Source organism: Rosa chinensis, chromosome 7 (genome assembly GCF_002994745.2).
Source record: "Rosa chinensis cultivar Old Blush chromosome 7, RchiOBHm-V2, whole genome shotgun sequence".
Taxonomy (NCBI): Eukaryota; Viridiplantae; Streptophyta; class Magnoliopsida; order Rosales; family Rosaceae; genus Rosa; species Rosa chinensis.
Genome location: NC_037094.1, coordinates 48,354,486 through 48,426,574, shown reverse-complemented (window position 1 = coordinate 48,426,574; position 72,089 = coordinate 48,354,486). Strand labels below are relative to the sequence as shown.

The following is a 72,089-nucleotide window of genomic DNA, read 5'->3' as shown; positions in this document are numbered from 1 at the left end:
ATGGATTTAGGTAACGACTTAGTGAATAAGTCTGCTGCATTATCTTCTGATCGGATTTGATTCACTTCAATCTTTAGAAGTGCTTGTTGTTGCTGATTGTAAAAGAACTTAGGCTATATACGCTTGGTGTTGTCGCCTTTGATGAAACCTAACTTCATTTGTTCAATACAAGCTGCATTATCCTCATAAATGCATGTAGGTTCATCCGTGGTAGACTTCAAATCACAAGTTCCTCAAATATGTCTAATTACAAACCTTAGCCATATATTCACGCACAGCTTCATGTAGAGCAATAATCTCTTCATGATTTAAGGAAGTAGCAACAAGGGTCTGTTTTGTAGACCTCCAAGATATCATAGTGCTTCCCATGGTAAAGACATAACCCGTTTGGGAGTGGCTTTTGTGAGGGTAAGAGAGATACCCTGCATCAGCAAAACCCATCAAAACATCACCATAGTTTTGATTTAAGGGAGGAGGGTGAGGCTGGCCATCCTTTGCGGCGATGGCCGCGCTAGCGGCGGCAATGTTGCCTGCCACGGTGGTATGGACCGCGGTTCTATGCCTAATAGGGTCCGATCCCATTCTTCCGTCATTTTTGTAAGGATAAAACAAGCCCATATCAATTGTACCTTTTAAGTAGGTATCTAACTCACTTAAACCAATGGACGAACTGAATCTGCCCACCCTGAAACATACCAGCTTTAAGGCAGTTATCAATGCCTTAACGACTATTAATTTGACTGAAATTTTACCGAGATAATCTATGCATTAGTACCTAAAAACTGAACGGTCGAGATGTGGATATGAGACCGAAAAGTGACCCTAAACTCCAACCTCACATGTTAATTTCAGAGTGAGGCCTCACTTTGGATCTGATATATAGATCCTATCCAAAGTGAGGCCTCACTCTGAAATTAACGTGTGAGGTTGGAGTTTAAGGTCACTTTTCGGTCTCATATCCACATCTTGATCGTTCAGTTTTTAGGTACTATCGAAAGATTGTCTTTACACCAATCCAATGGCGGCGTGTTGGCACAGAACTATTGGATTGGCGTGTTGGCACAGAACTATGTCTAGCTAACAAGTTCACTGCAAATGAGATGTCCGGTCTTGTGTATTGAGCTAAATACAATAATGCGCCTATTGCACTTAGATAGGGCACTTCTGTCTCTAATAACTCTTCGTCCTCATCTTTTGGATGAAACAGATATTTTCCGGACTTAAGACTACGGCCAATCACGGGTTTAGTCACAGGCTTTGCTTTATCTTCATTAAAGCGCCTTAGTAATTTTTGAGTGTATGCTGACTGATGAATCAAAATCCCATCACTACAGTGCTCGAGTTCTAGTCCAAGACAAAACTGTGTTTTCCAAAGATCTTTCATCTCAAATTTGGATTCCAATTAGGTTCATGGCATCAGCATAAACTGCTACCATTGCAAATCCGGAACTTGTCCTTTTAATGAACATGCATGGGCATGTTTCATTGTTGTCATATCCCTTCTCAAGCAAGTAGTCACTTAGACGGTTATACCACATCTGTCCGGATTGTTTTAATCCGTATAGTGAGCGTTTTAACCTTATTGAAAACACGCTCTGTAGTTTAGAGCCACTTGATTTGGGTAATTGAAGTCCATTTGGAACCTTCATAAATATCTTTGAATCTAGATCCCCATAGAGATATGCTGTAACTACATCCATAAACTGCATGTCAAGGTTTTGGGAAACTACCAAACTGACAAGGTAGCGGAACGTTATTACGTCTATTACTGGAGAATATGTCTCCTCGTAGTCGATTCCAGGGCTTTGTGAGAAACCTTGAGCCACAAAGCGGGCCTTATATCTAACAACCTCATTTTTCTCATTACGCTTTCTAACAAAGACCCATTTATGGCAAACAGGTTTTACAGTTGGGGGTGTCAGCGTTATAGGCCTAAATACCTGTCTCTTTGCTAGTGAATCTAATTCAGCCTAGATCACATTTTTCCATTTAGGCCAATCCACTCTTTGTTGACATTCTTCAACAGAGCGAGGTTTGCTATCATCATAGTTTGTAATTCCTTTTGCAACAGAATATGCAAAGGCATCATCAATAGTAATAGAGTTTCTATTCATCGTCTCATGTACACTAGTGTAATTCATGGAAATCTCTCTATTCTATGGAATTGGTTTTAACATTGGAGCATCCCACAATGATGTCTCTTGGACATAACCATAATTTGAAATATTCTCATGAGACAGATTATTTATATCGATGATTAATGGATCATTTTTTGCCAAACTCGCTTTCTTTGTTGAGTGATAATCCATCGAACCTTTGGGCCTCCGGCGCTTCCTGGTAGGAGTTGTGGGCCTAGTCACAACGTCACCATAGGATGGGACGTTGGCGCCATGCTCAGTCTCTCTTGAGGTGGTGTCATGTCCTCTAATTCTAGGGACATCAATCCTTGCAGGCACGTTTGCAATAGGTATGTGTGATCTCGTCACTTTAGCGATATCAGTAAACGTATCAGGCATCAAATCTGCTACGTTCTGAAGATCAAGAATTCTCATCACTTCAATTTCAGACTGTGCGGTTTGGGGATCAAGATGAGATAAAGTGGGGACAGACCACGACAATTCATATTGTTCCTGTTGAACATTTGTGTTCTTATCTCTCCCTAACGATGGGAAGGCTATCTCATCAAAGTGACAATTGACAAATCTAGCGATAAATAAATCACCTGTCAAGGGTTCTAAGTAGCGGATAATAGTTGGAGAGTCATATCCAACAAAAATGCCTAATCGTCATTAAGGACCCATTTTGGTGCGCTGTTGCGGCGCAATAGGCACATAAACTGCACACCTAAATATGCGTAAGTGTGAGACATCAGTCTCATATCTAGTAACCAACTGGGACGCAGAGAATGGCTGAGTGGTAGTGGGTCTTTTACTTACATAAGCATTTGCCAAGTATAATTAGCTATAATGAGTCACGGTCATACCACCGCCAACGGTACCAACAACCATCAATAGTGTGACCTACGGAAACACAGCCAAACAGGCTATCACCTGAGCCCCAGCGCACCCCCAGATCACAGCTGATGCGCCACCATGCGTTGCTCTAAGATCACCTTACTGAAGCATCAGAAGCTAGGAACCGAAGCATTTCAGTCCCACATCGAAAACAAGAAAGAGGTCAGCCTCTTCCCCACCTATAAAAGGTCCACTCCCCTCTCTTCATTAATTACGCATTTACTACTAACAGTTATTCTATCAACACAAATACATTGACTAACTTAGGTATCAGAGAAGAGAAGACCGCTAACCGCGGTCTCACTCTTACGCCCTTTGTATTTCATTTGATAGATAGCGGGAAGAACAAGAATATCACAAGTAACGGTTCATCCCTCGAGCCAATGTTAACCGAGGTTTAGCTACCGCTGAATCTTAGACATTAATATTAGCGCCGTCTGTGGGAACCCTTGAGTAAAAGGCCATCCCACCAAAACAATCACCATGACTAACAGTAGCGGGGAAAACATCGAAGAGCAAGCGGACCAGTCTGTCAACCCCTAAACCACCAACCCAGCGGATAACGTTAACCGCTCCTTATTCAACACTCTAATCAATCCCAGTGTGGAGCCACAGGCCACCCCCCAAATCCAACAAACCCAAGTCTCAGCAGAGGCTCATCCGGGTAGCAGTCGTGGCCCACCGAGCCAGGACCTCGCCGCTATGTATGAGCTAGCATTGGCGGACCTCCACAAGGAAAATAGGGAGCATTGACAAGAGCACAAGGAAAATGCCGAGGCCCAGAAGCAGGTGGCCACCCTGATGTCAAAGTTTGACAAACTGAAGAAGGCGCTGGAGGCAAACGCTAACCCAGCACAGAGCGAGCAATCATAAAGCACCAAGCGTAGCCAACCCAACGCCGAATGATTGGTACCCGCATCAGTAATGCAGATGCAGGTACTGCTGAACCCGTCTGAGCTATTGGGAATGGGTCCTCCACCCCTACCATGATTGATGTTAGAGCAAGAAGTGGAATCATAACCGCACACCAACCGCTCTGCCGCCATGATCCTGCAGGCCGTCAGGCCAGCGCATGAAAAAAGGCCAAAGATGCCACAATACTGCGGCATGTCTGACCCCTTCGTCTATATGGACACCTTCAAGAAGGTCACCAACAATAAGGGATTTGATGATGCCACCCTCTGCCATTTGTTTAGTGAGATGCTAGATAGTGAGCTGGTTCTTCGAATGTTCGCGGGGATCCATAGACTCATTCCATGCACTATCAAACACTTTCTTATCACGATTCATCTTGTTGGCCGCCGTGAGTTGTGCCATTGTATGACGGGAAGGACAAGACGAACTACCGGTATTCTACGCTGGAAGAGGTATGAATGGTGCTGAAACCAGATATACCCCATTGGAATAGCTCGCTTTCGCACTCATCGTCGCCGTCTAGACGCCTCCGCCAGTACTTCCAGGCCCACACAATCCATGTCTTGACAAATCAAACACTAAAGCAGGTTATGCAGAGCCTGGAGCACTAGGGACGCCTCAGCAAGTGGGCCATCGAGCTCAGTGAGTTCGACATTTAATACAAACCACAAACCTCCATGAAAGGCCAAGCGGTAGCTGACTGCATCGCTGAGCTCACTAAGCTTTAGGACAAACCCACCCTCAGGGAAAAGGGCCACACGGCCATGACAACCGCTGAGGAACCAGTACCCAAGCAACTATCAGACTGGAACCTCCATGTGGATGGCTCCACCTGGGCCAAGGCCTGTCGTGCCGACATTATCTTGACTGGGCCAGGGGGACTGAATGTGGAGTACGCGTTGAAATTCAACTTCACAGCCTCAACAACATGGCGGAGTATGAAGCACTCATCGCAGGCTTGCTCGTCTTCATCGACTCAGGCGCTGACACCGTCAACATATTCAACGACTCCCAGTTAGTCGTCAACTAAGTCAATGACAGTTTCCAAGCCAAAGACAAACAGTTAGCGGCATATTTGGGATACTTCAAAACGCTCCTCGGAAAATTCAAGTTCCACACCATCACACAAATCCCCAGAGAAAAGAACGCCAAAGCAGACTCTCTAGCCAGATTAGCAACCGCTCAACCACACTAAAGTCTGTCGGACACAAGGGTGGAGTGCCTTGACAAGCCAAGCATCACCAAAACCTCAACGAAAATCTTCAACATTGAAGTAAACCCCAGTTGGATGGATGAAATAATCGAATACAAGCGCAACGGAACACTACCAACCAACAAGGTCGAGGCACGGCAACTCAAGTAGAGAGAAACCCGCTATAACATCCAAAATGGCAAGCTTTACCACCAAGGGTTTACCCATCCCAACCTCCGCTGTCTGACCCCAGAGGAAGGAAAGGTCGTTATGGCAATGATACACACCAGAGAATATGGAAACCACTCAGGCACCGAGTCTCTAGCCAATCGCACCATGCAGCAAGGCTACTTTTGGCCCATGCTCGGTGAAGACACCAGAAAAGTTTCCAGGTCTTGTCACAAGTGTCAACACTACGATGACCTCCCCCATGCCCCGGCGGAGCCCCTCTCGATAATCATCGGCCCATGGATTCACTCCACTTAGGGCCTAGACCTACTTGGAAAATTACCAACCGCTAAGGGTCAGTTCAAGTACATCATTGTCTCTATAGACTACAACAGCAAGTGGGTAGAAACCGAGCCGCTGATGGCAATCACTACCGCCAAGGTAACCCACTTCCTCTAGAAGAACATCTATTGTCGGTACAGCGTCCCCCATACCATCATCACAGATAACGGAGCACAATTCATCAACAAAGAGATCATATCTTTTACCTTTAATCTGGGCACTAAGATGAGCTTTGCATCTGTCTCTCACCCTCAAACCAAAGGACAGGTTGAGGAGGCAAACAAGATAATCAAGAAACTGCTAAAAAGAAACTCGACGATGCCAAGGGTTTATGGGCGGAGAAGCTACCAGAAGTTCTGTGGGCCATCCGGACAACTCCAACATCCGCTACCGGTGAAACACCGTTTTGTATGATGTTCGGGACTGAGGTCGTCCTACCCATCGAGGTCACCAAACCTACCGCCAGGGTCGAGGGCTACTACTCCGAGAGCAATGGCGAAGGCATCAACCTCGACAAGGATCTCCTCGAGGAAAGGCGCCACAATGCCCATTTGCATAATTTGCAAAAGAAGCAATGAGTATCGCGTTTCTATAACGCCAGAGTCAAAGCCCGGAACCTCCAACTCGGGGACTGGGTTATGAAGGAGGTCATTCCACCGCCAACGGCACTCCGTCCCACTTGGGAAGGACCATACAGAATAGTAGAAGTCGTCAGCCCCTGCACTTTCTACTTCATGGACAAGGATGGCGTTACAACGACCCACCCTTGGAATACTGAACACCTCTGGTATTACTACAAGTAAATGTTATGCCGCTACTCATGAGCATCTTGACTTAGCTAAATTTTTGTACCATATTTAGCTAAGGGAAGCTACCCAACAGGTACCCTCCCTCTTTTGTAAACACTGATCTCTCAGCTATCAATGAAACGAGGAATTATTCAAACCATTGTTCTCCATAGCACAAGTTAACTGGCAACGCTAACAACAGTCAGCGGACATCGTCCGCTACATCGTGCATTTGGAATAATCTTAATTCCTTTAATATTTCGTTGATTAACAAAAGCACAAGTCAAAGTCCTAGCGGTATACAAACATTCAAACAACACCACATATTATCAGCGGAAATCACACGGATAATTTCAACGGAAATGGCATTTCATTATAAATCTAGGATGGGACTCCCCAACCAAAAATAGTCAAATTACATATGAAAAACGCCTCAACGGCAACAACAACAAAATAACAAGCCAAGGTTAAGAAAAGTAGGACAGCATCTTCATGGGTTGTTGCAAGCGCCAGTCTCACCTTCAGCTCTAGCCTGCGTGGTTTGGGCAATCAAGCGACTTGTCTGATCGGACCCCGGAGCAGTAGGACTCGGCATCACCATCGTGCCATCCTCCCGCGTATGGGCGGCCATAAACTCGGCGTGGGAGATGTCTGAGGAAGTGGGCACCAGTGTTCGCTGGGAACCATCCGCCACACGCTAGCCACTCTCACCACTGCCAGACCTCACACCCTCAGGTTGGTTGACCACTGGCTCACTTACAGGCAGTTCCCGCTGGCCAGACGATCCAGTAGGCCGAGGCGCTTTGCTCCAGTCGATGACACCCTTTTGGTTCAACATCTCGAAGTTGGCCGCAGCACCAGCCTTTGGCGCCTCCTTCAGAGTATGCTTAAATGCTAGAGACTACTTGTAGGCCTTAATGGCAGCTGCAATGGCACGAGTTCTCTCAACTCCCAGTTGGGCAACCTCGCCCTCCAGCTTTTTCAGCTTCGCGGTCTTAGCGGCAACCTTACACTGAAGATTCTCAACACGCTGACCCTTGGAACCCACTTGCTCCTGCAGCAGAGCCATATCACGCTCTAGCTGCGCCACCCTGTTGTTCTGCTCCACATCCAGGTTGATGACGACATTAAGCTTTTCCTGCATATCCACCAAGTCATATTCGACATTGGACATGAGGCGCTCGGTGTCCGCCAGTTTCTTGGACGTCTCCTCCAACTCCTTCCGGAGACCTTCAGCTTCCTCCCTCAACTGCTGCTCAGCGGGAGACGACTTCAATGTTGCCAGGAACAGCTCGTGGAGCCCAACAGACAGATGCCCGAAGGCAGAGTTGAACAACGACTGTTGAAGGGCCGTCGGGCGCACCGACCCTCCATCCTGCCGAACCCAAGTAGCTCGCACATGTGGAAGAGAAATTCCCGCTCAGGATCCGTCAGGAACTCGGCGTAAGCAGCAAAGGAGTCCAACCCGCTCGTCGGCACTTCCCCACCATCGGCCACCGTCACAGTCTGAGGACTTTGCTTAGCCCTATTTTGCTGGGGGATCCCAATCGGCACCGAATCCTCCACCTCCTCACCTCTAGCGGGGTCATTTTGCTGCCGTTTCTTCTGCAAGGGACCCTGAGTGGTGCCCACAGTAGCGGCCCTCGGCGGCTGCTATGGCTCCAAGCCCCCAATGGTAACATGCTCATTCGTCGGGACCGCCCTCTCCCTCAGGGGCCTACGCCGTTGGGTAGGCACTCTCTCCTTGGTCTTCTCGGGAGCAGCATTGGCCTTGCTCCCGCCAGCAGACCCACGCTCAGTTCGTGACTCGGGCTGCACGACAGTCTGACCGGTAGCGGTGAGATGGGAATGATGGGGTAATGGCATCACAACCTTAACCTCCGAGTGGCTCAGCGCCTGAGTGTAAGGATCAACGAATGTCTGCTTCGTGTTCAGACCAGCAACATACATGCCCTCAAGGAAGTTCTGCAATTCCGCTCGGTCCATAGCTTTGTCAAAAGCGTCGCTGCTGGCCTTGTTACCGGGAATGGGATCTGAACAAACAAGCAAACAATACAAGTTAGCGTACTACAGGTTGACAAAGGCACAGGTTGGCAAGAGACACTTACCAGGGGCACAAGTTAATTTCAAGTCTACCAACATCTCCCAACCGATAAGCAAACGAAGATCAAGAAGATTGCGATTCTTCCAGCAACCTGTAATCCGAGCTATACGACACCGCTCCTCGAGTGTCAACGTGAACTGCAATCCCGCTGCACAAAGAAGAAAATAGAGACGGGGGGGGGGGGGATATCGTCGGCGCTTGCTCGTTCATGCCCACGTTGAACCCCCAACCCTCGGTCGCAACACATAAAGTCGACCTCCAGGGGGACATGGAGTCTTTCAAGTTCTCAATCGACGGCAGGTCAGATTCACTTGTCCGCTACAACCCTGACACTTCACGTATACAAGCTCGTAAAAATGAAGAACCTCCCCCACTAGAGGTGGCAAACGGGCCGGCCCGGCCCATTTTAAGCGGGCCTAGTCGTGCTTCGTGCCGTGCTTGGGCGGGCCCATTTATTATCGTGCTGGGCTCGTGCCGGCCCATTTACTTAAACATTAAGCCCGGTCCGGCCCATGGCCCGAGCCCATATCGTACCGGGCCGTGCTCGTGCCGGGTCAATAAACGGGCCGTGCTCGTGCCTACCCACTATAAAGCACGATTTAAAATCTTAATTTGAATAAATAAAAATTAATTTTATTTAACTATTTAGAAAATTAAAATAATTTAAGTTCTACAATATTTTTCTTAATCTTAGCTTTTTAAGATTAGTTTTCTAATATTTTTTTTATATTCCACTACAAGAAAATAACGATTGAAAAAAATAACTCAAATATATTGCTTGTAGTATATTATTGTGAGATTAATCTTTATTAATATAATGATAAAGATTTAGTATCATATTATTCTTTTCTTCATTCTATAGTTGTATTATTATGAGATTAGAAAAAATACTTTATGTCAAAACAAGGATATAATGTTTTATTTCACTATTTTGACAATATAAAGAAATAGCATTAGTAGAATTGTCATGAGATTTTAAATAAAGAGGTCTAATATTCAAATCTCATCATTGTGGTTTTTAAATATTTTTAAAAACAAAATGAAATTTTGTCTTTGTAACGGGCCGTGCTGGGCCCACAATATGTCGTGCTCGGGCAATGCCGGGCCCATTACTGGCTCGGGCCGGGCCGGGCCAATGGGCCAATATTCCTAGGCCCAACCCAGCCCGTTATTCTAACGTGCTCGGGTCGTGCCGGGCCATTAAAGGGCTTGGGCCGTGCCGGGCCTCTTTTAAATGTGCCGGGCCCGTGCCGTGCTCGTGCTTAGCAGCCCGTTTGCCACCTCTATCCACCATAGTAGGCCCTTCGCACCTAGACAACCACCAGAAGGAGTTCAACGCCATCAGTAACCTCCACATGTTAGGGCAAATTTTCCCGAAGGCGAGATCAAACTCGCATAGCAGAATCTGAAGGTTGGGTAGTAGTGGAAATGTTACACCTTGGCGGAACCCAACCTCGTGCACAGAAGCATAACCCGCCTTTTCGTCTTTCTTCGATGAACGCAACTTCACCACGCTAGGGAGGCGGAACACCCTCTTTAGCTTAGTGACCGCGGACGGAGGCATCGATCCTCCTGCCTCGTTAATTGGAGTACCATCGCGAAGAACCCAAGCCGATTCTATATCCTCTTCAACGGCGTCATCCCCATGCGCGGAACCACTCGCAGCACTGTGGCTAGCCAGCCTATCCTCACGTTGCTCACGGGTGGCGTTTTCTTCTCTCACCGTTGACGCTTCTGGGCGCCTAGCACCAGCCATGGCTACTTCCCACGGAATAGTTTGAAGCGGTTCAATGTCTAGCGGTTCTGGCAGTGAGGTTCCGGCAGGGGCAGAAGGACGCAACGTGTCAATAAAAATCCTATCGAAACCGCTGAGCGACACGTCAAACCCAGAATCCTCACTACTCGAGATATATATGATGCTAGCCATTACAAACACCCTAAAACCCAAGTCAGTCAGTTCCAAAATGATCTAAACTATCCCTATGTTAGATTTTAACCAAGAACAACCATTCCCAGAAAACCCAGAAAACATCAAAACAAGAACACAGTTTATACACACTCAAAACCCAGATTCGACCATCTTGCAAATCCATAACCATCAACCTTCTGCCACAAACACCTAAACCACTCCCCAAACCCTTCTAGACCCTCAGACACACCACAACATGGCAACAACTACTTCGAATGACAAAACAAAAAAAAAGCATCAAGTGACAGAAACACTCATTTATATGCGTATAATTATATCTAAAACACTATAAATAAGCTAATTCTCAGGTAAATTATTATGTAATTAATCCATTTTTATTTATTTTGTAGTAAATAAGTGAAGTTGTGGATTTCAGAAGGAGTTGCACGAAATTAGAGCAAATTGGAGTATTTCGACAAAAGGACAAAATTGTGGATGGCTTAATTAAGCAATTAAGCTTAATTGAGCTTAATTGGTTAATTAACAATCACACAATGCATGCAGCATGCTAGGAATTATGGGCTGGTGGCCTAAGTTTATATTCAGGCCATTAGTTTCTTGACACGTGGCATTCACTCCCTTTCTTACCAAAGCAATCAGCAAATGTGGTCTTCATCTAATTGACCACCAACCTTGATCTTTTCTGGCTCTCACAAACAGACGGAGACTACTCATATATATATATGACCACATTCTCTTAATGAAGTCAACATGAGGCTTAGATTACCAACCTGAAAATGGGAACTCTGTGTGCTTGGGTATGAGTCGACGAATGTCTTTTTTCTTCCAAACTCGACGCCCTCACTCGACTTTCAGACCATCCTCAACTCTCAGAGAACAAAGCTTGAAGACAAACGATTTAGGTTTTGCAATGCAGAACGTATCGAAACCCCCTTGGTTTCCCTCTCTTTTATGTCAACATCAACCAGATTCAGGCCGTCCGCTAAAAACCAACATCGCAAGAGAATCGTACATGTGCCCCACGATTGCACCCTCTATCCAGATTAATTGAGGCGTCGCCTCGGTTACAAAAATGATATTTACTTGCATTAATGGCGAAGAGACGGGCGTGCTAAGAAGGCATACACCTGTACGCCAACCAAATGCATGACAGCCACGTGTCAGGAGCTGTCAGACGAAGAGTCTATCCGAAGTTATCGTAAAAAAGCAAGCATACCAATCAGCAAGCGAGACAATCTCCGCTAAGCGCAATACCTCAACTTTCATCTTGCAAGCGAGACAGTCTCCGCTAAGCCCAACACCGCTAGCGAAATTTCTCAACTTTCATCTTGCAAGCGAGACAGTCTCCGCTAAGCGCAACACCACTAGCGGAACTTCTCCCTTTTATCTTGCAGTCTCCACTAAGAGCAATACCGCTAGCATAACTTCTCAACTTTCATCTTGCAAGTGCGACAGTCTCCGCTAAGCTCAACACCGCTAGCGGAACTTCTTCCTTTCACCTTGCAAGCGGCAATCTCCTCTCAGCGCAACACCGCTAGCTGAACTTCTCCCTTTCATCTTGCAAGCGAGAAACTCCGCTCAGCACCACCTTGCAGGCAAGGTCCCTGCAACGCATCATACCGCTGACCTTCAGTGGAGGAACTTCCGCCAACGGGGACTCCCGAGGCAATGCCTCATAAATGACAACGACCGCCACGCGGCGTTGCAGTCAAGCCCTGTTCCTTCGGGACAAGTAAGGATACACGTCAACACAGTCTTCGACGGCCCTGATCAGGCACGTTGACCCTCGCCACTCGAGTATCAAAGATTGGGCTCGCTACCCAACACCCGCTGCTCAGCGCAGCTCCCTTTACCAAACAATATAAACAGAGGCCTATCCTAGCCAGGGACTGGGGACTCCCTGGGGGGCATAGCAGGGCCCACCCGAAAGGGTATAAAGCATTTTCTCAGAACAAGTTCATAGTTGACAACGCACTGACGATAATTATGCTTTCGCAATTCTAGGAGAAGTAACGCTTCAAACCGCTAGGCAACTCCCTAACCAGATTGCCCTCCATGACTGGGGACTTGGGGAACTTGTACTTACATAAGTATTTACCAAGCATAATTAGCTATAATGAGCCACGCTCATACCACTGCCAGTGGTACCAACAACCATCAATGGTGTGACCTACAGAAACATAGCCAAACAAGCTATCACCTGAGCCCCAGCTCACCCCCAGATCACCGCTGACGGGCCATGACAAGATCGTCTCGCTGAAGCATCAGAAGTTGGGAACTGAAGCATTTCAATCCCACATCAAAAACAAGGAAGAGGTCAGCCTCTTCCCCACCTATAAAAGGTTCAGCCTTGAATGGCCGGACTTGCATAGGTTTGGCGCCATGAGGCACATGTGCTTCTCTTTGAACAGACTTTCTGTTTTTACTTCTTTGCGTTATGAAAAATTGATGTTCGTGTGAAGTCTTTAATATACGGATCATCATATTACGACCTGGGTGTCCCAGACGGTCTTATCAAAGCCTATATGTGTCGGAATCCCATAATTCATCTCTCATGACATGGTTAGACTCACTGATTTGAATAGTGGTTGCATACAACCCACTAGAACAACACATAAGTTTCTCTAATGCTCATTTATGTCCATAGTCATTAGAGGTGATGCAAAGGAACTCTTGTCCATTCTCACAATGTGTTTCCACATGAAAACCGTTAGCTCTTCTATATTTGAAGCTCAATAGGGTTCTTCCAGCCCTAGAAGCATATGGAGCTTCGGTGACATCAATATTCTTGCCATTTGGCAACATTAGTTGGGCTAGTCCTCTACCATGAATCAATTTTGATGATCCAGCCATTGCAGTCACAGAAGATCGAGTAGGCGATATCCGAAGGAATAATTGCCTATTTCAAAGTATGGTGTGCGTAGTAGCACTATCCACGTGGCATTTTAGCTTTCCGGGAAACATACTGCAAAATAATAAAGTTCAAAATTAAAATATGTCAAAGACATTTAAAAAATAAATCGATACTTTATTAGTAATAGTCAATGATTACATCAAAGTTTGACCGAAATCTAATCCAAAGTAAAAATGAAACTTAGACAAATCGTAGTCACTCAATCCTTTCGGTAACTCCAATTTGGTTGTGACTAGGTAAGGTAAGTCAAGATTTTGGTGGAGCTATGCTCTCTTGTAAAACCGTTCTCTTGGTCAAACCTTTCCTAGACATCACAATTAATTGGATGAGCCTACTGAGAAAGAGTTAAAACAAAACGTCATTTTATTGATTTAAAGGCATAATTGCCATTACATAATTCTTGAAAAAATAAAAGACTATACTAGATAAAATCTATGGCAATTTATCTTCATCGCCAAATTTAAAATCTTCCATAACTTGATGTCTTGATCACCATCGATTAGGTACTCCATAAAATACTATGAAAAGGATGCTCTCTTGATTGAGATATGATTTCTAGGACCAATGGCGTTGGAATAGCATCACCATGTCCAAAAGTGGCGCCATGGTGTCCAACCCTTATACCCTCAACGTCATGATTCCTTTGGTCATGTACTCGCCAACTTTGGCTATTACCTTCTTAAACAGGTTGATCATATAGATCATATCGTCCATGGCGACTTCTTCTAGCCATCGAACAGGGCTCATGGTAGCCATCTTAAGGCCTACCATATTCTCTATTCACAAATTCGTGGTTGTGCCTTTCAACACATGCCATAGCTCCAATTAGCTTATGGAAATTTGTGATCTGTTCTTTGTTGATTAAGATTCGATAGAATTCAGAAAACTTTAATTCATGTACTCAAGCTGGAGTGCTATCTCCATGTGGCGCTTCATCAGGGTAAAGGCCCTGAAATTATCTATCTCAGCATGAGAGTCTTAAGCGTTCCTTCAGAACAGGGCTCTTGGATTGTAGGCAATAAATCAAGGCAATATCCCGTGCCCGCAGAATCCAATGGAGTAAAATCGAGCTCGTTCAAGTTTGACATCCTGAAAAGGGAAAGCAAGAATAGATTAACTTCTGAGTTAAAGCTTCCATGAAAACTAATATTAAGACTTCCGAGCCTTAATGCTACCAAGAAATCGATTTCCATGAATATTTAGATTAGACAGAAACAATGATATTTGAATGGTCAAATTTTGATGCTCACGAACACTCTTAGTCTGTAGCTTATGAACGCTTTTAGTCCGTAATATTTCAATGCTCATGAATGCTCTTAGTTCTTGGCTTACGAACGCTCTTAGCTCGTGGTTTACAAACACTCTTCATTCATATAGCGTGAATCCCACAATTACGCTTTTATAGAATTGAACCCACGTTATAGAAAGGTGGGATGAAAGAGAAAGGAGGTTGCAAGTTGATAGCATAAAATAAGCAGGGATCGTTCAAACCGGGGATTGAGGGTACTTACATGCAACACAGGAAATCAAAGAGACAATTATACAACTTCACATAAAAATACAGGTATATATTGACATATGTTTCGAATTTTATAGGGAGATACAAGTTAGAATTAGTTTAGGAATCCTAGTCCTACTAGAAAACAATTTACAAGTTATAGTCAAATTAGTAATCCATATTACACAAGGAATACTAGTCATACACTAATTAGGAATACAAATACAAGTAGGACACAAACTCTAATTAAAATCCCTGAAGAACGCCAACAAAATCCCTAAAAAACACAAAGCAAGTTCCTAAAAAACACCAAACTAATTCCTACAAAACACCAAGGCATAATTTCGTCCAAAATTAATTCCTAAACACTTATTTATTAATTAACAACATTATTTTCAGATTATATTATGTATTATTTACAGTTTCATGCATACTAAAAATCCTAAATCGATTTACATATGTACAAAAACACATAGTGTAAGAACATGGGGGGTTGTAAAGATTAAAAACGTAAATTTTCAGATTGTAAAAGAAAGATAAAACATTTTATGTTTACATAGGTGGGAAAAGAAGAATCTTTGGAAAATAATTTATCATGAACAATTCAAGATCAATTCATTCATGCATTCCTTAACCTTATTAGTTACCTTGGAACGTTATCAACCAAGAAACAAAGTTAAAAGCAAACAATGTCCCTTATTTTACTTCCCTTCACAACATTGATCAAGCAAAGCACTCAAACAATATATTTCGAAAACATGTTTTACACAATCAAAGCAACCATGCAAACTCAAGTTTCAAATCATTAAGTTCATGTGAAAGTTTAGTTGATAATCATGCAAATCCAAGTACTCAAAGCAAGTCAATTCAATGCACAAACAATTTGATTTCGACTTATGTCCTAAGCCTTTTTTACTTAATTGAATTAGAGTTACAAAGCATAAACCTAATTACTAGCTCCAATTACATGCAATTACTCATTATTTCAAACCAAAGAAAAAACAGCACATAAAAGATTTCAATCAAACAAAATCATATCATCATTCCATAAATTCGGCAACTAACAAGAATCAAGAACACACAAACAAATCAAACATTCAAAAGAACATCACAATTGAATCCAAAAATCAGATTGTACACTCATAGTTTCGGTTTTACACAAACAAAATCAAAAACAGAATTTCTATCTAAAAGAACACTAAACCGTGAAGAATACATGGAAGAGGTGGTATGAAGAACCCTTAGTCATGTACCAAAGATCCAAAGCAGCTCCTTAGCACAGCAACAAGTGAAGATCACAACAAGGAAGGAGGATGGCACATCTAGTAACTTGGAAGATGTGAAAACATGAAACTCAAGAGCACACAAGTGAGGAATCGAAATTGTATAGAAAGTATGGTAACCTCCTTGATGTTAGAAAGATGGTTCTTTATATAATGGAACGTCAAGAGCTCTCCCAAGTCATTCCTACTTGAGTTCTCCTAAGTAGTGTTTATTTGGGTTTTCCTTCTAATTTTCTGATTGGTTGACACATTCTCGGACCAATAAATTAATTCCACATCATCAAAGTTGCATCACCATCTCCAATCCGTGTCCAATATGCATTCCATAAAGTCTTGACGTCAAGAAGTTCCTAGAAGCTTCAAGATTATCACGGCAATGTCCATTCCTTGTCCAATTCGAAGTCCTTTCTCCAAATTGATTCCAAAATCCGAGTTGTACATGTATTGCACGGCACATGACTTGCACATGAGTTTCATGCCACTTCTAGATGCTTCATGAATTTCCAAGACGTTTCCTAGCTTCCACAGGTCTTCTAGTATCACCAGGACTCCATATGTAGTTAGGTTTCCTAGTCAAATACGAACTTCTTTCTAGAGATGCTTCTACACTCTTCCAGAAACTTTATGAGTAATCTTTATCCAACAGGGATTCCTTATCACACTAGGTTTCCTTATCTACGTAGAATTGGGTTTTCTTGTTCAAGTAGAACTCCTAGTGCAAGTCAACTTCAGACTCCTACTCCAACTGGGATTCCTTTTCCTAGTTGAACTGGAAGAACTTCCATTTCTTCATTTTTCTTCATTTCTGTGTCACTTGTGCCTTCCTTAGTCATTTTTAGACTTTGAGACTCCATTTTACCTGTAACACACTAACTAAGTTAAATTGAACAAGTTAAAGGAAATAACTTAACAAAATATAAGGAGTTAAAAATTATAAACGTTGCATTTTATGCTCCTATCACAAGTCCCCAAAAAAAAAAAAAAAAAAAAGTAAATTACTGAAAGCGAGAACTTTAATTGTAAAGACTTACTTGTTAATTGAAGCTTGAGAATACGCGTATGTTGATGTAGGCCTGCGAGGGGAATACGCGTATGTTGATGCAGGCCTGCGAGGGTTGACCGGGCTGCTAGGGATGGCTGGCGGCTGTCGGTGTTGGCCGGAATAAGGAGAAACTAGCCAAAAACTACTTCTGTAGATTTTCCGTAGGAGATTTAGTCGATGTGGAGGCCGGTTCAGTGACTTCTAGACCGGTTCTTGAGGTTCTGCTTTTGCTTCTTGAATCCTGAGATCAAGGAGTAGTTGTTGGAAAAATTTGGTGAAAATCAGAGGTCTGGAAGGTGGTGAATCGGTGAAGAATTTGCTGCGGATGGTTTGGAGCTTCCAGTGGTTGGTTCGGTAGGTTTCCGGCAAGTTCTAGTGGTTCTGCCAATGGTTTAGGGTTTTGGCTATTTGTTTCAGGGTAAGGGTTTCTTGCTGATAACGTTTTGAGGAAATAGGATGCTAGAGAAGATTGTAGAGAGAATGATTATATTTATTCATTGATAATAGGAGCCCTATATATAGGGATTACATAGTATAATTACTTGGAGTACAAGGATTCCTAATCTATCTTTATTCGGAAATTTAGAATCTTCTCTCCTGTTACAACAATAGAACTAATCCTTGTTTGACTGGCACACCAATAGTTAATATTTTTCAACAAAAACCACAATAGTCAAAGCTAAATTACCTGCTTCCATAACACTTACAGACAACTGGTTACATTCCAATAGCAGTTTAGTGGACACTGTCATCAAACTACAGAATCCAATTCTTCGAGAACTTCTCTGCTCATGCATTCAATTGGTTTTACTCCTCTAATCATTCATGACCTTTTTCCTAACCAAACACCTTCCACTACCAACGTGTGAAATAATTGAGAAACTTTTCGTATACTTCATATCAATAAAGCAAGACCAACTTTTCTATTTTTTTTTTTTTGAAGGGTTTTGGAACCTAGCCAAGCTGGAAGGCTTATCCCCACGCCTGACTTATTATATTTGAATGAGAAATATGCATCGAGGAGAACATAGGGCCCTGACCTCTAGAATTAGTACAACAGTAGTACGTCTTGAATAATAACATGCAACTCCTAATGCAGTAACCAATTGAGCAATCACTTTCCAGTTCAATCTCATCCTAACCCTGGTGAATAGCCAGGAGAAAGCCTACCCTATAGGCCTCAGCTTCCATATGAATAGCCAAGAGTGCATGAGAGAAGTAACATGCAATTGCAGCTAGGTACTTACCATGCTTATTTCTGATTACAGCCCCAACACCACCATCTTCGGTTTCACTCTTGAAACTTCCATCTACATTCACTTTGAGCCTCCTACTAGGAGAATTCTACCAATGGGCCTGCATCCTTTGATTCTTCTTAACCCCTTCCGGATACAAAAGTTGAATTTCTTCTAGAAATTTTAATGTCCAGGCCTCTGTGTTGTATGCATGAATGAAGTAGCCATCTCTCCAAATAACATTCTTCCTTTCAGTCCACAAGGACCATAAGTACATCAACTCTTACCTCCCAAGGCCTTCCCACCCACCCACCTTGGGTTTCAGACATTTCTTCTCAGTCACCAGGCCCAAGCCCAGTTTAGCCTTAACATCCTTCTTTTTCCTGCTCAAAACCAATTTTGACTTTGAGCCAGTCTTTTGTCCTTCCACTCAAGTTCGTAGAAATTGGAGCAATAATTGAAGTCGAAACTGCCTTCGTTAACTAGCTGAACATACAACTCTTGTCACTCTTTCGAACGACAATCTTGCTCCTTGCCATCAAAATCCTTCTTTCTAAAGAGTGCTGACATTTTACTCATTAACCGCGCAGTGTTGCATTCAAAGTCAAGAACTATACCAAACCTAAGTCAGGTTACCTGACCAACCAAATAGTACTATCGACACCAACTAGGAACTTAAGTCAAGAAAACGAATTGATCTCATCAAAGGGTCACTGCCCGCTACTCCACTTGCTCAGGCAACCCAAACTCTCAGTTACACACCACTAGAGAGAGAAGGAACATCTTTATATATTTAATTATTATTTACCTACTTGAACTTTCACCCATTCTTCAGGTTAGTCCCTGAACTTCCAATTTCATCAAGACTACCCCTGTGTCCAACTCTCCTACTGCCGTCCAAAGATTCCGTTTACTGTTGATGTGGCACGAGTCAGCAAGCAAAATACTGAAATTGGCCCTTGTGAACGTTTTCCCTCAAATTAGCATTGATTCCCCAAAAACCCTACCCCCATTACACTCCCCTTAATCCTAAAATCAAAATCGAAACACCCTTGACGACTGAATACTCTCTCCATTACAGACTTCGGGCACCCAAAACTGAACAGCATCATCACAACTCCTCGTTGAGAATATCCAACCCAAAATTTGAGCTTTTGGGTTTGGCCTCAATGGCTGGGACTGATATTGAAGAGTAGGTCCCGCGTACGAAAGAAGAAGGAGATGAAATCCCCGATTATAGTAAGTTCATGAATTGGGGGTTTCGAGCTAGGGTTTATAATTTAGGGTTTTGAAGCTCTTGATTTGGGGGTTTCGAGATTTAGGGGTTTATAATATATGGCTTTTAGCTGAGGATTGAAATCGGGTTTATATAGTGCAGTTAGGTGGTTGGGTTTAGGATTTATTTATTTGATTTTGTCATGTTGTGTTTATTGGTTTTAGGGTTTTGGATTAAAGTACAGAAAATATGCTTGTGGTCCTATTTGGGTAGCTACAATAGGAGTTTTTGTGTTTAATGCTCTACCTTTTTTGGTGAGAATTTTGTTGTGATGTGCATGTGTTCAATTGTTTGGTGTTGTTTATGGAAACAATTGGTGTAGTGCATGTGTATTCATGTAAATTCATTAGGTTATGCTATGAATTCTAACTTCGTTGTTTGACAAGCAGCTCACCCTGACCTATTCACAGTGAAGATGTTTCATGGTGGAATAATAAGGGACAATAAATATGTTGGAGGAAAGTCGAGCTACTACGACAATGTGGACAAGGACAAGATGTCGCTTGTGGAGGTGGATTCTATGGTTAGAGGAGTAGACCCTGCTTATGTTGGGAGAAGGATGAACTACTGGTATAAGTGTCATGCCCCAAATTTTGCATGAAGAAATTCAAATCTGAAACGCGATAACTTAACAAGCATAAGAAAACACTTGGAAACATTTTCATTTAAATTAAGCAATTCAACAAACTGAGCTCACAATGTCAATACTGACTCGTTCTTTAGAATCACATATTACATTACAAACAGTTTACAAATTAAACTGAATAACAATTCAATAAGTAAACACACTCACATACTCTCTACACAGCGGAAGACTAAAACTAAGAGTACCTTTCTATGTCCATGCTACAAAAGGTACACCTCAGCTTCGATGATGATTAAACGATATTCTAAGCTGCAAAATAACCCTTACACCATGGAATAGTGCAGGGGTTGAAACAATAAACCCAGTAAGCTTTTGCAAGCCCGTATGAGTAAACTAAAATAACCACACACTCTCATTTTGACTCAAGGACAATAATCAACATAATAATTAATTTCAAACAATAAATCCTTTTCTTTTAAAGGAACTCATGTCACCACTGTGACAAACCACAAAATTAAAATCTCATCTACGAAACTAACAATTCATTTTTCTTTTAAACTAAATAAACCGGTAATCCCTGCATAGCAAATTAGTTTAGGAGATCACATTAAAATCAATAAATAGAATGAAAATAAATTAAATAAGGAGATCAAACCACTCACACTAAAGCCAAGAAATCACCCTTTTAATTCCATTTAAAATTATTCAACTCAAGATTAATTTACAGTTACCAAAATCAACCCCACAATTCATTCGAAATCAAAGTCCCACATGGACGACAAAAGAAAAGACAACCCAAAACTCTCTTTTATAAATATATACTCACGAGCACGATAACACAAATTATCCCCCAAGCAGTTTATTATACTCAAGAGCACGATAACACAAAGTTATCTCCCAAGCAGTACATTGCACTCAAGAGCACGATAGCCCAAAGTTATCCCCCAAGCAGTGCATTGGCAGACAGACTAGAGCTCTAATTGAATCGTAGCCTGTCACCTCGGCCAAGGTTCAAGCATACGATATAATTGCCTCGATCGCCAATGTGACAAAATGTCCTCAGACCGAAACATTTAAAAGTCCACATGACTCAAATGTTACCAAAACTCAATTACTCTTTCAACATGACAAAATCAACAATCCCATGATATAACGTATTTCCACAAAGAGTAAACGCACAAAACAACATTCTGAATAATTCATAGTTCATACACACATCACAATGTCACACCATCCATATAATTCACGTATATATATATATATATATTTACATATATACGTGGTTATCCACTCAGGAATGCCACTAATACCAATTATATATAGTTCACAATCACAAAACTCGAGAAACTCATTTTCCATACCTTTTAACTGCAGTCCTATTAACCGTAGACGATTGAGTTCATATCGTTTAAAACAAATATTCATTTCCGAAAACGATTCACAATTTATCATTTAATTATGAAATTAAGTAAATTCATTTGTAAATGAACCACATGAGATTTACTCACCTCTAAATTCCCGTTGCATCTTCACAAAATTAGGTAATTTACAGAACGTACTCTGCTAAGCACCTAAGGAAAATATAGCCTCGATTTAGTACTCGAATCACAACAACAATTAAATTGGGGCTAAATACTGGTTACTACCTTGTGGTTTAGGTCCAAAATCAATTCAGTCCCTGGACTTCTAATTTTATCAAAAACATCCCTGCAGTTTTAATTTTGATCTAATAGGTCTAATCTGTTAGTCTTCTGATAATTGAGTCATTTAACTTGTTGACGTGACTCTTATATGGCCTATGTTTTATAATGTGGTGTTGAGGTGGCATGCATAGTCAATTTAGGAGTGGGTCTCACTATTAGAAATCTATCAAATAAAAAGTTTTTCATCAAATAATCCAACTATAAGTTGAACCCATAGCAGAATATTAACGAATTGGACCTATTAGATGAAAATTGAAAGTACAGGGGTGTTTTTGATGAAATTAGAAGTCCAGGGACTGAATTAATTTTGGACCTAAACCATAGGGTAGTAATTAGTATTTAGCCCATTAAATTTCAAATCTCCTAATTCGATCAAAAAATCCGAAAGTGATGCCAATCGAGGCGAAACCTCATCCGAAACCATTCAAAGTCTTCAGAACACTTTTAAGGTCAATATATCAAAACTACAAGTCGATCAGACAGCTGGATCCTCATGGATCGAAAACTGAGACAATTGAAAATGGTAAAAACCCTAACAAATTCATACTAACTCCAAAAATTACATATTATACATCAAAACGCTCGTACCGACGAGTAGAAGATATATAAAACCAGAAACTGCCCCTGACAAGGCCAGAACACAGACAGGTGGCACCACTTTCACCACTGCAAGCCACAATCAAAACCACGTTATTGCAACTGTCCAAAATGTGCACAATGTAGATAGTTGACTATTTTTCGGTGAAAATCGTCCACAACCACCACCATGGATCGAAAGAGGAAGCTCCCACAAGAATAATAAGTTTCGTTTCATGCGTTGCCGTCACCGGAGTTGAGATTTCTGATCGGATCCTACCACTGCCACACTTTGCGTCGTTTGATGGAGTCCACGGTTCATGTTGGAGTGAGTCGCCACCATAGGGAGGAAGAGGACGTCTGGGCGAGTTGGTCTGGGCTGGGTCCACAGCTGTTGGCCGCCGGAATCGGAATCTGGAACCAGATCGGTCGGCTGGATGTGCGCAGGTCAGGGGGTTGGCTGAGAGAGAATGTTTCCTAAATTTTCCAGAAAGTTTCCATTTTTGGAAACTCTAAATTTATTTTTGGAAAATTTCTATTTATACTAAATTTGGAAACTTTTTTCAAAGCCCATAACTTCTTCATACAAACTCCGATTTTCGTGTTCCATATATCCACGAAACTCGTATTGACGCGCTCTACAACTTTCGTGAAAGAATGTTTCACAAAAATTTAACGAATAAAAGTCAACTCTTTGACCGCTTAAAAATAAAACATTTCGAGTAATTATTCGTCCGAATCACTTTCGCTCCACCCTCGAACCACAAAATTATACTAAACAACACTTTATTAATTCCTGAAAATTTCAAGAAATTAATAATGAATTTTCCGGGTATTACAATATGATAGGTAATGAAGATGATGCTTTGACAGGGTTGGCCACAGACTTTGATGCCGTAACCATGTGCTATTGTGTACCAGAAATCAGGTTGGTAATCATCTATTTAGATTACTTAGATCTTCATGATGGTTACCAATATGATGAAGATGATGTAGAGATGTTTGAGCCAGAACCAACTACATGGGGGTACAGTCAAGTTGGTTCTAGTGGCATTATGATTGAAGAACTTTCTGAGTCACCAAGGAAGAAGTCATCTGTAAAGATTGAAGAATTACCTGATTCACCACCTAAAGCTCCAAATGGAGATCTAAAGTTAGGAAGGGAGTACAAAATTTATGCAAGCATACCTAAAGCGAGGGTAGTGGGAGCTACCATAAGAGAGTTTTAGGAAGATCTACCAACTCAGGCAAGTAAGGCTCCAGTGACTGATTGTAGAGCCAAAGGGAAAGAAAAGGTTTTAGCTGAGGATGAGATAAAGGGTTATGCTACTGAAACTAAAGAAGACTTAGTAGACATTGATGTGCTTCAAGCTAAACAATACCAGGAGGATTTGAATATGGAAGGGGAGGGTCATATGCAAAGCTAAAAACTGCCCCTTTGAGCTTTTGGCCTCAAAGATGCAGCATGAAGACACTATTTAGATCAAGACCTACAATCCCACACACAGCTGTGCAAGAGTGATGGAAAATAGTTGTGTGAAGACTCCTTATCTGACTGAGAAGTTCAAGGAGCAGATAAAGTTGAACCCAGATTGGTCAACAGGTACAATTTGAACTTTGTTTAGTTAGCTTTCATTACATTTACCAATATGTCTTATGCATTGCTTCGGTTTGTGTCACAGAGTCTCTAGCATAGACTATGTCAACATCTGTGAAGGCCAAAGTATCTGTACAGCAAGCTTATAGAACAAAGAAGGCTGCTCTGAGTCAGTTGGAGAGATCACATGCAGAGCAATATGCAAGGATCATAGGCTTTGTTGCAGAGCTTAAGAAGGTTGATGCCAACACTACAGTTGACATCAAGTGTTCCTTCAACAATCCCTGTCATGATCCTATTTTCAAAAGGACGTATGTATGTCTGGGTGCACTAAAAATGGGGTTTAGGTTAGACTGTAGGTCAGTGATAGGACTAGATAGTTGTCATCTTAAGAGTCCATATGGAAGGCAACTTTTTTCTGCAGTTGGCTTGGATGCAAACAACACTACTTGGATAATAGCTTATGCAATGGTTGAAATAGAAAGTAAGGATAGTTGGGTGTGGTTTTTAGAGCTTTTGAGAAAAGACTTAAGCATTGGAAGTGAAGGAGCTAGCTGGACATTCATTTCTGATAAGCAAAAGGGGCTTTTACCAGCATTTAAGGATGTCATGCCTTGTGTAGATCACAGATTTTGTGTCTGGCATCTATGGACTAACTTTAACGAAAATTTCTTGGGAAAGCACTAAAGGATAAGTTATGGGCCATTCCAAAGTCAACCACAACGGCCTACTTTAAGGAATTGGTCATCATGAACCAAATGGATCCAAGGCCTTAGGACTGGCTTAATGGTATGGAACCTCAAACTTTAACTCATTTTTTATGTTTCGGACCCTAAACCATGTTCTAATCACTTTGTGGTTGTGTTTTGTAGATCCCCAAAGACCTACTAGACACTGGTCCAGGTCACATCTCAACACAGTTTTAAAATGTGACATTCTCTTGTACAATCTATGTGAGAGTTTCAATGCATTCATACTTGTGAGCCCCGATATAATTAAGGTTTTACGAACTGAAATAGCGAATAAATTTCAGTCAACAATTTTTATTGTGGACTGCGATGTTGCATGGTTTCGTTTGGGCTCGAAGGTTTTTATTTTCGAATTGGGCCTATAGAGAAAGTTTGGAACATCCCAATCCACTTTGGGGTCACAAATGTGATAATAGTGTAAACTTGAGGGCCAGAGTGTAATTTCACACGCTGGACCATAAAATGAAGAGCTTGGTCTGGAATTCGACAGGAAGCTTCTCGCATGCACTCTCTTCCTCTCAAGAACTCTCTCGGGGTCTCTCCCGCTCTCTCTTATCCTATCTGATGAAATCACACCTTGATCATGGTCAAGACGACGTAGCTGCTGGTTAGTTCAAGGTTTGACGCTAATCTTCTGTTCCAGGCTACGACAGAGATGGAGTTCGGGTCATTCGGTGATGCACCGTCAACATTGATGACTTGTAGAACCCAACATGCAAGATCATCATTCTTCTCCTCTTGTCATTGTGAGGTGAAAACCCAAGAACCCATCTATTTTGGATTTTGGTTTTAAGAGAAATTGGGTTATGATTGTTGTTAATAATTTCATTGCTGGTGACGACGATGCCAGACTCGATTGCGTACGTTCCCTTGTTCATGGGCTTTGCGGCAGAAGACCCAGACCTCTCCAAGTTGTAAGTATACGTCTGGGAACCTATCTCGTGTTCAATCTTTGATTATCAAAGAAATAAGTTTGATTTTGGGTTTTTGAACTTGGCTTTTGGTTTTCGGTGATGATGGGAGGCTGGGACTTAATTGGGTGAGTTCAATGGGTGGAGTCGGATAACAAGTTGGCGCTAGTTCCAATGGAGTCATGCGTTGAGAAGAGAGAAGGAACCAGAGAAGTAGAAGAAGGCGTGCTGCTGCTTCTTGTCCAACAACGCAGCAAGAAGGAAGATGTTTAAGCTAATTTATAAGGTAAGTGGGAAACCAATTTGGATTGTTATTGTTGGAACTTGGATTTGATTATATTTTGGTCAAAGTACTGTTAGGCTGCTATAGGTGTGCTGGGTGATGTGGTTTTGACTTTTTGGTAAGATACTGCACAAGATTACAAATTGGTTCAATTGAAAGTTGAAAGGTGTAATTGGTATATTTATTATGCAAGAAATGACAAAAGAGTCAAAATGGTCTCTTAGCCATTAAATGTGATGAAGTACCAGATTTGTTTAATTGGAATTAAGTGAATGCAAAGTTTGGTTTTGTTCGATTTGTGTAGTGAGCAACCCAATTGAAAACGAATATAAGGTAGAGTTTAATTTATAAGCTTGGACAGAGACTCCAAATACCGATAATGAAAACAAGTTCATTGAGATGACTGTGGTCATACCATATATTTATTTGAAATTGGAAGCTCATCAGTAGTTATTGGTAAATCAAGGAATTTTGAGTAATTAAGTCCTTTAAGCATGATGAGCTTGAGAAAAGTTTGTTCATGAAAATAAGAAATTAACATTGGATTTGTCGGACAGACCTCCAGTTATCCACGATGCAAGTAGTGGTGGTGTTTGCCGAACATTGTGGAGTAAAGGCTCAAGCTCCAGGAATACCAGGTAGGGGATTCAAGACTCTCCTTGATTAGTGGCTTCCATATATAACGTATATACAATGGTGATTGCATGGCTATGGTTATTTACTTATGAATTTAAAGATTTTGATATTTTAATCGCCATGCTTGTTTTCAATTATTTTGAAGATTGTATGACGACCTGAGAGTGAGCGGAGCATAGCGACTACCTTGGGTTTCAATCCCCTAAACCTCCGGAGGGGCTATACGGACGGTATAGTGTCTGACATCCTTTGTGGTGTGGCACTATTTCTAGGTGATACGGCGTAAATAGACACTCTCGCTACTCCTTACCGGTTGAAATGTTAATCTTGGTAAGGGTGTAGTTGGCATAGTGACCGGTCATCAGGTTTGTGTTTTCTTGGCCCGCAAATGTTTTTGAGACAAAATCTACGTCTTATGATTTGATCTTGTATAGTTTTCACATACTAGCCAGTAAATTAAATAGTTTTCAAACCTAGTCGGATTGAGTCTTTATTGAGCAGCGAGGACTGAAGCTCACTCCTACAACAGCTTTGGATGCAGGTACTGTGCACAAGAATGGAGAGAGCTGAATCAAGTTGGGTGTGCATAATTGTTCGATGTTAAGTGTCTTTGAAACTTTGAAATCACACGTAAGGCTTCAATTTCATATCCTAGTGTTTGGCACATTTCTTGTTTGGCACATTTCTTGTATTATTGGAAATCTTGTATTATTGGAAATCTTGCTCGGAAATCTTGCTCGGTATTATTGGAAATCTTGCTCGGCATAAACTAGAGAGAATTCCCATGTCTTCAACATGCTTCTTGAAAACTGAAACTGGTAATGCCTTGGTAAAAGGGTCTGCAAGCTGTGCATCTGTGCTAATGGCAGCTACATTATCACAATAAACGTACAGCTTTCCATCAACAAGATTACTTAAATCTTTGTTTCCAAAAGAAAGTTTCTGATCCATAGGCCTTCACATACACCTTCATATATGGCTATAATTTCTGCTTGCATGGTGGATGTGGCGATCAATGATTGTTTCATTGTTTTCCAAGCCAATGCACCACCTGCCAACATATATACATAGCCACAAGTAGACTTCATTGATGCAGGATAATTGCCTGCAAAATCTGAGTCTGTGAAGCCTACATGTTCAAGTTTCTTCACACACTTATACAGAAGCATGTGACTCTTAGTCCTCTGTAGGTATCTCAATACCTTTTTTCCAGTAGTCCAATGCTTGTGTCCAGGATCAGATTGAAATCTAGACAACATGCCAACTGCAAAGGATAAATCTGGCCTAGTGTACACTTGTGCATACATGAGACTGCCAGCTAATCTAACAAATGGTACAAACTCCATTTACCTTTTCTCAACATTTGTTTTAGGGCATTGATCCTTATTTAATTTATCTCCCTTAGATATTGGAACCTCCCCATGAGCACAAATAGCCATATCAAATCTCTGAAGTATTTTTGAAATGTAGGCTTGTTGAGATAATCCCAATAAACCTTGTGCTCTGTCTCTCTTTATCTCAATTCCTAATACATAAGAAGCCTTTCCTAGATCCTTCATATCAAAAAATTTCGACAGAAATATTTTGGTATCTTTCAGCAACTTAATGTTACTGCTAGCAAGGAGAATGTCATCTACATATAGGATAAGAAAGACAAACTGGTTTCCAACAATTTTAAGATAAACACATTCATCAACAAGGTTTTCAGTAAAACCAAAAGATGCAACCACATAATCAAATTTTCTATACCATTGCCTAGATGCCTGTTTAAGTCCATATATAGATTTCTTAAGCTTACAGACTAAGTTTTCTTTTCCAGTTTCAATATAGCCTTCTGGTTGTGACATGTATATCACTTCCTCCAGTTCACCGTTTAAGAAGGCTGTTTTTACATTCATTTGATGTAACTCCATATCATAGTGAGCTACAAGAGCTATTATGATTCTAAAAGAGTCCTTAGTTGAAACTGGTGAAAATGTTTCTGTAAAATCTATACCCTCCTTTTGTGTGAACCCTTTAGCCACAAGCCTTGCTTTATGTCTCTTAATATTTCCCTTGGCATCTCTCTTAGTTTTGAACACCCACTTGCTGCCTATAGGCTTGTGATTTGGATCTAGCTTCACAAGCCCCCACACTTCATTATTATACATGGATTCAAGCTCTGCATTCATGGCTTTCTTCCATTGTTTTGACTCATTACTTTCTGTAGCTTGCTTAAAATTTACAGGGTCATTATCATCTGCTAAAGTGCTCTCAACTTCTTGCAGATAAACCTCATAAATATCATTTTGACCACCAAAAGTTGGCTTCCTAGTTATTTGTGATCTTCTAGGTTCAGCTACATTTTGTTGAAGTTCAGGAACATTTTGATCTGGTATAGGTTCAGCCAATTCAACATTTTGGTTTTCAAGTTCTAAGTCACCATTTGCTTCATTGTGAACTTCACTTTCAGTTTCTGCATTATTTTTAAAGTTTGGCATTTCTATTTCTGTATCCTCACTTTCTGCAATTTCCTCAAAATCATCAGTTAAATCTTCAAATTTTGTATTGCAAATACTCTCCCCCAGAAATTTAACCTGATGAGTTTCAAAAATTCTAGGTGAGTAGTGAGGTGCATAGAGTTTATAACCTTTAGATTTTTCACAATAACCTATAAAATGACAAGTTACAGATTTAGGATCAAGTTTTCCTAAATTGGGATTATAAATTCTTGCCTCAGCTTTACAACCCCATACATGGCAATGATGCAGACTAGGTTGCCTACCACACCAAGACTCAAATGGTGTTTTATCCACAGACTTTCTTGGGGACCTATTGCAAAGATAGTTTGCAGTTCTTAAAGCTTCTCCCCAAAACATTTTTGGCAACCCAGAAGTATACATCATACTTCTTACCATATTCAACAGAGTTCTATTCTTTCTCTCTCCAACACCATTCTGTTGGGGATTGTATGGTGTTGTATATTGAGCTTTTATACCTACATCCTGCAAATATAAAGCAAATGGACCCTTTTGTTGTCCTTACTCAGTATATTTACCATAAAATTTACCCCCCCTATCAGACCTCACAGTCTTAATTTTCATTTCTAGTTGATGTTCAACTTCAGTTTTGAAAATTTTAAATGCCTCAAGTGACTGTGATTTTTCTGACATTAGGCAGATGTAACAGTACCTTGAATAGTCATCTATAAATGTAATGAAATAAACATTTCCACATATTGTTCTATGCCTGAAGGGACCACATATATCTGTATGAATTAACTCTAGCAGTTTTTCACTTCTGCTAGCAGTCTTTTTTCTTAAGTTTGTCATTTTACCCTTAAAACATTCAATGTAGTCTGCTAGGTCTAAAAAGTCTAGTCTCCTATGCCACAAGTAAGCTGATTGATCAATGTGTTATTTCTGTCTTCAACAAGTGAGATTACTTGTTGAGGTATTGAACAATTCAATTTCATATAATTATCCAAAATAACACCAGAACCATATAACAAGGAACCTTTAGAAATTTTTATTCCATCCAAATCAATGTAAAAATAGCAACCAATCTTAACCAAAAGAGACATAGAAAACAAATTCCTCTTAATCGAGGGAATGTAATAAACATCATCCAAAACTTAAAAATTTCCAAAACCTAGATCTAGTCTTAAGGTTCCTGTAGTCTTCACTGCCACCCTCATGCCATTTCCCACACAGACATTGGTTTCCTCACTTCTTGGTGCCCTCTTCTTTGTGAATCCCTGTAAAGAATTCGTAATATGCAAGGGTGAGCCAGAATCTAACCAATAAGTGTGAGGTTCAATATTGACAAAATTAATTTCTAAAGAAAAAGTTTATGTAGTACTTAAGAAATTCTTACCCTTCTTCAACCAACCAAGCTTTAAAACATGAGCAGTCCTACTTTTTCGCAAAAGTAGCACTTGAACTTAAAAGCTTTGGTGGTGTTAATTAGGTGCTGTAGTGTTTCCAAATGGCTTAGTGATGGTTTTGGTGACCTTAAGCTTGTTCTTCTTTTTCTTTGGCTTTTCCACCAGGTTCACAAAGGTTGCAGGCTCTCTCTCTTTCTTAATTCTATCTTCTTCATCAGCACAAATAGATATGAACTCATCTATGGTCCAGGTACCCTTTAGAGCATTGTAGCTAGTTCTAAGCCCACTGAAGGTATTTGGCAAAGAATGTAGTGCAACATACACCACTTGGCTATCATTCACTCCCATCAGTAACTCCCTGAGCCTAGCATTAATGTGGATCAGCTTCATTATGTGCTCTCTAACTCCCCCAGATCCTTCATACTTCAGCTCATGGAAAGCCTTAGACAACAGCCTCTGCTTTCTCACTCTCTTTAAATTTTCTCTCAATGGCCTCCATATAGTCAGTAGCCAAGTCAGGTTCTTCTACACTACCTCTTACAGTGTCAGACATAGTGTTCCTAATTGTGTTCTTAGCCATTCTATTTGACATGTGCCAGGCTTTAAATGCCTTAACCTCCTCAGCTGAACTATCTTTAGTTAATGCCTCAGGTTCATCCTGAAAGACTATGTCTATATTTTCATGCATCATCATATAACGCTCTACCGAATCTCTCCAGGCTCTAAAGTTTGTTCCAGTGAGCATCAAAATATTGTTGAGGTTCATGTAAATACTTCCTAATGAGCAAAGTCCAAAAGAAAAATTCTGTAAGTTTCAGTTTCAAAACACAAAAATACAAAGTTTCAATTTAGCAATATTTCTGCAGATTTATGTGTTAGTTCCAAAAGCAGTTCAAAAACACATAAAACACCAAAATAAAATATCAACAAGTACTACAAGATACTATGTCAATGAAAATACCCCAAATCTGAATTTCACATTAGGCAACACTTTTGTAGCAGTAGACATAATGTACTTAAGTTTCTGAATCTTCACCCCATAATTAGAGAACTCAAGTTATCCAAAAAGACAATCAACATCTTATGACAGTAGAAGAGTCTTTAGGTATCAAAATATGAATTCAAAAACATGTGTGAAGCTGTTTGTCACCAAACTATGCTATATTAACACTTCTTTGGAAGACACGAGTAAGCACAGTTTGAAAACAATTAACACAAGTTTCCAGGTCATTTTTATCTTAAAGATCAAATGCAAATAATAACAGAAATTGCTTTGTGCAACATGCCCATTTTTATTTGCAACAACCTGTGACCTAAATAAAGTTTAACTAAATTCAATTCAAGACATCAAGGCACTTGAAAAGAAACTTTACTCAATCCGCAATTTTCTCAATGAAAATATGACAACATTTACAGGGAGACAGTGAACTTCTTAACTCAAACATTCATCAATTTATCATATAATCATTGTTCAATCACAGTTATATATTAGCAGAATGCAAAATATTAAGCACAACCATCCATAAGCAATCACAGAGAAAGCACAAAATCGTTTCAATTCAACTCAATTCAATTCAGAGACACAAGCACACCAAAACTTAAATTTCATCCGGTCACCATCTACTCTAGCCTAGGTGCACGCCGGGAATGCTTCTAGTGTTCTTGTAATTCAACAGAAAATAAATTAAAGCTTTGAATCGAAACATGGTTCTCAGAAAGCCTAACCTTTGCGACTGCAATTCTGCAACAATTTTTGAGGAAGCAATAATTCCCAAAAGCGATCTTAATCCGAATTTAATTTTTTTTTTCTTGGCCTTTTAACCAAAACCTTAATTTCCCAAAATGTTTTGCAATTCAACATAACACAAAACTCTAGTTCAAAATACAATGAATTGATCTTCCAAAAATGATTTATGAATTGTGAAATTTTGCTCTGATACCATTTGTTAACTTAATGAGCAAACCAAGATCGTTTCACAAAATGCATAAACACAACCAAATGATCAATACAATATGAACTAGAATACAACAAGAGGAGATGCATCACCTGCTTCATGCACAACAGCCATTCCTTCAAAAGCAGTAGCAGCAACACAGCTATTCAACACAAATAATCCGAGCTCCAAAACTTCAAGTAGCCACACGCAAGAAATCTTCTACTCAACTATGTGTTTAACTCCTCTCTATGGGACAGGACTGAATGTTTTGTCACATAGTGAATAGGGACTTCAAGCACCTATATATACAAACTAGATAGGTTTTCCCATAAAAGAATCATTGATTCTAGCCAATGAGTTATTTCTGAAAGATGCTATAATTATCATATCAACTAATTAGATATTTATCTTTATCAAAATGGATTCCTAACCATATGAGTGACATACCAAAGCCCATTAGGTGTCTAGGTAGATAATTCATATATTTCCCATTTATTGTAATAAGTTTAATCAGTTTGTTATTTACTTAATGTAGATAATATTAGGTCAAAATATTATTTTACAACCTCATCTCAATCCAAGGTATAAAAAGCTTACCCTTACTTATGGTTGTTGAACTTGTGGATATCTCACTATGTATTTTGATGTAGGCAAAGGATAGTAAAAAACCTCCATTGTCAAAGAATGAGCTTAGGTAAAAAGTGAAGCTGAGAGCAGAAAAGCTTAAGGTAAAAAGTTCTAAAATTTCTGTAATAATTTGTTGGAATTGTGTCTTGGAATTTGTGTTTGAATTTTAGAATGTGGTTTTTGTGATTTCTCGGATTATATCAGTTCTATGTTAATGTGTTACTGTAGAAAAAGAGGGATGAGAAGAAGGCAGCATCAAGAGCTTCTTCAAGAGCAACCACAAAATCAACAACTACAAGAGCTGCTTTAGCTACTTCACAAGCTCCTTCAAAGGGTAAAGCTTCTGCACCAACAAGGTCATCACAAAGGATTAGAGATGGAGCAAAGGAGGGTGGAAAATAGACCTACTAGGAGATGGAATTAGCAAGCCAGGTTTTTACAATGGATGTTGCATTATTTTGTGCAACCATGTGCTGTGTCACATGGTTGCTAGCTCTAATTTTTTGATTAAGAGGATTAGAGCTATTTTGAATTGCAATCTGTTTAACCTAGTGTATTTTCTCAAGACAATGTCACTAGAATGCAACCACTTGGTTGCTAATTATTAAGACAATGTCACTATTATCATATGGGATAAGGTTATGCAATGTTTACTTTAAGTGCTTTTTGCAATTATTTTTTGAAATATGTGGTTTAGACCCATTAGGCATGACAATTTGATGTCCAGATTTGGTATAATTGTTACAAATCTTCTTCATTTTTGAATTTGGCTGGAAACTTGAGAATTGGCCATTTTAGCCCCCTCTGTGGGCCTGACGGCTTAAATATTTGCCTGCTAACTTGTGCCACATCAGCAGTGAACGAAATCTTTGGATGACTTTAGAATAGCCGGACACGGGTGATGGAAATTGGGAGTTCAGGGGTAGTCTTGATGAAATTGGAAGTTCAGGGTCTAACATGAAGAATTGGTGAATGTTTAGGTAGGTAAACAGTAATTAATTCATAAAATAATAATAATAATTCCAAGTTTTTCCTCTTACAAAGAGAAAAAAGCAATCTAATTTTTCTTTTTATTAAATAAACAATTTTTAGTTTTTTGTGAGTCGAACTCAAGATCTCCCACTTATAAAGGGGAGACTTACGTGACCAAATAGTACCGAACAAAAATAATCTAGTCTAAATTGACCCGATTTTTGTTATTCTTTATTATGCGATTCTAGTCTTACATATGGCTAGCAGAGTAGTTTAACTTGATGGTTTGATTCCATAAAACAAATGTAATTACATGCTTAAGTTATTCTAGTTACAAGAAAAATTATAATTAATATGTTATTGTTTGATGTTGTTAGAATTGACAGCAAACTGTAATCTCATCAGAAATTCAGAACTTGACGGACAAAGGATTGAAATTCTCACCCCAGAAAAGCAATATTCTCTAATCACTATCAAATTATTACATTCCATAGGAACCATCTTGAAAAACAGTAATGCACATTCAAGCCAAATGTTATACCAGAATTTTAAACAATGGTCAACAAAATAATAATTAACTCGCTGTTGTAAAACGTAAAAGTGTGAGAGTTTGGAGGATGAGAGAAATGAGAAGTAGAGAATGAGATGTGTATCTGAGTAGAAAACCCTCCCTTATAGGGTTATATAGACATGATATTAGAGTGAAGATTCAAGCCAAATCTTATACCAGAATTTTAAACGATGGCCAACAAAACAATGATTAACTCGTTGTTGTAAAACATAAAAGTGAGAGAGTTTGGCAAGACGAGAGAAATGAGAAGTGCATTATTGAGTAGAAAACTGATAGCTAAATTTAGAGCTATTGATTTTCCTTATTCTCCTGTAAATATGTTGATTGTTATATAGGGAAATAAGGGTCTCCCGCAGAGGATTAAGTTAAAGTAAATGCTTCAACAAAAGTCACAAAAACGTGACTGCAGCTCCTACTGCACAGCAGTCGAAAAAAAAACTAAAAACCTACTAAAAAAAACCCAGAAAAATACGAAAATTTACAGAGGTATACTAGACACATAAGGAATCAAGCACACAAAATTTGAGATTTTTTTAATATCGTTTGATATATTAAATAAATACAGGAAAACAGAGAACAGAACGTAAAATAAAGAAAAGCTGATTTGAGAATGGTTGAGATCAAGATAATGAAACTAGCTAGGAAGGAAGTATCCACCCCCAACAATCACACAAAACACACTTTGTCTAATTTGTTACCAATTAACTTAGTTGAATACTCTCAGGTTGGCTCGGTACGCTTGAACACAGCCTATTACTCTTTCTTACTTCGTACGCTAGGCAGGAAGTGCTCTACACCTAAACTATTCCCAAGCAATGCAACCTAAAGGTACATTTATTAGATTAAGCATGCAGAGATCATTAAGTTTGAAAAGAGTTTGAGCAACCACTAGGCATCACAAATAACTTAGAGTCTTGCTAAACCTAGGGTTTTGTTTACTTGCTAGTGAAAACTACCAATTACTTCTCTAGATAATTTGAGGAATCCAACTATTGATCCAGGCATCAAACAATCAAAGTGTTAGAACCCTAGCATGCATACTAAGTAGGCCTCCAAAGCACACAAACATAGAATTCATCAATGAGAAATCGGTAAACAAAACCTCAACTTTATTAATTGGAAAACAAATTGAATGTCAAAGCATGTTATGGATCATGTCTAGGGGCTTCAACTGCCCCCTAACTACTGGAAATTTAGTTACACATAATGGGAATCAAGAACACAAAGGAGTTCATGGAAAAAGAAGACAACAAAAATCAAAAAATTGGGGAATACGGGTCAGCGATCGATCTCGGAAATTCCAACGATCGATCGTTTTTGGTGTGGTTTTGCAGTCTTGCTTCTTCTTGAGCTCTGGTGTGTCTATGCTTCTTCGTATGTGAGATGGTAGGTTTCTTGAACGTCCAAGGAGAGATTTTATTCAGTTTGTAACTCTTTCCTTCTTTCCTTTTAGGACTCTAACTCCTTGGCTTCAACGGTAAGCTCCTTGGTTAAAGTTCTGATTGATTTAGGATTCATTGACATCATTCCATCCAATAGGAGCAGCCAAGAGAATTAATTGTTGAATATCCTTTTCTTCATGTTGCCTCAAGCTTCCTTGATTCATCAAGAGTCCACAATTCTCCATTATTTGCACATATCTCCTTCCTTTTGCTCCTATTTCTTTCATTGCTTTGGAAAACCTAATAAACATAAAAATAACTAAATTATTTGGATTATTTGGATGGAAAGGAATAATATATTATGGAAAGGTGGGGACTTTAACCCCATGCACATGGTGAGCTGGGCAAGTACTACTTTGGAGGAATATCAGAGGCTAAATCAAAGTAGCTTGGTGAAAAACAACGTCCTAAGGAACGTTGGAGGTGTCCCCCTAGTGGGCAGCTAAAATTAAATATTGATGGAGCTTTTCAAGAGGAGTCCGAGCGAGGTGGAGTTAGGGTGATCGTGAGAGACGAGCATGGGAGATTTGTGGCAGCTTTGGCAAGGCCTTTCTCTCACGCAGGTTCTGCATTTCGAATGGAGGTAGAAGCTTGCCATGCTGGCCTATCGTTAGCCATCCATCAAGGTTGGACTGAGGTGGAGTCGGATTGCTCATTATTGATAAGTTCTCTGACTAGTGATGTTACTGATTTGTCTACTGTGGGGAGGATTTTAGACGATTGTAAGCATTATATGCATGGTATAAGATCTTTACAGTGTAGGCATGTCTACCATGAAACAAATGGTGTTGCAAATCAATTAGCACACCTTGCTAGTTTATCGTATGTTGATGATATTTGGTTAGATGAGACACCTGCTATTATTCAGGATGTTCTCTATGAGGATGGTTGTTATGATTCTAATGTAGCTTGGGGTGCAGGTTTAATGCCCCCCCCCCCCCCCCCGATGCAAAATTTTACTACTATTTCAATAAATGGAACCGGGCGTGGGGCTGGGTTCCAAACTCCTTTAAAAAATAATAATAATAATAATAACTAAATTAACCAGAAAATAAGATAAACTAACAAAGTAAATATGGGAATTAACAAGATTATTATCGCATAATTATGCTCCTATCAAAAACCCTCCTTTATATAGACATGAGATGTTGAAGATTATAATAATATCCCCACCTTATATTGAGTAGAAAACCCTTCCTTATATTGAAGTTCGGCAAATTCTAGATTTACCTACCAGCTCTATTGATTAATCTCATTAATTGTTAAAAAAAAATAAAAGAAATTAGTTATCGCATTAATTGACATACTGTTTGTTAACTAGAACACAAAGCAAAAGTGTGTGCAAGCATCATCTCTCAAGAAAGAACTAGAATTGGATTTTGGTAAGTATCTAGATTTATCTACCACCTCTATTGATTAGTCTCATTAATTGTTCCAAAAGAAATAAGTTATAGCCTTACTTGACCCAAATAAATATATATATTAACATTTCCATGAAAAAGAACCAAACACAAACAGATGTATTGAAATGAATTGCTCCGAGAACTCCAACAACAGAGAAGAATGAAAGTAGGTTCTGTTAAAGGAAAAACACATTATGTGCCTTTGTCAAAGTGATTGACGGAGAATAAATCAAGTAATTAGCAATCACCATCAATTAGCATGGATCAAGGACCAATCAGTAGTTAATGTCATCATTGTAATTGATATTTCCGTTGTGAGTATTTACTTGGGATTGTAGTTCAATTGGTCAGAGCACCGCCCTGTCAAGGCGGAAGCTGCGGGTTCGAGCCCCGTCAGTCCCGACGGATCCAATAAAAAAATATAACAATTCTCTTCCTATATAAAGGGGTTATGAAATAAAATGAGTAGACCAATTCCAATTGTCATTTTACTTTTTCAAGTTCTATTTTTATTTTTTTTATGTATCAAAATATCACAGATATAAAATATATTAAATATTATAATTCTAAATATTATATATGGAAAGCCTATTTTACTGTTGAGATTTTTTTCATGTGAGTGTCATATGACCGGCACTTAGACATTTTCAATGGAATAATGAACATAAGTACTAAATAGAGTAAAAGGGAGATAGTACAGGTACCACTAAACTCTCTAAAAATTTGTAAATATCAAAAAGTGTGTTTTGTGGATTCAAGTATCATATGTGAATTTTACCCTTTCAAACAACAATCTTCAAACCAAAAGATTCACCCGACCATCTAATTTAGTAGTGTCATGAGGACAAATATATAAGAATATGAATGTATAAAGAAATAGTGAATTCTAGATATTTCTATAACAACAAGCACTTTTGATATTATAGTTCACGTATCTATATTACGATTTGTATATCATTGCCACCCACATAGCATGACTGTCGCACTCAAAACTTTCTCGTAAGTAAAAGTTGTTTTAATTGCATAACTTACCTTCTTTCCTATTTGATTTGGCTTGGCTAAAACGGTCGATATATCAGCTGCCGACTCACGTGAGTGAGCAACTGCCGCAACCATTTTGAGGATAAAAAGTTTACCTAACCGTCTAATTTCGTAATGTCATATGGACAAATATTTAAGAGTACGAAGATATAATGAAATAACGAATTCTTGATATTTTCATGACAACACACTTTTAAGGGGGTGTATTGTATATGGAATTAGTGGAACTTTTAAAGAAATTTATGAAATTTAAAAGTCTGGGTGTATTCAATATAGACTTTTAACAGTCCATTAAAGTCTTGAGGTATTCAATTAAGATTTTTAAAGACTTCATGAATTCCACCAAAATCTAGGGGTATTCAATTAGAACTTTTAAAAATGAATAAAAGTACAGAGGTATTCAAAATATCATTCATACTTATGGAATTAGAAAATCATGGATAATCATGGACTTTGTAGTGTTAACTATACATACCAAACTCTAATAATTTTCCAGCCTCCAGACCAAAGATTTCAAAAAGTCTATCAAAGTTTCCTCTTCAAAAAAAAAAAAAAAAGGTCTTTCAAAGTTCTTCTCTCCACGCACGAAGAAGTATCATCTCTCTTTCTTAATTTTTTGTCTTTTCTCTAATCTTTTATGAGGGTAAGGCTATGGTATGTTAATGTTTCTTATACATCAACTTTTTTTATTACTTTGAGGACTCATTTTACCACTTTAATGACTCATTTTATCACTTGAGAACTCATGTGGTAACTAAGAAAATTTGCTACTTTAAGGACTCATGTTACTACTTTGAGGACTAATATTACTATTTTGAGGACTCATTTTACCACTTTAAGGCAATTGTATGCATGTCATACGTTAACATATTGTAGAATTTCCCCTTTTATGATATCAACCTTTTTTGATACCCAACATGTTCATTGTAGTTGTTTTTTTTTTTTTTTTGATTTGTCAATCACACGGTGTCCTCAAAGGCTTCCTAGGCCCAGAGACTAATCCGTGCTCGGGGGATCTTGTCAGAACGCTTTCTCCCCCCTGGCCACCAAGAATATATTGGGATTTAACTCCAATAAGCGTCGGTGAGATTCGAACCTGGGTGTGGGGGTTCCACACCTGGAGGCTCTTACCAACTCGACCACCTGTGGTGGTTGTTCATTGTAGTTGTTGAATGTGATTTTTTTTTTTTTTTTCAATTGTGATACTTTGAACCCTAATAGCAATAAAAATGATTTATGAAACCCTAAAACTCAAATATTGTGGTCTAACCCTAAAACCTTGAACCATACTAAATTTTATCTTATTAATTAATTATTCTCATTAATTTGAATTTATATTATGGTTCAAAAAAAGGTTGAACAATTGAATTTCAATTAATTGATTATAGATCAAGACATTGACCAATATTGCTACAATATATGTTAATCGGCGAAAACAAAATTGATGAGAATAATTAACCATAAACATCAAGTGATCTATATTGTATATTTATGTTGTTGGGAGATTAGGAATAAGAACAAATTCGCTAGACAGACTAACAATTATTTATTTGAGTCAATTTCTATTAGAAGATACTGGAGCATTGAAGAGACAACAAGTTATTATTTTGTTTTGTGTTTGAGCTGCATTTGTTTTAATCTTTTTTGTTTTTGTTTGTTTGTTTTTTTTTTAATATTTTGTACATCTTAGGAAATCTGTAGAAGTCATTCATAATAAAGTATATAGATTTTCATGAATCAATAAAAGTCTGTTGCTAAAATCAATGGTTTTAAGAAATCCATAACAGTCTATCAACTTTTTAAAGAGTCTGTGGATTTTTCAAAAAGTCTGTCATTTAAAAAAAATCTGCACAAATCCATATACAATACACCCCCATTAGTATTGAAGTTTACCTATTCGCGTATCCGTGTTTCACAGGGGTCACTGAGTCACTAACTAATAAAACGCCAGTAGCTATTTTCACATTCGAGAAATTCTTGCATACATAAGCCGCATCGCCATATTTTATCCTTATTTCGAAACTATCCATATTTTTCAAAACTGAAATACCCAAAATATTTCCTACTAAGGCACTGATTAGTCAGCCGTATCAGACACGTGGTACAACTGACATACGCAAGACCTTCTCTTCACATTCAGGCTGATCATAATCATTTCCAACTCAATCTTTCTTTCTTAGTACATAATCACATGCATGCACACCTAAATTGCAGAACATCTATTCATCCAACAGAACATATCCCACCTCACCCACACCCATTAATTAGAAAAGCTCTCTCATCTTCCACAAACTCGTTTAAGCTCTTGAGGAATAGGATTTCAATAATAATAGGACGAGTACCAGAAAGGAAAGGCAGTAAATACAGTACTATAGATTCTCACTGCCAAAAACCACCAAATCCAAAACCGCATTAATTACATTAATGGAGCTGAGCTAGCTAGCTTCAAATACCTAGCTCCGTTCTCAATCATCCTTCCTTATCTTTCACGGGCTGCTCTGTATCTTAAATTTCGAATTAACCACCGTTTATTACCACCCAATTAGTTTTAATTACCTCCTTAATTACCTTAATTAATGAAAGCCTACGAAATGTAGTATATATAGAACCACCCTCTGCACCATTCCATAAAACATAGAAGCCATTTTTGTTCCTCCTCAAGCTCTCTCAAGGCCACATATTCAATGGCCTCCTCCTTTCTCTGTTCCTCTGTTCAGAACAGACTACTTCAATACAGAGCAGTGCCGAAGGCCTTGCTCTGTTTCACTCTTTGTTACATACTGTGGTTCTCTCTCTCTCTGATCTCAGTTTCCGGCCAGTCGTTTGCCTGCGGCGACGGTGCCAGCAGCTTCCCGTTCTGCGACAAGTCGTTGGCGGCCGATGCGCGGGTGGCGGACCTGGTGCAGAGGCTGACATTGCAGGAGAAGATTACATTTCTGGTGGACAGTGCAGGGAATGTGAGCAGGCTTGGAATACCCAACTACCAGTGGTGGTCGGAGGCTTTACACGGAGTGTCGTCCATCGGCCGCCCGGGGGCCAAATATTCGACTGACATTCCGGGAGCTACCAGCTTCCCTCAGCCTATTTTGACCGCCGCGTCGTTCAACAACTCACTCTACGAAGCCATTGGAAGGGTAGGCATTCTAGTTATTCGATCATGTTCATGTTCATGTTTTGAGGTTCTGATTCAGAAAAACATTTTAGTTTCATCGTTAATGTCAGCATTAGTCCATTAGAGTGGACCATCGTTAGAATCATTACTTGGATTTTAATTTATTAATTCGTTTGGTTCTTATTCTGATTGCTTAGTGCATGTAGACAAACAAAGACAAAGGCAATTCAAGCGTTACAGAATTGAATGGACATGAACATGAAAAAATGAAAATACTTGTGGCCTATTGTAAATATATATGCAACCACTATATATTCTTAATTCCTTATCCAGGAAACTTTTTACAGCTACTGAACCCAAAAGCATGGGTCGGTGCTTTTTCCCTTTCGATATTTTGAAATATCAGCAAGCAAAAGAGATAGTGAGAAGAGAAGGGTGTATTGCACTATTTCTATTCATGATTGTACCAATTAGGCGAGTCATGATTGAACAGTTGCTATTCATTATTCAATGAGTGACATCTTTCTTTTACTTTTTACTATAAATGATTGACTTATGTTTAGGGTTTTGGCCACCATACCCAGTAGTTAAGTAGTTGTTAGAAAGCTAATGTTTTTGGGTCACAGGTTCTTCAAGCACACAATGACTTTTAGGGGAATCCAGCTTGCAGAGAAAGAAAACTACAAGAGTTTTAAAGTCATACGTTTTGTGGTGAAACACTTGTGGAATGACTAATAGGGGTCAAATTCTCATTAAGGTAATTAATCACTTTTGTATATACCATATGCAGGTGGTGTCAACTGAGGCCAGAGCAATGTATAATATGGGATTGGCAGGATTGACATTCTGGGCCCCAAACATTAACATTTTCCGAGACCCGAGATGGGGAAGAGGCCAGGAGACTCCGGGAGAAGACCCATTGCTCACGAGTAACTACAGTTCGGGATACGTTAGAGGTCTTCAACAAACCGATAGCGAAGACAAAAACAGGCTTAAAGTTGCAGCATGTTGTAAACATTATACAGCCTATGATTTGGACCATTGGAACGGATATGACAGATATACCTTCAATGCAGTGGTAAGTAGTTGAGTTGGTTCAATTTTCTTGATGTGTCAATTTATTTCAACTACTGACATTTGACATTGTCATTAATTAGGTAACAAAACAAGATATGGATGATACATTTCAACCACCATTCAGAAGTTGTGTTCTTGATGGGAATGCTGCTAGTGTCATGTGTTCATACCAACAGGTTAATGGAAAACCAACCTGCGCAGACCCAGACCTTCTTTCTGGGGTTATCCGAGGCGAATGGAAGTTGAATGGGCATGTCATTTTCTCTAATATGTCTCCTTTCCCAGCATATGATTTGTGTACGTATTCGCAATGAGAATTAGTATTAATTTTACATGGATATTGAATTAATGCTGTAGATACATAGTCACCGATTGTGATTCAATAGAGGTATACTACGACAACCAACACTACACCAAAACACCAGAAGAAGCTGCAGCTACGGCTATATTGGCAGGTGATTTTATTCTACATCTCATAATTGATTGAGCACTGAGATAAGTTTCCCTTATATCCCTTGTATCATTTGAAACAATCTTCATCATGATAAATAATTAAATATTGATAGGCTACTGGTCTAAATTCGCAGGAGTGGATCTAGACTGTGGATTTTTCCTAAGCAATTACACAGAAGGAGCAGTGAGAGGAGGACTTATAACTGAGGCAGCCATTGACAAGGCCATCACAAACAATTTTGGCACTTTGATGCGTCTAGGCTTCTTCGATGGTGATCCAAGCAAGCAACCATATGGAGATCTCGGTCCAAAGGATGTGTGCACTCCAGAGAACCAGGAGCTGGCACGTGAAAGCGCGAGACAAGGGATAGTGTTGCTCAAGAACACTCCAGAATCACTGCCTCTCTCTCCAACAGCCATCAAATCCATGGCAGTTATAGGTCCCAATAGCAATGCCACAAACACTATGATTGGCAACTACGCAGGTACATGTAATAAAACGATCAAATGACTGCAATGCATTTCACATTTATTCTGACATTAACTTGGTTGAAAAATTCTGCAGGCACCCCTTGCAACTATACAACTCCCTTGCAAGGCCTAACAGCCGTAGTTTCCACAACTTTGGTGGCCGGGTGCGTTAATGTGGCTTGTGGCACTGCCCAGGTAGACGATGCTACCAAGTTAGCAGCCACAGCAGATGCAACTGTACTTATAGTGGGTGCAGATCTATCAATAGAGGCAGAGAGTGATGATAGAACCGACCTCTATCTTCCAGGACAGCAAACTCTTCTAATAACTGAAGTAGCAAAGGCTTCTAAAGGACCTGTAATCCTTGTCATAATGTCTGGAGGAGGGTTCGATATTACCTTTGCAAAAAATGATGATAAAATTACAAGCATTCTATGGGTTGGTTACCCCGGAGAAGCTGGTGGAGCTGCCATTGCTGACGTTATTTTTGGCTTTTATAATCCAAGTAAGCTATAAGCTCTGATTGAATAAGTCATTTAAATGCAAGTAAAACAACTTGAATAAGTCCCTATGTTAATGCAGAACCTTTCTCATTTATCAAACATCAGAACCTCATAGATGACTGCTATTATTGCAGGTGGAAGACTACCCATGACGTGGTATCCACAAGCTTATTTAGACAAGGTCCCTATGACAAACATGAATATGAGACCTGATCCTGCCAGCGGATACCCGGGAAGGACATACCGGTTTTACACTGGTGACACGGTTTATGCATTTGGATACGGAATAAGCTACTCCACCTTCAATCACCGCCTAGTTCGAGCACCGAAGCAAGTTTCTATTCCCTTAGAGGAGGATCATGTATGTCACTCATCAAATTGCCAATCACTTGATGTTGTAGAAGAAAGGTGTCAAAATCTAGCTTTCGATATCCATTTGGGGGTGAAAAACATGGGCAAAATGAGTGGAAGTCATACAGTCTTATTGTATTCGAGTCCTCCATCTGTGCACAATTCTCCTAAAAAGCACTTGTTGGGATTCGAGAAGGTGTTCCTAAGCTCTCAGGGAGAAGCATTGGTCAAGTTCAATGTGGATGTTTGCAAGCACTTGAGTGTGGTTGATGAGCGAGGAAATAGGAAAGTTGCTTTGGGAGATCATGTACTACATGTGGGAGACTTGAAACAGACATTGAGTGTGAGGATTTGAAATAAGTCTTCAAGTCCTCTGCTGCGATTGTAATTCTTAAGACAAATGGAAAATTTGAGCTTTAAATAAGTTAAGAGAGTTTGTCAAAGGTTCTCTCTTTGGGCCAAGCCAAGTTGTTCAGAATCAAAAAAGAAAGAGAAATATCGTAGAGAAGTTCAGATAGTATTCAAAACTTTCTTGTTTGTTTCTTAATTTTCTTTGTTATTGCCTAGCCAAATAATTCAGAAATAACCAAAAAAAAACTATAAAAAAATGTAAAAAAATTCAAAATCACCCAGCTTCTAAAATTGACTGAACTTTCTGGATTACAAAGGTGCAGCATGAACACTAAGAATGGAAGAATTCACCACATTCACCCGCTGTTTATCACTTGGTTAATTATAAGACATTATAATGAGTAAACAGTCAAAATTTAACAAGACCACAATGTTTAAAGCTAAATTACCTGCTTACCATAACACTTACAGACAACTTGTTACTCTCCGATAGCAGTTTAGCAGACACTTGGTGGGGTGAGTTAGAGTTTTTGGTTAAAATTTAAACATTGGGTCAAGACTCCTTAAAATTGTTCATAAGCATAGGGATTAAATTCTGCTTACTACCCTGTACTTTCAGGGGTTCGTCAGTTCAGTCCCTGCACTTCTAATTTAATCAGAAAAGTCCTCGCACTCTTTAATTTCATCAAATCGATCCATTTCCTCATCATTCCGTCAATTTCCACTGTTTAGGTGCTGACGTGTCCAGACGCCGTCTGATCTGTCAGATTTGTGGGACCTTTCCACATGTAAAATTCCCAAAATGCCCATAGACTATGAGAGTGAAAATGGGGGTTCATCATGATTGCTACCAACTTCCATATCACTCTCACCAAAACCAAACCCACGGACCAAACACGGTTGCTTGGCCAACAATTGCTGCTTCAACACCATCTTCCTCAGCGATTCGTCACTGTGTTTCTTAACCACCGCCTTCCCATCCTCCACCCAGGTCAGGGTCTATGACGATATGAGGCTGCAGGGGTTATTACTCCGCGCGACGTGTCGTAGATCGAGATGCTGCACCGTCGTCCATTCCATCGGAGATTTCTTTCACCTGCAAATCCAGCACCCGAGATCCTAGTTGTGATCGTGAATCGTTGACTGTGGAGAAAAGAATTGGATCAGACAAGGGGTGGAAGGATTTAGATCTTGATTGAATTTGAAGAGAAGAAAATTGGAGTTACCTGAAGAGAAGTGAATTGTTGATCGTCGCTCAACTCTTCGGCTCTCTCTCTTGACCATGTGGCGGACATCGTCGTCGGAGTTGACGTGTGGGCGGCACAGGAGCTCGATCCAGAGTCGGGGAGTTAGGGGAGAGATCTGAAATCTTCGACTGGAGCTTGGAGAATGCAATGGTCAGGTCGACGGAGATGATCCGAGTCTCGCCGCCGACGTAGCGGAGCTTCCCAGACGGTGGCCGGGGGTGGAATGCGCCGTTGGAGCTGCAGACGAGCTTGAACTTCTTGGGATGGGTGTGGTTGGTAATGAGCTTCCGATTTGGATTTGGGAAGAACGAAATTTTGTAGAAGAATGAAATTTTGATTTGGGAAGAGATCTATATCTTTGGTTTTGATTTTCATGTTGGGTTTACATGCATCTTGATTTGAATTTTGTTCAGATTTGGTTTTTCTGCATCTTAGTTGAATCTAGAGGACTCATCTCAACCAAATTGGGTTAATTCGCACACCCAAATACTTAAATTTTCTAGGTTTGCTGTGAGCATGATCTTTGGCTGCGAGGGAGGACATTGATGAGAGGTTGAAGAATGAACCCATACCCCCTCTTGTTTATCAGTCTCTCTCTCATCTTCTTCCGGCCATGTTGATCGGTGGAGGAAGTGAGGAACCATAACTAAGAGCTGAAAAGAAGAAGAGCTCTGAGAAGAAGAAGAAGAAGAGAAGACGGGGTTCTGGGGAATTAGGTGTTCGGGTGGGAAAGGGGAGGGAGATATATTGGAGGGGTAGCTTGGGAATTTTGCATGTGGGAAGGTCCCACAAATCTGACAGACCAAATGGCGTCCGGACACGTCAGCACCTAAACAGTGGAAATTGACGGAATGATGAGGAAATGGATCGATTTGATGAAATTGAAGAGTGTGAGGACTTTTCTGATTAAATTAGAAGTGCAGGGACTGAACTGACGAACCCCTGAAAGTACAGGGTAGTAAGCAGAATTTAATCCTAAGCATAGTCTTTGTCACCTCAATAACATGCAAATTAGAGCCAAAATTAACAAATTAGCAACATGGATGCTAATAATAACATGTGAGTTTTTTCAAGATTTATAATATATGCACCTAACACGTTTAGGTGCTCCCCTACATATTTGGGGTGAAGCCATTTTATTAACGCATTATGTGATGTTCATTCTTATATGATCTTCAAATAGGAATTATGTTATCCCTCTCTTGCTTTGTTGTTCTTGTTATTATTTTTGTTTATGTTTAGTGTTGTAAACTTGTGAATAATTGTGTTTTACTCCTCCCATGCTCAAATGTATTAATCATAAAGCTCTCGCGAGTGTTCTTTTTCTTTTTTTTTCTTTTTTTTTAAGTAAGTGCCAATGCAGCTACTCTTAAGTCTTGATTAATGAAACTATATAATACATTTGGAGGAGGGGACACCTATACCCCAGATTACAAAAACACATTTTGAGAACTTCCTGAGATAATATATAATAGGAGTCTTAACTAAACAAATGTATTCTAACAAGTACCAATCAACGAAGAGTGCTTTACTAGTTACTCCATTCGCTTTACAATTGTGGTGACATACCGAAAAGTAAATGCTTTGAGAGTGTTTTTAACATTAAGGACAATGTTAGATTCAAATGTGGAGGGAAAGAAACATTCATTAGTTTCGTTGTTTTAGTCATTTTAAGTTATTAGTAAAAAAAGAGAGAGAAAAAAACACCAAGATGTGCCAAATTTTCAATTTCCAGCATAGGTCAGCCGACTGGTCAATCAGTCATTCGGCTTTGTAAGTTTGTCGACTGGCTGGTTACATGTGGACCAATTTTTTTTTTTCTTTGGTTTATTTTGTGTCATTAATTAATTATTTCCAACACCAATGATGGGACTGAGTTTGATTTTTGAATCTTTTGAGCTTCATTCTTCAAAATAGTTATTTATGGATCAAGTGGGCAATTTCATTTACACCTACTTATCATATCAATGCATTGAAAAGAGAGAATTATTGTGAGATTAGTTTTTTTTTTTTTTTTGTGAAATTTTTTTTGAAAAGGGCTTGCTCAGGTGCCCTTAGGCCTTGATCATTAATGAAACTTTAGAATACGGGGGGGGGGAGGGGGGGGCGGGGGGACATGATACCTAAACCCCAAATTACAATAAGCATAAGAAGAACAACTCGAGATAATAACGAGAGTCTCCACATAAGTGTGTATTCTAAATAGGCACCAACTAGCGAAGAGTGCACAACTGGCTACTCTATTCGCTTTACAAATACGGCGACATACCGGAAAGTAAATGCTTACTCAAAACCATAATATACTAATAAAATCAGCTTTCTCACTATGTTACCACCAGAAAACTAGTCCGATGACACTTAGTTTCATCCTGCCACTAGGAGGTTGCGACCATTTGGGAACTCGCCACCTAACTAGGGAAGACCAGGCACACAAAAGGTGCAGTCCGGGACAGAGCCCACGTTGCCCTACCACCACTTGGTAGGGATTTATTACCGGCATATAGCCACAATTAACTAATAAAAACAAAAATAATAAAACAAAAAATAAAGGGAAATTGGGCCCATAGCCCAAGCCCAGGCCCAAACCCCACTTAGCCCAATCTAAGAGAACAGCTGCCTGCAAGCATCTCGCCACCGATCTGCAAGAGAAATTAACTATAATATGCCATGTTGTAAGTACTTGAGCTTTATATATATACTGAGCCGTTCGAGAGCAGATGTCCGCAACCCAGAAAAAGTGCGGACGTCGTTGCTCTGGCATTGATCGAGCAGCGATGGCGCGGGGCGGCTTGCCTGAGGGAGGCCAGGGGTCGTGCGGAGGGGTCTGCGGTCGGGTGGAGTCCCCGGCGACTGGTTTTGCGGTGCTTCATAGAACCTACAGTTGCAGGTGAGGTGGCTATCCAGAAACCGGCAAGCCCGACCTCCTCCGACCTCAAACGGTGCCCAGAACGGTCCGGGAAGCCTCCGGCCTCCCTCCTGCAAGTCCCTCGCCGCCGTCGACGCCTGGAAGCCGCCTACTGCGTCAACGTTCGCACTTTAGCGACAGTGCGGACATCCGCCCTTGATCGGGCCTGTATGTGTGTGTGTGTGTGTGTGTGTGTGTGTGTGTGTATATATATTTTACACACACACACTAAATATTTGTTACTCCTCAAAATTTTCCCTAAAAAACAGTTTAGTCCCTCACCTTTTAAATAAAACTGGATAGTCCTTATTCTTTGCAAATCTCACACAACATGTCTAAAATGACATTTATACCCCTCACTTCCTTTTTCTATATTTTTTTCTCTCTTTCTTTGTTTTTACTCTCTCTCTCTCTCTCTCTCTCTCTCTCTCTCTCTCTCTCTCTCTCTCTCTCTCACCAACGGTGACCTTCCTCTTCTTCCTCTTCTCTTCCAAAGCGATGGCCCCGCTCCATTCTCTGATGGGCCACTCCACCCAAAACTACGCCGCACTCCTCTCCAACCTCGACATCGGACCCCATTCCACCCAAAACGAAGCCTTCCTCACCGCCAAGTCCTCGCCCAATTACATCGCCGAGCTTGGATTTTGATCTATCCAGGGCTCCGATTGAAGTCGATTAGGTTGATTGAGGTCCAAGCCTCCGAGAGCCGCGAGTATGGGATCGAAGCTAGGAATGGAGCTCGGTAGAGGTACGCTTGTTAGAAATGGGATCGAAGATGGCTGGAGATGGTGGAATTGGTTTCTGAGGTTTGGCTGAGTTGGGCAAAGTGGTGTGACGAGGCTGTGCTGTGTGCACACGTTCCTACTGTGCGCGGGGTTGCTATGCTTGCCTGGCTGCTACGTTGGCCTCGCATGGCTGCAGCGCTCCTATGCTGGGCAAACGACGTCGTTCAAGACGCCGATGTGGAGAAACTCAACCAGACGGCCAAAGTGGACAGAGGAGATGTTAAGGTCGAGCGAAAGATCTCCTCTGTTCCAACGGCGCCAGAAAGTTGGTCTTGGCCTTATTGCCACAGAGAGACCTAGCAACGCCGTCGTAGACGAGAGCTGCCTCCTTCGGAGGGAGATAGAGAGAGGGAAAGAGAGAGAGAGAGGGAGATGGAGGGAGAGAGAGAGTTAAGCAGAAAACGTAAAATAAAATAAATGAAAAAAGAGAAGAAAAAAAAAAATATATATATATATATATATATATAAAAGGAAGTGAGGGGTATAATAGTCATTTTGGACATGTTGTGGACCTGTTGTGTGAGATTTACAAAGAATAAGGACTATCCAGTTTAATTTAAAAAACGAGGGACTAAACTATTTTTCAGGGAAAAGTTTGAGGAGTAACAAGTATTTAGTCCTATATATATATATCACTAAATAGATACACAATATTAACATTTCACTACATGTCCGATTTAGTTTTAATAGCTAGATTACCATTATTGTTTTCAACATCCACATTTTTAATAAACACAATTTCAAGGTTACTTCAACATGACTTTAAGTGCTTCATTTACCCACCCAGTTATTGCTGACGCTTTGTCCATAGAAATCACCACCAAAAGGACCACTTTTTTGAAGCTCTGATTGTTTCAACAACTTTTTTTACACTCGTGAGTTAATTTCAATTCTTTCAGCACATCATTTTGCACCATAATCATCTCTTTTCTTCAACTTATTAGCGTTCTTTATTTTCTTCTCCACCTCGGATCAATGGATCCATGTGATTGTGGCCCTCCTCCATGGGTGGATGCCAACAACCACTATAATGATTGATCTGTTGGTTTGGATTGTCTGTTGGTTCACCAATCGAATCATTTTCAAAGGCTTCACTCTAGCATTCAAAGAGCTTTCTCCAGGCCGTCATCCAAATGTGTTTTGTATTCCTCCATGCCTCAGCTAGTCTCCCAGTCATTTTCGATTAAGTTTTTAGAGATATGGAGGAATGTAATAAAGAGATAGAGACGCTGTGCTTTCTAATTAAGTGTATACATATTTTTAAGCACTAATATCTTCATGATAACGTACGTCTTACTTGTTTTGCATCCCTAGAACTTGCTCCACATCTTTTAAACCTCTTTTTCATATTTTTACATCTTCTAATTTTTAGGTTGTGCAGGTCCGGTCTTTTTCTTAAAAATCAAGGCCCAGGTCTGGGCCTTATGGGCTTTCACAGGCCGGGCTATTTGGGTGGACAAGGCTGAGCCCATTATATTTATATGTAATTTTTTTTATTCAAATAAATACGAAAAGTTATGATATGTTAATGATTGAACAATATAGAATACAAAATTAAAGGAAACTATGACCTAGTGCAATAATTAGTTCACATATTCAACTAATAACTGCATAAAAAAGTAATAATACTAGAATTGAATGGACTATCAAGCTATGCTTATAAGGCCTGGCTGGATGAGCTTTAATGGACATATGGGTTGACCCTGAGTTTTGAATACTCCGCCCTACCCCTTCCTCATGCCCAACAGGTATTGCTGCGAGCAGGGTCGGGTGGGCCCATATGGGTTTTTGGGCCCGTGAGTTAAATGGTGACCCATACTTTGAAGTATAAAAATAAGAAAAATAAAAGAAAAAAGAAGGGGAAAAAATCTCAATAAGAATATACTTTCAAGTTAATAAATAATTTTGAATTTAAGTTTGGGAAATTGATTTGGGGAAGTGAATCACTTGAAGTAGCCCTGACAAACGGGTAAGGAGTATGTCAACCTGCACTGAGTATTTTATTAATTCGTGTTGGAAAAGCTTGCATGCTTAAAAACTAGCAAATTAACTGACTTAACTATGTTAGTTCATGGACCTGTAATAACCCACCAAAAAGAATGCATGCACGATGCTGCAGGGCTCTAGACTTTGTATCGATTCATTTTAGTTATGGCTAAAGCACTCATAGATATCTTTATTTATAATGTGCCACAGAATTTGTCAAGATTCTAACACTTCATTTTTGCAACAAACTTAACATAAAATGGAGGAGATGCATATTGCAATTAGAGAAAATTTTGCTGGACTTAGATTATTATATATTATGCATTGGTTTACATGTTCAAAAATCCAGTAACTTAGACAAAGTTTAAAATAAGGGATATTAAATAATTGCACGATGTACTATAAGGTAGTTTACATGTTCCAAAATCTGGAAACTTATCCTAATTACAAAGTAAGAGACATACATAACTGTATTATACATCATACAATGGTTTACATATCTCAAAATATGGTTTCTTAGCTATATCAAAGTAAGAGATGCTAAACCACAACTGGTGTTTATGTACGTGTTGGAAAAGATGGTTAGGCTTGGTAAAAAAATGGTATATACTTGTTGTTTGAACAAATTATTTTACATAAACTCCTCAACTGTGTCTACACTCTTGGATTCATCATTTGCAAAGGGTAACAGTATCTTGGAGTTTTAACTGAGCTATTATAATTGTGAGACATAACTTGTCATAGCATAATAGTAGTTGGCAGTAGTGGAGCAACAAATAACTCTACGTCGTTGTTGTTGTTGAGTAGCTTGCCTTCAAGCTTCTGATTCTATCTCACAGAAGCATGAATTTTTTATTCTCACAGTAGCTTCCGATTCTAGCCCAAAGAAGCATGCAGTTTTACAGTAAATATTTCCAATTTTATTCTCAACATCTCTATTCAGGTAAGAATATAAAATTTATAAATGTTAGGTCACCTATAAAGCAATAAGTTCCAACCACTTTTTGGCCTGGAGATGTGGGTTTTGTCTCATCTTGTGCACTTTACATGCCATGTCTGCTTTAGGAAGGCGGCGAGTTCCTTACTTTGCCAAATTGTCGCAGCCTCCTAGTGGTAGAATGAAACTAAGTGTCACCGGATTATTTGTCCGGTTGCAGCATACTAGGAAAGCTAATAGTATTAGTACCTCATGGCTTTGTGTGAGCATTGTCTTTCCAATTTGTCACCACAATTGTAAAGCGAGTGCAGTAGCCTGTAGAGCACTTTTCGCTAAATGGTGCATGTTAGAATGCATATTCTTAGGTGAGACACCTATTATTATCTCAGGTGGTTCTCTTAATGCTTATTGTAATTTAGGGTTAAGGCACTATGTCCTCCCCCCCCCCCCCCCCCCCTCTCTCCATGTATTTTACAGTTTCATTAATAGATAAGGCATAAAGGTGTTGATACCAAAAAAATCAATATTCATGCACAATAAAAATTCAAGGCCCAATATAAAAGTAGAGATGACATTGATACGCAAACCTACACATTATGGGCTTTAATAGCTTAAAGCCCATTATACTAGAAAGAATTCCCGTTCACGTATTTAACCTTTGGTTCTTCTTACCAAGTGTAATACCATGCTCATGGACCCAAGCCACAATCATGGTTTTGGGGCTTACAAGATTGGGTGTGGTGTGGAAGGTTACGGAAATACATGAGGCTCATTATCAATTCCAATTGTTGGAGGTTTTGGACTTGGGACCAAAATCCAAGCCCGACAATCTAAATCCTTACATGGGCATACAAAGATGAGAGAATCCAAACCCATAAGTTTAAATACAATTATTTGCCCTAACCATAAAACCAATAGGTTTTCCAGGCGTACAAAAAATAGTAAATTGCTTTTACCCCACAGCAACTCATCTTCTTCTACGCCAAATGCAAAGCCTTAATCAAAATCTCTTCTTTTATTTATTCTTAGTTCTAGCTTGCTACAAGCTATTCCAAGGGTAACGTGCAGCTCTTCCCAATAAGATATATCACCTCTTCTGACTTCTCCTCTATCAATCCAACTTAGACTATAACCACAGCAGCTATTCCCTAGAAGTTTGCAACTCTAATTCCTTACTTCACGCAAAATAGTACAACAAACACCTCCTCTAAGTCATTTGGTTATTGCCTTGTTCTCTAGATTTGACTTTAATATTGTAATTCTCTTTCAAGTCCAATAGTTTCATCCCATGAACCTGTATCTTGGCCTCATCTCCTCCAGCTTATAAATTTAAGGCTTCTGGTTGCTGTAAAGGTATCATACAACCTCCAAGCAGCAAACTCCAAAACCTCTAAACAATACATCTTTCAAGCAAGTCTCAAGCAACAAGCCAAGCATTCCCAGCCTCTAATCCCAAACCATTTTCAAGCTCTAAACGACCTTAAACCCATCAACCATCACCAAAATCCATTCTTTCCTCACTGCAGTAGATTACATCATAGCAAATCTTTAACACAACAAATCTCTCATTTTTTCAACTCACGTGGTTCTAGCTCCCACGCCACATGCCTTCTTGCAAGCCTTTTTATGTACCTTTGTTCATCTATCAAAGCTATATAAATTTTCTTCCTACGTATCACCAGAAGCATGCCATCACAGCAGACCAACATTACTGCATGGGATCTTTAGGGAAGATGCTACAAAGCTTCTTGAAGCTTTGGGCCCAGTTCTTGAACTCAGAAGGGGTAAATAGAGGAGATCAAGCCAATCAAGTAATCCTAGCAGCCTCTGTACAAATCAACCCCAACATAAATGGCGACTCTGCTAGGGACTAGATTTAGATCCCTTATTTCCTCTCACCCATCACTCCATTAATGTTCTTGGCTTCAAAAATCTTCAAGCAAATCTCAACAAGCTAAAACATGCTTTCTCTACCAGTCAAAACCTTCAATGTGCCATATCCTCACCTGCCATACCCAAATCACCTTATGTCAAGATAAATTAATGTTTCAAGTTTGTCAACAAAATCAAAGCCAAACTACTATATATAGTTTTGTTATCCAATATCCACTCAACACCAGAATTCAATTTCAAACCATATATTTCACTCCACTAGTGCTGTAGCAAAATACCATATCTCTTATGATAAAAAGCTCTTCTTTATTCTCATACTACAGTGTCAATCTCATGCTGACAAATTCAATAAAAACAATCATGCTCCATGCTAAACCTGATGCTATCTTTAATCCAACAAAGTGTAACCTTTCCTCATCACTATACTATTCTTCCAGATCTGAACCAAAAGAAGCGACACTCTTAAAAAAAAAAATCAATCATTATTCAAGCTATATTCAAGCATTCCAAACACTTTGACAACAACTCAATCCAAAAATATCTAGCTCACCTCAATTCTTTCCTTCAAACCAAAGAAAGCATAAATAACCTCATCACCACTCGACTTGAGCCTTCTTACTTTTAGGAGCTTCACATTTTTGTTTCATGCTTTGGCAACCAAAGAAGCTGCATCTTTATGCTGGAGACAGCCAAATCTATGCTGCTATGAATTGCAAGTGGATTGTGATCTATGAAAATGATATCAACTCCATAGATCACTGTTGTGGGAGAAGAAGAATAAAATTATTCTTGCACCAAAAAAAAAACAACAACAACTCAGAGCAAGAAATTTAAGCATCATGCACTTAAAGCCTTATTCACATCAAGCAATTCAAGCATTCCAAGCTTTGTTCTTGTTACTGCTGTGAGCACTTCAAAAAAAAAAAAAATGGCACTGCAATAAAGGTATATGCACGCCTCTTACACAATATGCAAGTACTCTTTTACACAGCAGTCAAATATATACACGACTCTAAAAGGTCAATATTGCAATAGTAGAAATGTACTTGCTCAGCAAACCAAACCTACCCTATCATGCTAAGCTCTATTATCTTAGAAGCTTAAAACCAAAATTTTAGCCAAGCCCACAAATTCCAAAACCATACTTTAACCCAACTTTTCACGTGTATATCCATACCCACCAAATCAAGTTGGTATCTCTCATAAGCTCACCTACTGTAATATTAGTTTATCCATTCAAGCCTTCAAGTCAAAAAGAAAAATCCAAGCTTAAGGATAAAGAGCTAGTCAAGTCATTCGTGCTCTTTCCCAAAACTCATTGCCTCAACCATGATGATTTGAAATACTAAACACACAAGGAAACAGTTAGGACAAGCAATCACTAGTTACTCAATCAAGCAGCAAGCAATACTCAGTCAAGCCAAAACCATTAGGATATGCAAACAATACTCAATCAAGCTAAAACCATTAGAACAAACAATCAATAATCAATCAAGTCAAAACCATTTGGGCAAGCAATCAATACTCTATCAAGTCAATTCCAAGCAAGAGGCAATCTTCATCATCACTCTCCAAAAGCAATGAGTATCTCAAATAATATTCTATGACACTTGGGGGCTGAGTGATGATGGCCTTGCTCACGGTTATAATGAAGTTGTAGTCACCAACTCATTCATGTGATCATCCTATACTGTAGTTCAAGCATATATCTTTCAAAATGCCCCCCTTTTGTGTGTCAACAAGCCAACATCTCTCTCAAGCTTTTAGCCAGAATTATGGACATGCCACGGTCAAGTATTTTCACCGTGGCCATGTGATCCTAATGTCAAGATGACATTTGTATTCCAAGTCTTTCTCCAAGCCAAAGAACCAATGCTAGTCTTAATACTATGATTTATACTCTGGATTATTCTTTCTCCCCGTAGTTCCCAGTCATGTCTCATACTTTCATTACCATAAGAGCAAGTTCACCGGGCATCCTATTGCCCGGGCACCACGTCAAAAGCAGGAGCTGGTGACCCATTTTGGTCCTATTCATGATTCCACCGGTGTTGGGGCAAAACCACAGTGGGAGGCCCAGGTCACGAACTCGGGTAGGAGGATGACTGAGCCCGTGACCCAGGATGCCAGCCTGGCCCAAAACGAAGCAGGTCGGGGAGACACGCAGTGGGGGGGAGTGAAAGCCAGTTTCTTGTCTTCTAGCAGCGACAAAAGCGGCAGGCGCGTTGCTTTCGTTTTTTTGTCGTTTTGTGGATCTGTGCAGCGACGTGGCTTGTAGCCGTTGGTGACCTGTGCAGATTTGAATGCAACGGTCCACAGATCTGGACCGTTGCTTATGATTTTGAAATGGATCTGACGGTTGGAGATTGCAGAGGTTTAAAAAAAAAAAATACTAACCGTTAGATTACAACGGTAACAAAAAAAAATAACCACAATTTCCTATAAATACCTCACCTCCTATTTTACTTCTCACACCAAAAAAATCATCTTTCTTCCTCAAAATTTTTTGTTCCTTCTCCTCATAGCTTTCATACTCTACAATTTTTTGATTCCAATATGAGTGTACGAGGCAATACAGTAGGAGATCCAAGTATTGACGGGACACGTTGGCAAACAATTGAAGACATTCAATTGTGCAAGTCTTGGAGGGATGTTAGCAAAGATCCGGCAAAGGGTACGGAACGAAGAAAAGATGATCTATGGATAGAGGTACGCAAACACTATGCCGAACATTGGGATGGCTATGTCCGATCATTGCAAGCTTTTCAAGGGAGGTGGAAAACCTTGAAAGTCGAACTTTATGCTTGGCATTGTGCATTAAGGCAAGCGAAAATTTGGTACAAGAGTGGTGCGAATATGATTGATGAGGTATGAATTTGTAGTGTAACACGAATTTTAATTTTTATGATTCTTTTAGTGTATATTAAAATTTTCTTAGTTGATACATCTTACTTTAAATTATTAGTTGAAATATTTTGTTGATAATTATACTTTAAATTATTAGTTCATATATTAAAATTTAGTTGATAATTATACTTCAAATTAGTACTTTATAATCATACTTTATACTTCATTTTATTTAAATTATACATTATACCAATTTATACTTAAATAGTTGATACATTGTACCTCGTTTATATTTGTACTAATAGATTTATACTTTTTTGTTTAAATTAAATAGCGACGTCAAGCACAAGATTTGTGGAGAGCTGCGATGACCAAATCGAAAGGAAAAGAAAAAAAAGGTGATTTCATTAGTTTAGAATGTTACGAGATTGTTAAGGGGTTTCAACAATTTGAGGACATTCCAAACCATTCCTCTTCGGCTGGAGGAACCTCCAGGGGAGGAACTCAACGGATGCACACACAACAATCTGTTCCTGATTCTCATGTCCAGTTGGACATAGATGTAGATGAGGTAAACGCCGATGCAACTCCCAATCCTTCGGTGAGGCCTCAAGGAAAGAAGGCTGCCAAATAAGCTCTTCGGAAAGGAAAGAAAGCATCTAATGATTCCAGTCCTCTGATAGCCGCTGTCGAGACTATAGCAACGAACCAAACATCAATGATGTTTGCCAAGGAGAAACGTGATGAGGAATATGCTCGACATCTCCGTGACCAACAACAACGAGATTATATACGCTTGCAAATGGATATGCGAAACGAAGCATTCAAAATTCAAGAGGGGGAAGAGCGTATTATGGAGATGGACACAAGTAAGATGACGCCAACCAAAAAGAATTACTGGCAAAGAAAACAAAAAAAATTGCAGAGAAAGAAGCTGAAGATGCAACCCGTGGATTTAACATCCCACAACCACCATTCCCCGGTGGGTATTATCCACAATCTCCTTTCTCCGGTGGCTATCCACAACCTCCTTTCCCCGGTGGGTATTATCCACAATCTCCTTTCCCCGGTGGCTTCCCACAACTATCATTCACCGGTGGTGTCCCTTCCCCACCTTTCTCTTCGGGTGAATCCACCAACCCCAACCATATGGATGACCCCACAAACACAAATTGGATTCCTAATGAAGATGAGGATTAGGAAAATTAGGGAGTTATATATTTTAAATAATTGTATTGTTATGATTCCAATGCTTGGTTTTTGACTTATGTAATATTAGATTGATGAAATTAAAATTTATTTGAATAATACCCTTACAAATGAAAAGCTAAATCAAACCACACAAACATAATTAAAAACATTAAAACTAAAGTAGAAACCACACAAACAGAATTAAAAACATAAAAACTAATAGAAAACACACACAAATAGCAGATCTAGATACTCCTATTGCCTTGAAATTCCCAAAAGTGTTGAATGAGGTCTTGCTGAAGGTTGGAGTGACTGTGCTCAGATCTAATTTGTTGGTAGCGGTCCATGAATCCGTTCATATGATGAGCATCTCTACCAACAGGATCAAAGTCTCTACCGGTTGGTCCCTCCCATACCTCAGCAATCCTGGGCCTCATATTATTATCCTCCTCATCATCGGACTCCAACTCATCATCGCTGTCTTCAGGTCATTCATTTTCGACAATCATGTTGTGTAATATAATACACGTCAACATAATGTATCGAAGGTCCTCTTTATGCCACCCACAAGCAGCTCCTCTAACAATACCAAACCGTGACTGTAATATACCAAAACATCTTTCTACATCCTTCCTATACGCCTTTTGAGCCTTTGCAAACTCGATTTCCTTGGGGCGTGTAGGATTTCGAACAGTTTTCAAGAAAGTCGCCCATCGAGGATAAATACCGTCGGCGAGATAGTACCCTAAACTGTGAGCTCTGTTGTTAACTTGGAATTGGATCAGAGGTGCTCTACCGGCGGTAAGCTCATCAAACAAAGGAGACTTTGTCAAGACATTCAGGTCATTGCATGCCCCAGGCATTCCAAAGAATGCGTGCCAAATCCAGGTGTCGTAAGATGCGACTGCTTCCAGGATGATAGTGGGGATCTGTTTCCTACCACTATATTCTCCAGCCCAACCTGTCGGACAATTCTTCCATTGCCAATGCATACAGTCGATGCTCCCAATCATTCCTGGAAAACCTCTCCTCTCAGCTTTGGCAAGAAGTCATCTGAGGTCGGCTGCAGTTGGAGCGCGGAGGTATTTTGTTGAGTAAAGTTCAACAATTCCTCGTGTGAAGTGCTGAAGGGCGGCGATGGAGGTGGATTTCGCCATCCGACAATACTCAGCACATTGATCTGCCCCTGCACCGTACGCAAGCATTCGCAAGGCAGCTGTCATCTTCTGCTCCAGAAGCAGTCCGACTTTGCTGGTAGCATCTGACCTTTGAACAAAGTAACGATCATATTGGCAAAGGTCAATAGATATACGCTGGAAGAGATTGAGACTCATCCTGTAACGTGTTCGAAACTCCGCATCTTTGAACATTGGCCGGTCGACAAAGTAGTCGGCCAACATACCTTTGCCCCTTTCTTCTCTAAGTCGTTCCTCATTTGGTGCACGACCCGGATGAGAACCGCGCCCTTGGTGTTGGTTTCCAGATTCTTCTGCGACTGCAGCCATGACAATGGCGTTGGTGGCTATCATCTCTTCATCATCTTCATCCTGAGACCGTCGAATTTGATCCCACAAATTGTTCATTGCAACGAGGGAAATTTAGGAAATATGTAATGCTAGAGATATGAAAAGGGTGAAGGTTTGTTAAGCTCGGATGGTGTGTGTATGTAGTGAAAACATCATGTCTATTTATTGAAATTTTCCACACATAAAAGTGTCGGTGGGTTATCACTCACTCATTTCAAAAAAATTGTCGGTGGTGTGCATGTGATAAAAGTGTCGGTGGATTATTAAATTTTTTCACACTTTTCAAAAAACTTGTCGGTGGTGTGCATGTGATAAAAGTGTCGGTGGAGTTAAAAAAATTTTCACACTTTTCAAAAACTTTGTCAGTGGTGTACATGATAATAGTGTCGGTGGAGTTTTAAATATTATCACACTTTTCAAAAACTTTGTCGGTGGTGTATATATGATAAAACTGTCGGTGGAGTAAAAAAAAAAAAAAAAGTGTCGGTGGACATATAATTTGTCTACCAATAAAATTTTCTTTGGTTGCATTTTCAAATTGTTTATCAATACTATTTATTTACATCATACATTTTTCATTTTCCAAAAAAAAAATTATAAAATATTCGATGAACAGTAACTGACTGGTGACCCTCATAACCCAACGGGTGGAAGCAAAGATCCAGTGGCAGTGAATAGTTTCCTGCCCTGGTGACCGTGACTTGGTGACCCAACGGGTGAACTTGCTCTAATAGAAAGATCTTTGCTATAGCCAAAACTTCCACTGCAATAACTACTCTAATTCATAAACTAAACCTCAACATTGATCACAACACTTAGATCTACACCTAATTAGGTCTGATGTCCAACCAAGATCATTATTGCAAGTCTTTCTCAAACCAAAGTAATTAGTACTATAGCCAAAGTTTTACTCCTGCAACAAGCAAAACCGCATATACAGTAATCACAAATTCTATATTATATTAGAATCTTATCCTTGTAGTCATGCTACTACACTTACCAACAGTCTACTTCATACATGGATTTGTCATTTTCAGTAACTTGTGTCCTCTACCATGGAGAAGTCACAACTTCAAGCAACTACAATTTAAGATTCACAAATTCAATCCTTAACCCACCAAATTTTTCAATAGCAAACCATATCAACTCAAACCCAAAATTAACATCCAAACCTTTCCTTGAACCAGGACTTTTTATCATGTTTACCGTTGTGGTGAACACACACATTTATCATCAAAACCCAGCTTCATAAACTTAACTTTTCGTAAATCCATGTCCAAACTCCATAATTCGAGGGTTATAACTTTATCTCAATCATATCTTTTTTCCACAGCTTCCCACAACTATCATCTTATACCACTTTTTTGTAGTCAACTACCACCAGCAGCAAAATTACAGATATTTTCATGCTCATTGGTCTCGGACCAAATGTTTATGCAGTAAATTAGTCAAGCAAGGATCTATGCTCATATGCTAACCATCAAGCAAAAATTCTTTTAATACTCAAAGCATTCATTTATGCCTCAGTCTACAAGTGGAACTACATACTATTGCAAAAACATGGTTCTTGCAGTCAAGTCATGAGTAGAAATCAAGCAACTGGTCACAAACAAGCTCATTAAGAGATATTAAGACCACCTTATGAGTCGTGCGATATGCAATTGACAAAAATAATCCCTATAATTATTCAATGCAATCAATGGATACAAGCAAGTGTACTTACAGAGGCTACCCAGAAGTTTTACTTGCACAGTGAATCTCAAGCAAGGGATCGATTTGAACTACCAGAGCATAGTCTAATCTTGTTTTCCAATTGCTCCTCAATTTTTTCTATACATCTGGAAGTTTTGCAATTAAGGCCCAATTCATGGCCAATTGCTACGGTGATCACCGCATTTAGTGAAGATCCACGCCTACATTGAAGCTACTTGCTCGTCAATTGAAATTTACACGCCTCCGTTATGCTTATAATTGAATCATGCTTTATGAATGTAAATTCATATACAATCCTAAAACAAAATCCAATGAAAGTCACGAATGTGAGCAATATGTTCAAAATTCCATGATGCAACAAGCAATTACTCAATATTCAAACCCTCACTTTCCATGAGTTCATAAATCAAGCCTAACCATCCTAGATATCAAGCTCTAATTGCAGTTTTTCAAATATTTGAAGCCTACCTATTCAAAAGCCAGAGAAAAACTACCACTGCAGTACTCATAAAGATCTCATCTTACCTCCTGGAACTCAGCTCATAAAGACGAATTTCCCCTTATTTATCAGCCTTAGTATTGAATTAGAGAAGCATATATTCCTCAGAGCATTTCCTAGCCTGAAACCTCTGATTTGGTGAGAAAGGGGGAAATTTGGCCTTACCTCCTCATTTACCCTGCAGCAACATGATAAAAGAACATATCCTTATTGAAAAACTTAGGCCAAGTATATTTACCCGTTAGCCTCATTTTAAATAAATAAGATAGTCCATAAACAAAGGCCCAGGATAACTCTCTCACAAGCCCATGCCCATGCTCTCTCTCTTAATTGTTCAAAATATTTAAGAGAACTCTTATCATTCATTTATCTTTTCCATGCATATCACCAATTCATATGCTAAGTTGTATATGCAACAAGCTAATCCATATTACGAGCCCATGCCAAGCTAAACACTATGCAAGGATTCATGACCAAAAGAGGCACGCCGAGCCTTACACACACTTACTAGCTAACAAAAAATGCCAAGCTCCTCTTTGTCAAGGTCGTGCATATATCCGAAACCATATGGGAGTCATGTCAAGCTTAAGCATGTACATTTCAAATTCCACACACTCTCCCTTGGTCCATCAAATGTTTAAGGCAACTTCAAGCTGAAACCATCAATGCACGTGCCTAATACATGCCTAACATGGTTGCCACAAGCTCAAGCAAATTTAAGTCTAACATAAGCAAACTCTCATTCTACACATGCCGAACACATAATCAAGTCTGTAAAAGCCAAGCAAAGAATATATATCTTTTTACACACCATGCGAAGCAAACCATCAAGCATATCTATAAGACAAATGCAAATGCTTATTCTATCTATTAAATATTTTTATGCTCTCTATTTTCATTTTGCACACTCTACTTTACTCTAACCACGTATAATATTTCACACACATACTTACCTATTTAGTTTTAACTTTCTTTTCGTTTCTCAATTATTTTGCAAATGCTTTTGTTGTTATGCTCTTCATCATCAACTTTGAAGTCAAAAATCGTTTATACTCTTTTTTAGCTTATAATTCCCACTTGCCAAATTACTCATTCATCTAATACTCATGTTCTTCATTTTCGAAAGAACAACTTATTTTCTAAATCTCGTGATTATCCTCATTTGCACATTACTTACTTATTTTTCATAAACTACGCTCCATTAATCCTTTATGCACTTTTCATTACGTTTAAAATTTATTCATTTTCTTGTGTTCTCAATTATTCTACTAGAATTTATCATATTGTTCTCACTCTTCGTTGAACCGCACATGCACATATTTTACTTTCAAACTCACTCTTATTTTACTCCAATTCATTATCAACTTTACTTTTACATAACTCATTCTCATTATCTTATGCTTACTTATTTTCTTCATCGTCCTCATAAACACATGCACTCTTCGTTAAAACAAATCACGTGAATACTTTAAGTTCTCATGCGACCAACGCTTTCAAATTTCATGCTTCTATACTCTTGGTTTTCGATCATGCATGCTTACCTTGGGTTACTTTCTTATTGATTATGTAGCCTATTTCATAGTCATTGCATAGCCTACATAATCAAGGGGGCTAATGTTGATACCCAAAAAATCAATATTCATGCACAATAAAAATTCAAAGCCCAATATAAAAGTAGAGATGACATTGATACGCAAACCTACACATTATGGGCTTTAATAGCTTAAAGCCCATTATACTAGAAAAAATTCCCGTTCACGTATTTAACCTTCGGTTCCTCTTACCAAGCGTAATACCATGCTCGTGGACCCAAGCCACAATCATGGTTTTGGGGCTTACAAGATTGAGTGTGCTGTGGAAGGTTACGGAAATACATGAGGCTTATTATCGATTCAGATTGTTGGAGGTTTTGGACTTGGGACCAAAATCCAGGCCCGATAATCTAAATCCTTACATGGGCATACAAAGATGAGAGAATCCAAATCCATAAGTTTAAATACAATTATTTGCCCTAACCATAAAACCAATAGCATTTCCAGCTGCACAAAAAATAGTACTTGTTTTTACCCCGCAGTAACTCATCTTCTTCTACGCCAAATGCAAAGCCTTAATCAAATCTCTTCTTTTATTTATTCTTAGTTCTAGCTTGCTACAAGCTATTCCAAGGGTAACGTGCAGCTCTTCCCAATAAGATATATCACCTCTTCTGACTTCTCCTCTATCAATCCAACTTAGACTATAACCACAGCAGCTATTCCCTAGAAGTTTGCAACTCTAATTCCTTACTTCATGCAAAATAGTACAACAAACACCTCCTCTAAGTCATTTGGTTATTGCCTTGTTCTCTAGATTTGACTTTAATATTGTAATTCTCTTTCAAGTCCAATAGTTTCATCCCATGAACCTGTATCTTGGCCTCACCTCCTTCAGCCTATAAATTTAAGGCTTCTAGTTGCTGTAAAGGCATCATACAACCTCTAAGCAGCAAACTTCAGAACCTCTAAACAATACATCTTTCAAGCAAGTCTCAAGCAACAAGCCAAGCATTCCCAGCCTCCAATCCAAAACTATTTTCAAGCTCTAAACGACCTTAAACCCATCAACCATCACCAAAATCCATTCTTTCCTCACTGCAGTAGATTACACCATAACAAATCTTTAGCACAGCAAATCTCTCATCTTTTGCAACTCACCTGGTTCTAGCTTCCACACCACATGCCTTCTTGCAAGACTTTTTATGTACCTTTGTTCATCTATGTCACGCCCCTGATTTTATATACAATAAATCGATATATAACCCCATAATTATATATGCGTGAAATGCTCAGCCATCAATACAAAATACTTAGAAACTTATTCCCTTTTAACGCAAGTACATATTGATGCCCTGAACCCACAAATTCTACATTGACTCGCCCCATAGAGTCACACAACACATGAGTTTACGAATTAAATTGTCAACAACAAAATAAAACGTAAATGCTCCTCAGAGTAACTATACAACGGAAGTCCTTATCAACGGTAAAGTCACAAAGATGGCTTCCTACCGTAAAGCTGCTAAGCGCCACCTCAGCTTCAGCCACGATTTCCCTGACCTGCAGGATTAAACCCTACACCATTCCATTGAATAGTGCACCGGGTTTCCACACAACAAAACCCGGTAAGCTTATGAAGCTCGTATGAGTAACTCAAAACCAATTACACGAATTTACGGGATAAAAGCCCGCACAACTCACGCCAACACGAGGAAAACCTTTCGACTCGAGGATAAGGAAAACATACCATGCTTCCCAAAACAATACTCTTCCCCAAAAAGGAAAACACAAAAGCCACACCGTGACGAAATCATATAAATCGTTAACATCACAATTCAAATCTGATTAATTGATCCAACCTGGATAAAACACACACGCACATCAATCATACCTATCGTTAACCTAACAAATAGCATATGATTCTTAGTCCAACCTGGACAAAATACGTACCCAGGAGTCATAAGTAACCTACTTAGATCCATGAGGTATCATGGCAGACATACTAGCGCTCTAGCTTATCGTAACCACTCGCCCGGCTAACTGCGTGATTCCTTATTTCTTACCTTGGTCATTATCAGCGACCTGTCACCATCTGTGACATATGATCTTCAGACCCCATCCAATCTCGAAATCAACCATTGGTCACCATCTGCGACCTATCACCATCTGTGACATATGATCTTCAGACCCCATCTGGTCTCAGATCAACCATTAGTCACCATCTGTGACATATATAATATGATTCACAAGTCCTCCCAGGACATTTAAAAGAAAGAATCCCCGAAACTCTCTTTTAAAGAAACACGTACTCATGAGCATCAGATAGCTCCCCACTAACCCCATGATGTACCAACAACAAATCAGTCCAACCTAGACACACAACACATCAACACAGATTCACCACGAAGCCACTAGTACATGAATACGTATGTATATATATATGTACACACATAGTCATTCACTCATAAATGCAACCAATACATGAATACATATGTATATATATATATACCCCATAATATATATATGTACACACATACTCATTCACTCAGAAATGAAACCAATACATGAATACATATGTATATATATATACCCATAATATATATATGTACACACATACTCATTCACTCAGAATTGCCACAATACATCTATGGTAACTAGACTCAGAACACAGATAAATCATTGGTTACCATCTGCAACCTATCACCGTCTGTGACTCTTGGTTTTCATACCCCGTCTGGTCTTAGAACCAACCGTTGGTCACCATCTGCGACCCATGTTTTTCAGACCCCATCTGGTCTCAAGTCAACGTTAAGTAAGTCACACCTGACCTAAAACGTTACGACCATCTAGTTCCGGCTTTCCCATCCCTGCTCACCATCTGTGACCCTTGGTACAAGGACCAATACATTTAAAAAGAGTCACGCTTGACTCAAAAATGTAACATCAAACTCAATACTTTTCAAACAATAGAAAACATCTTTTTCTATAATATTGTTTCCTGAAAAGTCATACTTAACAATAATATGAACACCATCATGCATATTATTATTCATCACAATCATCCACAAGGATATATATATATTTCATCTAAATATATATATATGTAGTCATTCGCTCAGGAATGCCTACTAATACCAACTATAGTTTGCAGTTAAATAATTAACGCCAAAACAATAATGGTAATTCTGTTCATAATGAACCTTGTGAGATTACTCACCTCGAAACTCCCGCTGCGTCTTCAATACAGAACAAGACAGCCAATCCACAAAATAGCCGTCCGAGGAGTACTACGTCACGTACCTAAGGAATTACAGCTCTCATTCAGTCAACGAATCACAAGGGATAACGTTCGAAACCCTAAATCGAACCAAAATTCCCAAGGTGACGCCAAATGAGGCGAAACCACATCCGAGACCTCCCAAAGTCCTCGGAATACGTCCACGATCGATGTGACCAAACCACAAGTCGATCGGACGCTCAAATCCTCAAGGATCGAATAAATCGATCGGTATGAAACTGCAAAAATCATAACAATTCCATACGAACTCCAAAATTTGCATATTATATATCGAAACGCTCGTATCAACGAGTAGAACATATATAATACCAAAACCAATTCCTTAAGTGGCCGGAACACCGCCGGAACGCCACCACAGACGGTGGTGCACCGCCGCCGGCCAAAAACACATTATTTCACAAAACTCCCAACATCAAAAAGCTTCATCTAAGCATGCTTGTGAATTCTCATAACTGGATCGAAGTCAGAAAACAAGCCTAAGGGATCGAAAACTACCTCACAAGCCGTGAACAGTGATCCAATCCGAGTTGATCGAAGTTTCACGTGAATCAATCCAAACAACCACCAAGGATCGATCGGCGATGCAGTTCTGAGCTCAACCAAGAAAACTGGAAGCCTTGCCGACGTCGGAATAAGGATCGCCGGCCGGGTCCGATTTCTTCAATCTGGGTCGACTTGCAGCGCCGCCGTGGATGAGAATCGTCGATAGAGACCACCACAGAGACGACCGGAGCAAGGAGGCGAATCGTTCTGGGTTGGTTTCACCGGAAGAGGTCGCCGGAGCTGCGAGTTCCGACCGGGTCGGAATGCCGGGTTCGGGTCGGGTCAGTCGAAGAATTTCGACTCTGAGGGCGCGGACGAGAGAGAAGAGAGAGAGGAAAATTATTTCCGGAAACGGAAATGAGGAAATGAATATATTTTTTCTGATTTTTCCTATAAATACCAAAATGGAAACTTCTTTCCATAGTCATAACTTCCTCATACGAACTCCGATTTCCGCGTTCCACATATCCACGAACTCGTATCGACGCGCTCTACAACTTTCGTGAAGGAAGTTTTTAGAGAATCTCAACGTATCAAAAGTCAACCTTGAAACCCCCCCTAATTCCACACTTTACGAATAAAAATTCGTCCAAAACACTTCCGCTCCGTCCACGAGCCACGAAAACGTCCGATACCCACAATTTAAATTCCGGAAAATCCTCGGAAAGTAAATACGAATTTCTGGGGCATCACATTCTACCCCCCTTAAAGAAATTTCGTCCCGAAATTTAAACGTACCACTCCCACAGTACGTATAAATCATCCCCACATCCAATTCTCATTCCTCAACAACCTGTTCTCACCTCGCTGTACAATATCCTAGCTCAATAATGGATACAGGTACCCTACCTAATATCACAACACTAGGAATCTTTACCACACCGCTCGGTGGCAACCCAATCATTTCATGGATCTCATCCTCGTACACTATCCAACAAAGACTCTGTGACTGCAGCACTACACACAGATCACACAAGAGTCCAGAATCCTGTTATCACAACAGTATCTGCATCATATCATCAATAATGCAAACCTTGCATTACAAGAATTGAAAATGAAACCTTCATTTCAACTCACCTCGAACCTATGCATCACAACTTAATAAGTGTCTACCCAACCTGGGAACACAAAATCAAGCTAAGGTCTGGCCCCACCTGACCCGCACACACATCATCACCTGTCATTGTAATTACAATCAAAGTGGTATAGACCTTCTACTACCACAACAATGAAGGATGCATCACATCACATGCCACACTCAAAAGTCTAGCTATAGACAACAGACAAAACTCAACACAACACAACACATGGAAAGAAGTACACAACTATCACACATTATTCTAGCACACAAGCAGAATTAGATAAGGTACTTTCTTATCCGCACACACATCAGCTTGAGGAAACCATGCAACCATGATTCCATCTAGCACTCCATAACCTTTCCATCTAAAGGAAAACATAAATCACCGCTGTGACAATGTTCTATTTGCTAACTTAACCATCAAGAAGCAAATCAAGTCTCATCTAGACAATAAAGGAAGAATACTCTCGGAATTCTCCTATAATTACATACTTATGAGTCTCCAGCAACCTCGACCGTTACTCCCATAAACTATCCTGGCAGATAGACAAGAACTCTGACTGACATCGTAACCACTCGTCCGGCCAAGGACGTGATTACCTATTTCCTGCCTTGATCACCGTCTGCGATCAGTCACCGTCTATGACTCAATATATCACCATCTGTGATCAGTCACCATCTGTGATTCAATATATCACCATCTGTGATCAGTCACCTTCTATGACTCAATATATATCACCATCTGTGATCAGTCACCTTCTGTGACTCAATATCTATCACCATTTGTGATCAGTCACCATCTGTGACTCAATATATCACCATCTGTGATCAGTCACCATCTGTGACCTCAATATATCACCATCTGTGATCAGTCACCATCTGTGACGCAATATATCACCATCTGTGATCAGTCACCATCTGTGACTCAATATCGATCACCATCTGTGATCAGTCACCGTCTGTGACTCAATATCGATCACCATCTGTGATCAGTCACCATCTGTGACTCAATATCGATCACCATCTGTGATCAGTCACCGTCTGTGACTCAATATATCACCATCTGTGATCAGTCACCTTCTGTGACTCAATATCTATCACCATTTGTGATCAGTCACCGTCTGTGACTCAATATCGATCACCATCTGTGATCAGTCACCATCTGTGACTCAATATCGATCACCATCTGTGATCAGTCACCGTCTGTGACTCAATATATCACCATCTGTGATCAGTCACCATCTGTGACCTCAATATATCACCATCTGTGATCAGTCACCGTCTGTGACTCAATATATCACCATCTGTGATCAGTCACCATCTGTGACTCAATATCGATCACCATCTGTGATCAGTCACCGTCTGTGACTCAATATATCACCATCTGTGATCAGTCACCATCTGTGACCTCAATATATCACCATCTGTGATCAGTCACCGTCTGTGACTCAATATATCACCATCTGTGATCAGTCACCATCTGTGACTCAATATCGATCACCATCTGTGATCAGTCACCGTCTGTGACTCAATATCGATCACCATCTGTGATCAGTCACCATCTGTGACCTCAATATATCACCATCTGTGATCAGTCACCATAACTTAGACACGATATACACATAGCTCACACTCACGGTCATCAATTCCCTAATCTTCCATATCGTGCCTACATAAGTCAACTGGTGACTACATCCTCATGCTTAGATTCTCAACTAGCGTTCCATTACACAAATTAAGCCAACAATCAATCAAATCAACCACACACTACGTCAGAAGATACAATTCTATCCCCTACGTAAACAAGAGTTAAATCTAAAGGTCCTCATTCCTCAAAAGACTATAACTCCTAGAAGCTACCTTAAGCTCCTACAACTTATTCACTGAGCCAACACTACCCTGAAGACTCACATTCCAACACTCATTGCATACCCAATGACTATATCAATACCGAAGAGCATCAGATGGGGATCCGCTGCAGACGGGCCATCACTCGAGGAGTATTGATTGTCACCAAATATGCACCTTACGCTCTGATACCAATCTGTCACGCCCCTGATTTTATACACAATAAATCGATATATAACCCCATAATTATATATGCGTGAAATGCTCAGCCATCAATACAAAATACTTAGAAACTTATTCCCTTTTAACGCAAGTACATATTGATGCCCTGAACCCACAAATTCTACATTGACTCGCCCCATAGAGTCACACAACACATGAGTTTACGAATTAAATTGTCAACAACAAAATAAAACGTAAATGCTCCTCAGAGTAACTATACAACGGAAGTCCTTATCAACGGTAAAGTCACAAAGATGGCTTCCTACCGTAAAGCTGCTAAGCGCCACCTCAGCTTCAGCCACGATTTCCCTGACCTGCAGGATTAAACCCTACACCATTCCATTGAATAGTGCACCGGGTTTCCACACAACAAAACCCGGTAAGCTTATGAAGCTCGTATGAGTAACTCAAAACCAATTACACGAATTTACGGGATAAAAGCCCGCACAACTCACGCCAACACGAGGAAAACCTTTCGACTCGAGGATAAGGAAAACATACCATGCTTCCCAAAACAATACTCTTCCCCAAAAAGGAAAACACAAAAGCCACACCGTGACGAAATCATATAAATCGTTAACATCACAATTCAAATCTGATTAATTGATCCAACCTGGATAAAACACACACGCACATCAATCATACCTATCGTTAACCTAACAAATAGCATATGATTCTTAGTCCAACCTGGACAAAATACGTACCCAGGAGTCATAAGTAACCTACTTAGATCCATGAGGTATCATGGCAGACATACTAGCGCTCTAGCTTATCGTAACCACTCGCCCGGCTAACTGCGTGATTCCTTATTTCTTACCTTGGTCATTATCAGCGACCTGTCACCATCTGTGACATATGATCTTCAGACCCCATCCAATCTCGAAATCAACCATTGGTCACCATCTGCGACCTATCACCATCTGTGACATATGATCTTCAGACCCCATCTGGTCTCAGATCAACCATTAGTCACCATCTGTGACATATATAATATGATTCACAAGTCCTCCCAGGACATTTAAAAGAAAGAATCCCCGAAACTCTCTTTTAAAGAAACACGTACTCATGAGCATCAGATAGCTCCCCACTAACCCCATGATGTACCAACAACAAAT

General features: G+C 39.7%; 3 protein-coding genes, 1 long non-coding RNA gene and 1 other non-coding gene across 5 annotated transcripts; 3 read left to right on the top strand and 2 right to left on the bottom strand.

Annotated features, from left to right (window-relative positions):
- The first annotated feature begins 25,427 nt into the window (after nt 1-25,427).
- LOC112178789 lies at nt 25,428-27,991 on the top strand. Its single transcript, XR_002927518.2, has 5 exons — nt 25,428-25,663; nt 25,763-26,109; nt 26,664-26,744; nt 26,888-27,107; nt 27,272-27,991. It is a non-coding gene; the product is annotated as an uncharacterized LOC112178789 (long non-coding RNA).
- Nucleotides 27,992-37,887: 9,896 nt separating this feature from the next.
- On the top strand, nt 37,888-37,961 carry TRNAD-GUC. The gene has a single exon. It is a non-coding gene; the product is annotated as a tRNA-Asp (tRNA).
- Nucleotides 37,962-41,225: 3,264 nt separating this feature from the next.
- LOC112178788 (beta-xylosidase/alpha-L-arabinofuranosidase 2) lies at nt 41,226-45,100 on the top strand. The gene is made up of 7 exons (XM_024317007.2): nt 41,226-41,734; nt 42,503-42,790; nt 42,870-43,039; nt 43,147-43,244; nt 43,377-43,727; nt 43,808-44,218; nt 44,351-45,100. Exons 1-7 carry the CDS (start codon nt 41,285-41,287, stop codon nt 44,920-44,922), a joined length of 2,340 nt encoding a protein of 779 aa, XP_024172775.1. The 5' UTR covers nt 41,226-41,284; the 3' UTR covers nt 44,923-45,100.
- A 13,854-nt stretch (nt 45,101-58,954) lies between these two features.
- On the bottom strand, nt 58,955-59,722 carry LOC112178056. The gene is made up of 2 exons (XM_024316272.2): nt 59,278-59,722; nt 58,955-59,190 (listed from the first exon to the last, which is right to left on the bottom strand). The coding sequence occupies exons 1-2, from the start codon at nt 59,720-59,722 to the stop codon at nt 58,955-58,957; spliced, it is 681 nt and encodes a 226-aa protein (XP_024172040.2).
- A 36-nt stretch (nt 59,723-59,758) lies between these two features.
- LOC112178055 lies at nt 59,759-60,292 on the bottom strand. Its single transcript, XM_024316271.1, has one exon. The coding sequence runs from the start codon at nt 60,290-60,292 to the stop codon at nt 59,759-59,761; it is 534 nt and encodes a 177-aa protein (XP_024172039.1).
- Between the last annotated feature and the right edge of the window lie 11,797 nt (nt 60,293-72,089).

Coding starts and splice junctions, on each gene's coding strand:
- LOC112178055 (XM_024316271.1), bottom strand. CDS start 60,292: ATGAACAATTTGTGGGATCAAATTCGACGGTCTCAGGATGAAGATGAT.
- LOC112178788 (XM_024317007.2), top strand. CDS start 41,285: ATGGCCTCCTCCTTTCTCTGTTCCTCTGTTCAGAACAGACTACTTCAA. Junction 42,791..42,869: donor GATATACCTTCAATGCAGTG/GTAAGTAGTTGA, acceptor GTCATTAATTAG/GTAACAAAACAAGATATGGA. Junction 43,040..43,146: donor GGCGAATGGAAGTTGAATGG/GCATGTCATTTT, acceptor TTAATGCTGTAG/ATACATAGTCACCGATTGTG.
- LOC112178056 (XM_024316272.2), bottom strand. CDS start 59,722: ATGATTGGGAGCATCGACTGTATGCATTGGCAATGGAAGAATTGTCCG. Junction 59,191..59,277: donor TATTGTTAGAGGAGCTGCTT/GTGGGTGGCATA, acceptor AATGACCTGAAG/ACAGCGATGATGAGTTGGAG.